General features: G+C 43.9%; 1 pseudogene; it reads right to left on the bottom strand.

Annotated features, from left to right (window-relative positions):
• Positions 1-5682: 5682 nt before the first annotated feature.
• On the bottom strand, positions 5683-12884 carry LOC119335913 (annotated as a pseudogene).
• Between the last annotated feature and the right edge of the window lie 51350 nt (positions 12885-64234).

Here is a 64234-nt window from a genome sequence, read left to right as displayed (position 1 = left end):
GATACTAGCCATAGATTCATCAAAATAAGCAAACAACACATGAAAAACACAATCTGTCAAAGACAGAACAGTCTGTAGTAATCTGTAACTTTCGAATACTTCTGGAACTCCATAAATTCTGAAATAAATTGTTGGACATGAGGAATTTGTCTATTAATCATCTTCAACAACAATCAACCTAAAATCACTCTCCAGTAAAAAATGGCAGCTAATCTCATGACCGCTAAAGTTTCTGTTTTTTACAGCAAGATCATAAAGACTTCACCCAAGTCTTCCCAATGGTTATACTTGGCAAGACACTAGTTAAAACATAAAACCACATCTAACCAGAGGTTATATGAATTATTTATTACTAAACAGGAACAAAAAGCAAGGAACAAAAATAAAATTGGGTTGCCTCCCAACAAGCGCTATCGTTTAACGCCTCTAGCTAGGCATTAGATTTCAACGATGCTCATATAAAATATAATAACTGAAACACAAAGAGAGCATCATGAAACATGTGACAAACACATTTAAGTCTAACATAATTCCTATGCATAGCCATTTTATAAGAAAACAATTTATCAAGGCAAGAAAAAACTACCATATGCAAGGAAGAAGAGAGAAACAATAGCAATCTCAACATAACGAGAGGTAATTTAGTAACGTGAAAATTTCTACAACCATATTTTCCTCTCTCATAATAATTACATGTACGATCATAAGAAAATTCAATAATATATCTATCACAAAACATATTCTTAACACGGTCCACGTGTATCCAAAGTTGACACTCTTCCAAAATAGTGGGATTAACATTAACTAAAGTCATGACCTCTCCAAACCCACTTTTATCAAAAACTTCATAAGATTGAACATTCTCCAAATATGTGGGATCTAAAGTTGACACTCTTCCAAACCCACTTTCAATATTATTGCAAACATTATTATCAATCTCATATTCACCTTAAATAAATTTTCAAGATCAAAATAAGAATCACCCCAATCATGATCATTGTAACAAGTAGTATACATAGCAAAACTAGCATCCCCAAGCTTAGGGTTTTGCATATTATTATCACAATTGAAATCAAGAGAATTTATAGTAACATCATTGCAATCATGCTTTTCATCAAAGGAACTACCAAGTATGGGTGCAATAGCAATGATCTCATGTTTAACATAAGGAACTATAGCAAATTCATCTTCATAAATATTGGCATCATGGCCACAAGAATAGCAAGCATCATGTTCATCAAGGGATATTTCAGTCAAATCATCGGAATCATAATTATCTATAGATTCATTCATATCATTATTTTATCTCTTAATAAATTCCTTAACATAGTCATTATGAGCATAATTTTCATAGCAATATTTAAGTATGTCGGAATTTTCAAATTTGTGGAAAGTAATATCATACTTTTCAATCAAAGAAGCAACTTCATGAGCACCCTTAAAAACGACAAATTCTTCAATTTGTTCGATATCATAGTAACTATAAGCACCCTTTCCATAAGAAGGTAAGATTTCATTATCATTAAACTCACATAGATAGGGAAGGTGTTTTTTAGGGTTCTTAGAGCAACAAGTAAAATCATAAATTTGACAAAGATTCTAAGCATAGCATAGCAAACTATTTATTTGATACCATAAGAACTTCCCCTTTTCAGAAAAACAGTGACGCACAAAATAAGCATGCTCATCTAAAGATTTCCCATCAACTACGCTAGTTGGGGTTTCATCACGAGCGCATAAGGATCAAAGATGATCCAAGTAGAACACTTTAAGTGGATCCATATCAATAGATTTTTAGCAAGCAAAGATGCAAGTACGTAGAAGGCACATGGAGACACAAGCAAACATAAGATCGAACGGAAGAAGGGCGAATAAAACGGCAAGGATGAAGTGGGGGAGAGGAAAATGAGAGGCATATGGCAAATAATGTAATGCGAGGGATAAGAGTTTGTGATGGGTACATGGTATGTCTTGACTTGAGCATAGACCTCCCCGGCAACGGTGCCAGAAATCCTTCTTGCAACCTCTTGAGCATGCGTTGGTTTTCCCTTGAAGAGGAAAGGGTGATGCACAAAGTAGCGTAAGTATTTCCCTCAATTTTTGAGAACCAAAGTATCAATCCAGTAGGAGGCTACACTCAAATCCCTTGTACCTGCACAAACAAATAAGAACCTTACAACCAACGCGATGAAGGGGTTGTCAATCCCTTCACGACCACTTGCAAAAGTGAGATTTGATAGAGATAATAGGATAAATATTTTTGGTATTTTTATGATATAGATTGGAAAGTAAAGATTGCAAAATAAAATAGATTGAAACTTATATGATGGAAAATAGACCCAGGGGCCATAGTTTCACTAGTGGCTTCTCTCAAGATAGCATAAGTATTACGGTGGGTGAACAAATTACTGTAGAGCAATTGATAGAAAAGTGCATAGTTATGAGAATATCTAGGCATGATCATGTATATAGGCATCACGTCCGCGACAAGTAGATCGAAACGATTCTGCATCTACTACTATTACTCCACACATCTACAGCTATCCAGCATGCATCTAGAGTATTAAGTTCACACTACTAGGAAAAAGCCTACTAATGGCGCACCGGTTTTGCCTACTAATGGCGCACTACCGGTGCGCCATTACTATCATGCCACTAGTACTTTTTACTAATGGCGCACCACTGGTGCGCCATTAGTATCTGGTATACTAATGGCGCACCACACAGTGCGCCATTAGTACAACCCACGGTGCGCCATTAGTATCTGGTATACTAATGGCGCACCACATGTACAGTGCGCCATTAGTAACATTTTTTTCAAAAAAAAAATTCAATTTTTTTTTTCAAATTGTTTTTCGTGTTTTTCTTAATCTCAGGTCACTATGGCTTAATCTCAGGTCAATATGCTTAAACACAGGTCAAATCACACTCTGTGGTCAGACTTCCCGAAAGGTCACCCATCCTCACACTACTCCAACTCAAGCACGCTTAACTTCAAAGTTCTATCCAACCCCAGCAACAGCTCACTTCACAGGCACTTTTTGATATATCTAGCATATCAATCCTATTATACCTTGCTGATGTCTAGGACTTTGTTCATGTTCATGACTATGATGAAATTTTGAAAAATATATTTCAAACTTCCCGGTCATATTACGTATCATTTTTTGAAAAACAATTCAAAAAAATAATTCAAAACCAATTTTTTTCTATTACTGGTGGCGCACCACATCCATGGTGCGCCACTAGTAAGTTTGAATTTTTTTGCATTTTTTTGCCTCTAGGTCTTGAAAGCCCCGTAACTTTTTTCTGTTAGGTTTTTGGGGATTTTGAAAATGTTTAACGGGGTTCCCCCCGTTAAATTTGGATGTAACTTTTCGAGTAGATGATTTTTCATATAAAAAACTTTTTAATCCGAGTTCGTATGCAAAAGTTATGGCCATTTTACAAATTTCCAGAGAGATTTTGCAAATAAAGTCGAAATTCATATTTGTAAATTTTCCCAACAACTAGACCACATATCACATGGGAAACTTATTTTCTTTTATTTTTTTTTAAACTGAAAAGGCGGTCCACAGGGGGGGTGCAGTCGGGAACTTTTGGGCCAAGTTAGTAATGGCGCACCGTGGGTGTGGTGCGCCATTACTAGTTGGCACACCGTGGGGTGGTGCGCCATTACTAGTTAAACTAGTAGAATGCCCGTGCGTTGCTACGGGCAAAATACAAAAAAAGAATCAAACAGATGACTAAGTGACATGAGTGTTGTCCTTCAAATATATATCAACCTTTATCTATTTATTTATTTAATGGATACATGAGAGATACTATGAACCAATCGCCTTTTTTCTGGTAAAAGAAAATGGTTGTCTTCTTCGTCCTCTTCATCTCGTTCCCATGACCCATTTTTCGACATTGGTCGCGGCTGGTGCCGATGTCGTGCACCACCTTGTCCGAGCCACCCTTCTCCGTAGGTTCATCGTTTCCCCTGACATTCCTTTACCCACCCTCCCTCTTCTAAAATTCCATGCTCGTTGTCGTCTTCTTCCTCCTTCCATCGTCATGCCAATGCCGTGTGCCGCCCTAACCAAGCCGCCTTCTCCGACGGTCCAATGTTTCCCCGATCATACCTATAACCCCCTCATCCCCCTTCTATGACGCCGTTGAGCAACCGCCCTTCACTACCTCCCCACCATCAATTATTGTTGAAAGTCATTAAGAATAATAAACTCCTTAGGAAAAATTTTAAAAATGAAATTACATTGCACCGTCACTGAACCATGCTAAACTTTAAGTGTACATGACATGTTTTAGTCATCTATATTGAGTAGTATATGCACCCGTTCATGGAGGCATGTACCGATGATGGCACTTACGGTGGTCCTTTTTTAAAAGATGCTTGGTCATATAAAGGTGAATGTGGGAATGTGCTTGTTCATATGAAGGTGAATTTGGCTCCCATTTTTGGCCCTAAGATTTGCTGGGAAGTAGAGAAACTAACATAGACATGCCTATTGTTTCTGCAATTTCAGAGGCCTGTTGATAGGTTCCGGCAGTGGGCTACTATGGGTGCAGCTCTCCCATTCTCAAAAAAATTATGCAAATCTCAAATGATAAATACAAGATGTGGACATTATTTTTGTTTCACATTTACTTGTTCAGCTGTATTTACATCAATGATAATATAGATTTAGTCCAAATGATCACCGAAACTACATAGTACACTTCGGCTACACTTAAATAAGCTTTCCAGGTGATTGCTCAAGAAAACTTCTCACGTGACGTAAGAAATATAAGTAACTTTTGCTTGACAGTCACATCATTTGACATAATATATAGTGACAGTTAGTATAACAGTACAAAAAGACAAGCTGTGTATACGAGAGATTATATAGATTTTCAGTCAACATGGCAACTCAAGTGAGCCTATTGATTAAATTACGTAGTTCACTGTTAAATGGTAAACAGATTTAGAAGAGCCGCCAATGCTCATCCGTCAAATATGCTACTCTATGCTTTTCTGCATGGAAGCTTACAAAGTGGCATTCTATTATAAGAGTGCTATTCTACTTCAAGTATAGTATTCTCAAGAAAGGATTGTATACCCAAAAGACCAGACCTGGCCTTATTTCATAAAACAACTTCAAAAAGGCTCACCATTTATCCAATGCTAGTAGTGTCTATAAAAGAGCTATTTTTTCCCTACATCAATGAGTTAATACTTCGATCTCTACCAACTGGAAGCACAAATAACTATATTTAAAAACAGGAACATTTGCTATCTTCATCAGTAAATAAACAATAGAAAAGAAGAGGATAAAACCCAAATGATTCGCCATAAATGTTACAGATCATTTTTATTAATGTGCAAATACATCGAACATGTTCGACCAAGCAGTAATATTTTGCAGAAACATACAAACGATGAAGCTTAGAGCTTGGTTTTTACAACCGTTGAGCATGTTCATTAGAGAGTAATGGAAACACTAAAAATTTGAAATTTTTGGTACTGTATGCTTTGCCATGATATGCATCAACTTTAACATAAGAGGAGGACAATATTTTAATTATGATCAGTGGTGAAAAAACGACGACCCCTCAGCTACTTCCTCTAGGATCAAACAAAGTACTAATATAGAGCAAAAGTGATTTCTTTCCTAAAGAATAAATAAGTTGTACTACTGATAAAAGTGTTGAACGCAACTAAATGGTAAACCTTGTGTACCCTCAGGGCATCAAAACCAAAATACTACAATGAAAAATAAAGGGAAGTTGATAGGTCACACCACTCAAATTTACAGTGGTATATTTTCTCATCACCAATAGGAAGGATGCAAAGAATAGATAAAGATTTTCTCTCTGTTGTGTATGATTATCTATTCTAGAACAAAGAAAAACAAGACGTGAAAATTACAATATCAACCACTTCAATGAACTCATGAAGTTGCTTCACCAAGGAGTCACTCTTTACCATATTGCTCGTCTTCTCCTCATTGTCAACAAAGTACTTGCTTGTCACTCCCTTCAGCTGATATGGTTGAGCCCATGCATAACATGTAGTTGTTGCCCCCTTCAAAACCAAAAAGCATATTCCTTTAGGTACAGTTAAATTCAGAAGATATTAGACAATGGTAAAGATTACTTACTTGAACACAAGATCATAAGATTATGGAAGAAATAATTCATAACCTTGTGGAGAAATAAAGGCATGAAACTGGTGTATAGTTAGTCCAGGATGAATGCAATCAAACCAGGATGGTAGCTCCTTCCTTTTTCAGTAAACTTACATTTTATGGAACATCAGAGTAGTATAGAAATTTAAAGACACTCCCAAGCTGTGAACTCAGGCGTACCTCAGTCTCTTGGCTGTCTAGTTCAACAAAGGCTTTATCTGCCTCATCTATGTCCTTAAAAGAAATACACGTGGAGTAAAACTCGCCTTGAATCCTTGAATCACTTTGTTGAAAAGGAAAATGAATAAATCACTAATCTATGCATATAATTTTATTGAACAAGAAACAAAAATTCTCAGAAAACCTTCTCATCGATGCTCGGATTTCTAGAGAAAATTTGAAGTAGCTTTCGACAAAGAAGGTAGACTGGAATTCTATCAGCGATGCTCGGATTCCTAGAGAAAATTTTAAGTAGCTCTTGACAAAGAACATAGACTGGAATTCTATGAGCATGCAACTTCATCTGATCAGGTTCAGGTACCTAATAAGAAATAAAACCAGACAAGTCATGTGGCAACTTGAATACTAACAATGACCGGATCAGCACCATGGCGCCTGCAGCCGCCTCTCATGGACGGCATAGAGCGAATCCCCACATGGAGGCAGTGCCGTGCGGGGCGAACAATGATGAGTGACGAGTAGGGGAGAGATCGAAGGACCTGATGCAACGGTAGTTTCCACATGTGTCCTTGTCCCCGGCGATAGAGATGGCTCCCTTGTACCCGGCGGCTACCCTGTACCCGAATCTTATCAGAGATGGGGATTGTTGGAGGCGGTGGTGGATACCATGTACCCGGCTCTTGTCAGAGACGGGTGAGGAGGGGCGTGTGGAGTTTTTTTTTGGCGATTGTGTGTGGTGCTTTTGTTCACCATTTTGACTCACCTCCCACCAGCCCTCCCACCGAGCGCCAGGCTAGTTAATATCCCGTGCGTTGCAACAGGGCATGCATATTTAGTAGTTAACAAGGCAATCATCTATCTCGCATCCAGTGGACTCAAGCTAGATTATTCTAGATTTCAATTCCACAACATGTGCATTCTTTTCCCTTATGTGGCGGTCTATCAATTAGCAACAAAATCTTGTACCACTAAAATGCAGAACATGAAAATAGCTACAAAGTAAACTTGAGCATGCTACACTTACCAAAAGCTAGTTGTCTACAGAGTCAAAATTGAACGGATGAAGCCTTATCATCGGGGTTGGGGAGTCGCCTTATCATCATGATGGAGGGATCACCAGCAGCAAGCACGCCCCCATGCCACAACCTGGACGATCATGGTTGGTGATGCGGTGGTCGCGACCAGCGCCACAAGCCCACAACTGACTATTTGCATGGCTCCCTCTCTTGCAGTGGGAGCACCACCTCGTGCTCCCCGTTAACTCGAAAAGGGGGATGCAGAGTGGAAGGCCTCACAGACGGCTCCGCTCTCCCTCAGGGACTCCTCCGCGGACTGCAGTGCCGCTACGGCCGCTCGGTGATACTTCTCGGTGTTGCCTTCGTCAAGGACAAGCGCGTGGTACTAATACGCCGCAGCCTGCATCATATTATTATTATTTTGCTTAGTGACCAAAACTCAGTCATTTAATCATTTTAGAGTTCAGAGATATGAGCAGAGCCTGCATATGTACTTTTGCTTCCATGTGCTTCCACTTTACAAAGAGCCTGTGCTTTTTGCCCCAGCCGCCGAGCAGAGGTATGTCCACGATGCTTTCATGTGCCTGCGGATGAAACCATCATGATTGTACATATTTTAAAACTGGGATAGATTATATATTTTTTCTATGTTTTATTTGTTTATGAAATTATATTATGCTTCATGCGGAGATGAACAGTACATATACCTGGCATTTTCAAACATAAGCTGAACTCTGACATATATACAAATATCATTATCTGAATAGAAGATGCAAAATAACCAGAAATCAGTAGAAATGAATCAATGATGATGCCTACCTGCTGCCAGCACTTGACCGTCTCACATGCCAGACTCCTTTTGACAGCCAGGGTAGCCTTTGGACTGTCAATTGCCAACCGAGTTGAACATCAATTGCCTGGCAAACAAGCACAGACATAGATAGCATAATCGATGAACTAACCGAGAAGCCGACATCTCAACTGCATGATATCTTACTTGCACCATGCATGATGAATCATGTGACCTCTGTCTGACTCTCTAGGTAGTTACTATCAGATAATAACAAGAAAAAAAAGCATTATTGTTACCTGACCAAGTGCTTGCATGCAAGTAGCTTTCAGGACCCCTTCAGACAAGTCCACAGGAAAACCTTTCCTACACAATGGCAGTCAGTACTCGGTCCTTACTGAACAATAATTGAAGAAAAATGGAAGCTTGGAGCACGGCTCATCATGCCGGGTTGGCTAGGGCAAGTGGCAAGATCAGCACCTCTTTTAGGGCGACATCCTAGGAAGAACATGCTGCATGGTGCACTCCAGGTGCCCAGACGCCTTAAGGAATATCTCAACAGAAGCGCGTTTGTTCTCTGGAAAGTGGAAAGTACAAGAGTACAGACATTCAGAAAGATTGAAACATATACTACTTGTTTGATTCAGTCGTAGTGGGAATTAACCTTCAGATACTTTGGCATGGTATCCTTCAAGAGACGTCTTTGGCAGGAGCAGGGAATTTGCTCGTGATAAACGGAGTATGGCCATCATGTGCAGCACTGACGGCACCTCGTACCAGGCGCCGGGCAGTGCCGTCTCCTGCCAACACGGAGACATGTTAATCTTCAGGTTTTATCCATGCAACAAACAAAGATTGACTATACCTCTGCATCATCTTCTTGATTCATCCATGCAAACTGTATCTTGTCTTCTAACTCAGTCCCTTCAAATCAAATAATTAAACAAAAGAATGGTGTGAACAAGATATTGTCTTTTTTTTCAAGAACCTCGACCATTTTCTGAGCAAATTAAGATGGATCAAGCACGAGGTCGAGGTGTACAGATCGAAGAGTTGAGTTACCATCCTTTACCATCCCTAGAATGACTGGCAGATACTCCTCCAAGGCTTGCACAAGATCAGCGGACGACGACTCACGAAGCAGTATAGCATATCATAGCAAAACCCTATACTTGAAAAGTTGAAATGATACTGAGAGTACACCAAACTACACTGCAGAATTGGAAACTGAATCTTTATATCTGGCATATCATATCTCATGTATCTATTTTATTTCATATTTCAAAATGCTGGAACACGCTGCAACTCTGCAGCACACAAGTTCCCTCTTAATTATTCAGTATCTATTTTGTATATCATAGTATGCCCTGCAACTTGCTTCTTCCTCTTCCTCTATCACCTGGTGGAAGTAAAAACCTGAGCGCAGTGCATGAGGGTTTCATAATTAGGACACTGAAAGAACTCATTCATAAAAGTTTTCTCCCTAAACAAAGGCATCAGGTCGACATTAGAATTGAATAATAGACGGAAGGGGCTTTTCTAAGAATCTAGAACCTTGAGCACACTTTAATCAATGGTTACTTAGGTAGACAAGACACCAAAATTCTTCAAACTAATGGTTGCAGAAAAAGATGGGCATCAACTTAGCCTTTACATCTATCATGTTCATATTACAGTCTTATCTAGAGATGGCTACTACAACAATCTGGAGTCATAGGAATAGGCAAAAAGACATAAATCCTGATTGAGGCAAAAAGCAAGAACACATGTTCAGATTACAGTATTACCTATAAATATTTCTAGCACGATACATGGTCAAACCATAATTAAATATCAACAAATTGTTATGTGTTGCCTATTTACTAAAACAGCAATCCATACGGTAAGTATTTCAAAATGGCCTCTTATTTATATTAATCAGTGCATTAATATTCCAAATAACCAATCTATTTTGGATCTCATGCAACACTATTCATAGTTTGTGCCATCCCCTTTCTAGTAAAAATCATGTGGTGCGCTCGTATCTGTGTTGTGCAAGAGAATTAACTGTCAGACAAGAAAACAATGATCACTTGTTCAAAATGTTGCTAGTGGAAAGAAGAGAAACATGTTACCTTGGTGTGTGTGTTTTGCGCGAATATTACCTTGGTTTACACAAGCAAGTAGAATCTGACCTCGACCTCGCTGTATAAGTTGCACTTATTTGAAATGTATGTCATGCAACATGAAACTATCATCATAAAAAGTTAATTGGCAATAGTGATGACAGCAAGACATTCAAGCAAACATGCGGTGGGTGCCTATTGCTTGATCCAAATAGTTCTGAGTAGATAGTGATACTTATTAAGAAAACCATAATAGATCAAAAGATAAACATGAATAAATATATGTAAAAAGAAGGTTTGTTAACACAATCATAAAATGAAAGGCATGGTTCTTTATTTCATTTTTCTCTGCTTTGCTCCTCGTGTCTTGTTCCTCTATTGCCTCACCCCCTCCATCATTGTTATTTCATCACGTCCCTGCTACCAAAAATAGCTTATCTAGTGAGAAAATATGCTTTCATGACCAAATAGAGCAGTCTTTTTCTCCGCCATTTTTGTCATTACCCCTCACTCTTCTTCTCAGTAAGCATCACTTTGAAGTGAATTTTCACCCTTCCTCTCATGATCAGCTACCACAACATATCAGTACAAAATGCATCGGGATCAACAAAAGAGAGAAAACATAAACATAAAGAGAAAATTAAAGCCACAAATTATACCTTCTCGCATGAAATATATTAATTAGTACTTATGTGTCTCATCACCGACAAATAACATAAGTCTATAGAGAGAAGTTTTTCATTGTTCAGCCTTAACCCGAATGAATGCTGAAGAACATAATTATATCTATATGATACACCGATAAGACCAACACGACTGATTTAATGCCTCATTAGAGAGGGAACAAAATACAACAGGTAATCCGAGAAGAGTTTCTTTTTAGAGAGCATGCGGGCATTCATGTATCAGGGAAAACGTCAATGACTAAACATTCCTATCGGAGTTTCTAGCTTTACCCTTGCAATGTTGGAAGTGGGTGTTGAATGAAAAATATATACTGTCTCATAACCTCCTTTGCTTTTTATTCTATGATTTAGCTTCATTGCTCCTCTCATCAACCACTGAATTCAGATTCAAACCAGTCTACCCAAAGCCACCGACACATAAATCAGATAACATAGCCTAAATCACTAAATTCAGCTCCGGGCGGTGATTCGCACTGCGTCTACTCATTTAGGACGGTCGGATTCCAAGTTTCTAACACCCAAAAAGTCATTAACGTACGTGCAACTATATATATCACAATAACCTTTGAATGTTCAAATTTCATACTAATCGAGTTCCATACAGACCTTGTCCTGCTGCAAGCAGCGCAAGATATTTGAAATTAATCTGATTGGATTTCCACAAATCAAAGCCACGCACAACCAAAACCAAGAAGGAATGAAAGCTCACCGGGGAAAGGATTGATGAAGAGATCAAGCCCGAGCAGGCGGCACGAAGCAGCCCTCGCTGCCAGGCGCCGGTACATCTGCCTGCCCATCAAGCACAACCATATTAGCGCCGCTGCGCAGAGGGGTCGGGTCCGGGACCTCCCCGTCTCCTCCCAGCTTCAGCAGCACGCAGCCAACATCCCCCGTAGCAGCTCCAGCCTCCACATCAGCTCCCAGCTTGAGCAGTGCATGCACAGCCGCCACACAGGCAGGACGCGCAACAGTGCCAACCTGTCTGCGACGTTTACTTCTCATTACGCACACACATCCTCCTGACCGGGCAAGTGCACTGCGCACACAACCCATCCTCCACGGCTGCCTGAAATCTCTGCATTCATGAATACATCCATGCCAACAATGTGTTTCTTGGACATAATCGAATGCTCCAAATCAGTGGACTGAGCTGAAAATCCGTTGGTTCGCGCTCCCAATCGACGACGGTGCGCACGATTCCATAGTCTGCCAAATCACGAACGCCGGGCACGACACTCCTTGTGTTCGGGACGCCCACTGTGCCATCTCCGGTCCCGCGGGTGTCCTCGCGCCGCCAATGCCCGTAAGTCGCCGCTGCTTGTTCCTGCTCGCCGTGCAGCCAGGGAACCGCACCGCCGCCGTGCAGGATTTGAACCACCGCGACCACTACACCCAGGATTGTGTTAAGCGGTTGGTAAGATGGGAGAGAGGGTGACGAACAACCGGTGTTGGCTCAGATCCAGATAGGGAGAGGTGTGGCGGCGAAGGAAAGAAGGTGAGTGGAGAGCGACGCCGGCGGGGGAGACGGCAGAGCTGATCGGAGGACGCCTCCTCTCCGGATCGAGAAACACCGCCGCGGCCGGATCGCCATGGCCGCCTCCTGGCCCGCGTTGACCACCGAACCACATCGTCCCGCTTCGACTCCGTCCAGTGGTTGGTCCGCGACATCCAAGTGGAGCCACCTCCCTCGCTAATTCCTCCTCCCGAGTACTGCAGCACTGGGCCGTCTTCTTCATCTCTGGCAAGCCGATGCCGTCGGGCTTCCGTCACCTCCACTACGCCTCAAGAATGGAATCGCCATAGTGGTAGCGTCGCCGAGATCTAGATCGAGCAGGGTGCGCGGTTAGAGGGAGGAGCCGCCGCCGCCGCCGAGATCCAGATCGAGCAGGGTGCCATTGCATGTTGTGCGTGTAGTATCTGTATCAGAAAAAGACCATTGATGCGGGGCAAAAGAACTGGAGAAAATAATGCGTGGGAGGTCAGAAAAAACCAGACGAAAAAAAACCGACGAAAAAAAACAAGTGAAGGTTGAGGTGGGAGTGAGGACGGAAAAAAACCAACGAAAAATAACCGGTGGACTGTTCACCAACTGCTCTATTAGGAGTAGAGACTAGTAATGGCGCACCACACCCACGGTGCGCCATTACTAGTTTTGAAAAGAAAAAAAGAAAAAAATTAAATTTTTTTTGAAAAAAACTTAGTAATGGCGCACCTGTGGACAGTGCGCCATTACTAGTTAAAACTAGTAATGTAACTAGTAATGGCGCACTGTCCACAGGTGCACCATTACTAACAATTTTTTTTCAAAACTATTAATGGCGCACGGTGGGTGTGGTGCGCCATTACTATGTCAACTAGTAATGGTGCACCACTTCCACGGTGCGCCATTAGTAGTTTTGAAAAAATTAAAAAAAAAATTACTAATGGCGCACCGTGGGATGTAGTGAGCCATTAGTATTTGCACACTAATGGCGCACCAACACATGGTGCGTCATTAGTATTTAGTAATGGCGCATCACATGTACAGTGCGCCATTAGTGTCCATCCCATTTATACCCCTTTTCCTAGTAGTGTCATAAGAACAGAGTAACGCATTAGGCAAGATGACATGATGTACAGGGATAAACTCAACCAATATGATATAAACCCCATCTTTTTATCTTCGATGGCAACAATACAATACGTGCCTTGCTGCCCCTGTTGTCACTGGGAAAGGACACCACAAGATTGAATCCAAAGCTAAGCACTTCTCCCATTGCAAAAAAGATCAATCTAGTAGGCCAAACCAAACTGATAATTTGAAGAGACTTGCAAAGATAACAAATCATACATAAAAGAATTTATAGGATTTTCAAATATTGTTCATAGATAATGTTGATCATAAACCCACAATTCATCGGATCTCGACAAACACATCACAAAATGAATTGCATCGAATAGATCTCCAAGAAGATTGAGGAGAACTTTGTATTGAGATCCAAAGAGAGAGAAGAAGCCATCTAGCTAATAACTATGGACCCGAAGGTCTTTGGTAAACTACTCACACTTCATCGGAGAGGCTATGGTGTTGATGTAGAAGCCCTCCATGATCAATTCCCCCTCCGGCGGAGCGCCGGAAAAGGCCCGAAGATGGGATCTCACGGGTACAGAAGGTTACGGCGGTGGAAATAGGGTTTTGTGGTGCTCTTGGATGTTTTCAGGGTATATGAGTATATATAGGCGAAGGAAGTCGGTCATGGGAGCCACGAGGGGGCCATGAGGTTGGGGGCGTGCCTGCCCCCCTGGGCGCGCTTCCCTGCCTCGTGGCCGCCTTGTTTCTTTCTCGACGTCCACTCCAAGTCTCCTCGATTGCGTTTGTTCCAAAAATAACTCCCCTGAAGGTTTCATTCCATTTGGACTCCGTTTGATATTCCTTTTCTGCGAAACAATGAAATAGGCAAAAAAACAGCAATTTGGGCCGGGCCTCCGGTTAATAGGTTAGTCCCAAAAATAATATAAAAGTATATAGTAAAACCCATTAAACATCCAAAATGGATAATATAATAGTATGGAACAATCAAAAATTATAGATACATTGGAAACATATCAGCCAACGTGCTGATCCTACCAGCATCAAGCATGGTGAGGACTTTTTGAAGGAATGGGCCAAGCGCGAAGCCAAACTATGGAAAGTTGCTACAGAAGCAGTAAGTAAATTCAATGAGGACTCTCAAGTTGCTGCTATTGAGGCCTCTGCCAGTAAAACTGTGCCAAAGAAGGCCATCTTGAAGAAATCAGCTGTCTAGGCAAAGTCTCCAAGCACAATGCCCTCACGGCCAAGTTCCTCAACAGCAAAGCCCTCAGGGAAAATACCTCAAGCAACTTCCTCAAAGACAATGCCAGTTCCCTCAGTTGCTGCAAAATCCTCAGTTGCTACCAGAAAGTTCTCAACACCTGTGCATCTTGCAACGTGTCAGCGGGCTGCTGGATTCTCTATTGCCTCAGGAGCATCTGCAACTTCCTCGGCTCAATCACAATCCTCAAGTGGTCCATCTCTGCTGAAGGTCCAGTCCACTGCTGGATGTGGAAAGAGGCCAAGTCCTCACAAGAATCAGGTGGTGTTCCATGTTCCATCTGATGATGAAGAACTTGAAGAAATCATCAAAGATAGACAACAATGGGCTACGAGAGCCAAATGCCGCTCTTTGCCTCTTATGCTGGATCTGAAGAAGATCCTCGACTTCATTGATCTATGGCATATGGATCCAAACACTCCACTCCCTGACCTGAATCTTACTCCTGGTCAAAGTCACATGTTGACTGCCTTCACAAGCGAGGAAAAATAGAAATTTGAGAAGGCCAGGCGCGTCAAGAAGGACCAGTACAAGAAGGAGATATTTCTGAGGAACAGCATTCTTACTCTATCTCTTGAATAACTTGTCACGGTTCAGAAGGAAATCAAAGTCCTCGGTGATGAATTTGATCGATATCATGCTGATTGGCTCGGTGTCAAGGTCAAATTTTTCAACCTCTCAAAGAACCTCAAGATAAATGTTGCAGCTCCATCGCAACAACAAATTCCTCAGGCTGAAGCATCTATTCAACCTTCTGAAGAACATGCAAGTGCAACTGAAGAAATCTAGGCTACTGAAGAAGCACCAGGGCTGCTGAAGAAATTCCAGCTCCTGAAGAAACTGACAGGGCAACCACAAATGTTGCGCCTGAAGAACAACCCAGGCCAGCTGAAGAATTTGCTGCGCCTGAAGAAACTAAGAATGCCAGGGTGGTTGCATCAGTCATGCCTGAAGAAAATGCTCCAACTTCATTTGCTCCTCCTGCAACATCTTCAAAGATGAAGAAAACCACACTTCCTTCTGCATCAGAAGTGAAGAAAACAAAGACTGCGGAGAAGGAAGCCGCAAAGAAAAGGAAAGCATCAACCCCTACAGAGTCCTCAGCTCCCAAGAAAATGAGGACTTTGATGAGCTCCTTCAGTAAACCAATTGATGTGTTGTTCCAATTTTCAATAGTGCCATTAATAGAACTTATTCCGTTTGGTGAAGAATATGTCATTCCTGATGATGACATTGATGAAGATAATCTTTCTGCTGCTTCCTCTGAGAAGTTGGATGAAGAAATTGAAGTGGGAGCTACTGTTTCAACTCCACTAGTATCATCGCATGTGCCTCAGTTCACTACTGAAGAGGCAGGCATTGATGAAATTGACGAAGATTTGGACATTGGCTCTACAACCCTAGTGCTGAATGCTGATTATTGGGGAAATCATCACCCCAATTCTCCAATCGCCACACCTCTCCATAAAATTCCTCAGTCCCCTGTGCAAACTGAAGAAATATTGACAGGGTCTGAAGGACGTCAAACTTCTCTCTAGTCCATCCCGGAAGAAATTACAGCTGCAATAGCTGAAGAAATGGAGAACCAAATTACTGATGAAACTGCTGCTTCAATTCCTCAGTGTGCAGTACTTGAAGTTGTGACTCAACAGGTTGTGAGGCCTTCTACTTCAAATCTTTAGCCCAAGCCTCAAAATCCTCATTCTCGCACAAACAGGACAAATTTCAAGAATGTTGATTTCTTCGTTGAGCATCATTTCTTTAGTAATGAAAATCCTTATGACTCAGTAAGACTAAGGCGCAACAGGTTCAGGCTGCAAGCCAGATGAATTTCTATGCATCTGTTCTGTTTGACAAGGAAAAAGTCTTCCAACACCGCCAAATTCCTCATGTGGATATGCAGTCCATTTAATGCTTTCAACCAGTTCTGAATGTTCTTCACGAAGCTGGACTCCTCAATTTCTATGCTGACATTTTTGATTGGAATGAAGAGCTTATTCTTTAGTTTTATGCAACTCTGCACCTCACTGGCAATGTCACTGATGTTAATTCATGGGTTCTGGACTGGATGACTGAAAACACTCACTATAAAGCTCTGGCCTCTGAATTACTTCATTCCATCCCTGTCAGTCCCCCTGCAGAAGGTGCAAGGCTCATGTATGAGGAACTTGAACTTCAAAGTCATCTCATGCTAGTGTTTATGAAGCCTTTGCGGCCAGGCCAAGCTCCAAGAACCACTTTCCTCATAAAGGATTTGTTGTATGTGCCAAGAACCATCTACTGCATCTCGACCAAAACCCTTAGTCTGATCAAAGGCCACAATTCTGAAGAAGAAGAAGTTGTTGGCATCATGAATAATCTGCTATTCAACATCATTCATGGCATTCCCATTAACTATGGGAAAATTTCGTTTTTGCCACTCTAGATTTTGCCAATTTTCCTTATGCCACTCTAGATTTTGACATTTCACTTTTGCCACTCTTAGTTTTTGACAATTATCATAATTGCCATTCTTGTGGCAAAAGAAAAAAAATTAGAGTGGCAATTGTGATACATTTCAAAAGATAAGAGTGGCAAAAATGAAATAAAATTATTTTGCTTTTGCCACGGAATGGCAATTGTGATAATTGTCAAAAGCTAATAGTGGCAAAACTGAAATGACAAAATCTGGAATGACATAAGGAAAATTGGCAAAATCTAGAGTGGCAAAAAATAATTCCCGTTAACTATCACAATTTCTCCATGAGGACTTTGGCAAATTTTGCACTATCGTCGTTTGACTTGAAGCCCTATGCTACTTGGATTATGAAATTCATCAAAACTAGGTCTTCAATTCCATAGAAGGCTGATTTTCAGAATCACCTCAGCTTTCTGCCTCCTATTGAAGTCCTCAAAAGGACTATTTCCTCAGTTGATGAAAAAGGCAAACCTGCGGTTATTGATGAAGGCACTCATCCATTGGATGGTCAATTTGTAAGGCTGCATCTTACTCCACTAATGATCTGCAACTCAAGATTATACTGCTAAAGCAAATGAGCAAGATCCTCAAGCCATTGCCCCATGAGTGATGTCTGATCGTGATCTTCTTCTAAGTCTTCACCAGAAGGTCGATCGCAATCACAAGTGGGTCAAGCATCAATTTGGCTCAATTCTTCAAAATAAGACCGTCATGCAGAACACTGTGAAGAAGAAACATTACTATGTGCATGAAATCTTTGATCGCACTTGGGCTATACTTTCTCATCTTTACAGTAATGAAGACTCAAGCAGATGATTTTCAGCAGAAGTTTTACTGGTCTCATCCTCCCTCGAATAAATTCAAGAAGGTCAAAGTTCCTCAGCTAGTCACAAGTTCATATTCTTCATTGCGTGAGGAGGATGAAGCTGAGGATCTCGACGACACTGCAGCTGACCCTACATCAACAATGCTAGCGCTCCTCCACCGACCTCAAGCTGATATTCTTTAGGGGTGTTAGTCCTCAAGTTTTGTCCCTTTTGGTCATTTGATGACAAAGGGGGAGAAATTTGAGTTAGTCTTCAAGCGGGTCTCTATATATGGGCTGTTTTTGTTAAGTTACAACTCTCACTCTTTTGAAGTGTTTGTTTGTTGAGTTGTAAACTTAAGTCCGATGATGGTCTGATACCTGCATGATTATTTCTTCAGGTACTTTAATGCACGCATGCTGAATTTTGTCGGACACCATTTTCCATCATGCATTTCAAATTCTTCATATTATATGTTAAATGCGCGAATGGATTACAAGATATAAGGGGAGATCTCCAAGATTTTATCCTACCATGTGCGTTTGTAGTCCAAAGCAAATTCCTCAATATGCACATCTTCAGGGGGAGTTCTTCTATATCTTGCAATAAAATTCCTCAATATCAGTATTTACACTTCATTTGTTTATCCCCGTTGAAAACGTAACCTATTTGTCATCAATCACCAAAAATGGGGAGATTGTTAGTGCATCTAGTGCCCCTTAGTGACTTTGGTGTATCGAAGACTTATAGATTAAGGGACTAATGTGTTTATGAGTGTCCACATGTTTTATAAGTCTCTGAAGAGTTTGATATTTCCGAAGAAAGTCGACCCCTAAAAATGAATGCCTTCATTTGACTTTGGTTTTCTTGAAGACTGTGAAAATGAGGAAATTGGTGTGACCTTGAAGATATTGATATTGATACAAGGACTATGAAGCATGAAGACTTTTGTTTTCATAGTTTCATTTTCCTTTCTTGAGTCATAGGAAATACCGTACTATTAAAGGGGATCGAGCTAATACTAAGGAAAATTTTCCAAGTGATGCTCATCTCAAAGCCTACACAAAACCAATCCTTCGAGTGAAGCATTTGGAAATCTCATACAATTCAATCAATTTCTTAAGTGACAGAGACAGAGATCTTCTGGCCTCTAAGGAATTTGTTCTGACTGAGAGTTAGGAATTCGCCATTGCGGATTGCCTACAAGTGAGTGATACGTCTTCAATGTATATATAATTTTTGATTATTCCATGCTATTATAATATCTGTTTTGGATGTTTTATAGGCATTAATATGTTATTTTATATTGTTTTTGGGACTAACATATTAACCTAGAGCCCAGTGCCAGTTTCTATTTTTTCCTTGTTTTTGAGCTTCGCAAAAAAGGAATACCAAACAGAGTCCAAACGGAATAAAACCTTCGCGATGATTTTTCTTAGACCAGAAGACACCAAGGAGATATTGTGTGCAAGTCAGAAGAGCCACGAGGCGGCCACAAGGGTGGAGGGCGCACCGAGGGGGTAGGGCACACCCCCTACCTTGTGGGCCCCTCGGTAACCCCCTGACCTAGTTCCTCCTCCTATATATTCAAAAATATTCCCGAACCACCAGAAGCATCCACAAAAACACTTTTCCACTGCCACAACCTTCTGTTCCCGTGAGATCCCATTAGGGGCCTTTTCTGGCATCCTCTCGGCGAGGGATTCGATCATGGAGGGCATCTACATCAACTCTACTGCCCTTTCGATGAAGCGTGAGTAGTTTACCTCAGACCTACGGGTCCATAGCTAGTAGCTAGATGGCTTCTTCTCTCTCTTTGATTCTCAATACCATGTTCTCCTCGATGTTCTTGGAGATCTATCCAATGTAATCTTCTTTCGCGGTGTGTTTATCGAGATTCGATGAATTGTGGATTTATGATCAGCTTATCTATCAATATTAATTGAATCTTCTTTAAATTATTTTATGCATGATTTGATACCTTTGTATTTCTCTTCAAATTATAGGTTTGGTTTGGCCAACTAGATTGGTTTTTCTTGCAATGGGAGAAGTGCTTAGCTTTGGGTTCAATCTTGCGGCGTCCTTTCCCAGTGACAGTAGGGGTAGCAAGGCACGCATTGTGTTGTTGCCATCGAGGATAAAAAGATGGGGTTTACGGGGTTCACATCATATTGCTTGAGTTTATTCCTCTACATCATGTCATCTTACTTAATGTGTTTGTTTGTTCTTTGTGGACTTAATACTCTAGATGCAGGAAGGAGTCGGTCGATGTGTGGAGTAATAGTAGTAGATGCAGGCAGGAGTCGGTGTACTAGACACGGACGTGATTCCTATATTTCATAATCATTGCCTTAGATATCGTCATAACTTTGTGCTTTTCTATCAATTGCTCGACAGTAATTTGTTCACCCACCATATTATTTGCTATCAAGAGAGAAGCCTCTAGTGAAACCTATGGCCCCCGTGTCTATTTTCCATCCTATAAGTTTCCGATCTACTATTTTGCAATCTTTTATTTTCAGATCTATAAACCAAAAATACCAAAAATATTTACTTTATCTTTTGTTCAGTTTCATCTATCTCTATTAGATCTCACTTTTGCAAGTGACCGTGAAGGGATTGACAACCCCTTTATCGCATTGGGTGCAAGTTGTTTGATTGTTTGTGCAGGTATTGGTGATCTGTGCATTGTCTCCTACTGGATTGTTACCTTGGTTCTCTAGCTGAGGGAAATACCTATCTCTACTTTGCTGCATCGCCCTTTCCTCTTCAAGGGAAAAACCAACGCAAGCTCAAGAAGTAGCAGGAAGAATTTCTGGCGCCGTTGCTGGGGAGATCTATGCCAAGTCAAGACATACCAAGTACCCATCATAAAGCTCTCATCTCTTGAATTACATTATTCGCCATTTGCCTCTCATTTTCCTCTCCCCCACTTCTAAAACGATTATCGAAAAGATTTGCCTTTTCTCGCCCTTCTTCCATTTGTCTTCTTCGTTTGCTTTTTATTTAACCGTTTGTTAGATTGGTTTGTGGCTACCATGTCTAAAGATGGGGAGGTTATCGCTGAAAAGGATAGTAGTAACGATGGGGTAAACTTTGATGCTTTTCCTAATACTAATCCTCATGAAGAATCAGCTATCTTGCACACTAAAAAACTTCGCATCGGTAGCGGCAATATTATTGGAAAAGGGGTTATTCAAGATTTCTTTACTAGTGCCAGTGCGCTACCTACGTCAGGTGGATCTATTCTCCATAAAACTAGTAGTCCCGCGGATGCTATATCTTTGCTCATGGTTAAACTTGAAAGACAATCTGTTCATATGCATCCATCCATACAAAGGATCTTTCTAGAGTTTTCTAATATTCAGCATTCTTTTGTTAAGCGCACCACCACTATATTTCTAGCTCATGAGTTTAGATTTATGTTTATGTACAAAAGTGTGGGCTCTTTTGTACCCCTTACTTGTGCACGGCTAGTAGTAGCCGCACCTGTGCAAGGCTTGGCAGGGCAGTAGAAGGCAAAACACAAGACTATCAAGACAGCAATCAAGTCAAAGAACAAGGAGCAGAAGGAAGACTGGCCTCCCCTGGAAACATGCTTGCCGGGGCAGCCTATGTGGCCTGGGCAAGAGCCTTGCCGGGGCAACCTAAGAAGCACCAGAAAGGCCATCACCCTTGAGGACTGAGAGCTTTGACACCATCAACAGCGTCAAGGCCAAGGCTCAGAGGGGGAGTGCAAAGTAGCATGCATATCTTTGTGAAGAATTGATAGCCTGTAGGTCCATGTCGGACCAGAAGATGAAGACCCCCTGGCAAGACCCTTGCCGGGGACGACCGCGAGGCCCCTGGCAAGCCTTGCCAGGGACGATTGCAGGGCCACGACCAGGCCTGCGCCCGACAAGGTTTTGCCACTTCACAACCACTCCAGTGCGACAACCAGCTTGCCAACTAGGCAGACGCCTGCGTGGCGGCATGCAAATCTTCATGGAGGCTCTATCACCGCGCCAACACAGCAGCTAGCTATCCAGCATGACATTGCATGCCTCGTCAGCCTAGACGTGTGTCAAGGCAAGGAAGGGCGGTGACGGACAGGATGGGTTATGTTGCTGTCCCAGACAAAGTAAGAGGGCACGTAGGCAGCGCATTAAATGTGTTTGTCCTACGATGTTGAGCGAAAGCTCATACATTGTAGCTTGCTTTCCACCTCCTGTGTGCCACTGTGGCGACCCCTTTGACATATAAAAGGAGGCCGAGGCGTACTAAGAGAGGATTCAGACTTTTCAGACTGGGCATGCGCTGCAGCTAGTTCAAGAGCTCAAGAACACAAAATATACACACAAGCAGGACTAGGGTATTATGCACCAGTGCGGCCTAAACCTGGGTAAAAATTGCCTTGCGCTGATTGCTAGACCCGCTCTTCGTGCAACTCTCTCCCTGTCAACTGTAGAAGGGATCGCCCCTAATCCCATAGGTATTCGTTTCCGCGGACATCTTTGGCGCGCCAGGTAGGGGGCAGAACTTGTGAGAATCTGGTCTAGCAATTAGTGCAGTAGTTTCTTCATCGCCTTGGCTCCGAAGAAGAAGACGATCGCAGCGGTCGGTTCGTCTGGAGCCGCTCTTCCCGTGCCAGCACGAACGGGCGACGTGGCAGACGCCGGTGGTGGAGGAGATCAAGATCGTTCACGCCACCCTGATACAAGAAGCCAGGCGATCGGTGTCGTTTGCAGCCGCAACGACAAACCGTGCTGCAACAAAAAGCTAAGTCACGCTAAACCTTGAGTAATTCCCTTTTTGTAAGGATATTTCCCTCGAATGGTATCGGTTTTTGTATGGAGAACCTACACGCGAAGGAACCCTGCCACTATTGGATGCGCCCTTGTTCCGTTTCGAGTCCGCTCAATAGCTCAAGTGGCCGTGCCAAGAACGGCAAGGTGGCTTGCCTGACAGCGACACCCCCCAAGTAGGCTGCTAAGGATTCGTCCTTCGAAGTGCCTACGGCAAGGGTTAACACACCGACAAGCCTATCCAACTAAGCATAGGGTGTAGTACATAAAAAGACAAATCGGACCGGGAAATAACATGCATTCAGTTCAGAGCATAGTAGAGTTATATTACATCAGTGACTACCGCGGTTCTAACTTAAGATAAAATTGTCTTGGGTGCGAAATCGCAGCGGCAACAAGGAATGGAGCAGCTAATCCCGGCACTAGCCCTCCAGCCTCTTGACTCCGCCGACGTAGCTAATGATGGGCTCGATGCGCTCCTCGAGTGCCTGGAGGTCCACACCCTCCGACAAGCTCTCAAGCGCGTTGGCAAAGTCAACGCTGGGGTTCTAGTACGCCACCTTGGTGAGCACCTTGGTCAGGGCGCCCTGGCAAAGCTTCTGGGCCTCCTTGGCCAGATAAGTTGCCCTGTTGGAGTGGAGAAGCTTCAGGGCGTCGAAGACACGCTCAAAGAATAGGGTCAGCCTGGCACTGTCGGTCACGTTCACCTCATGGGAGAACCTGAAGCTCGGCATGCCCATGGCGGACAGCTACATGGTGAGCCCTCTCCACAACATCCACAAGGCGGCCGGTCCAGAGCTTCGTGCCGGCCACAAGCTCATTGTGGGTGGTGGTGGCGTCCTGCAGTGGCATCCTCTCGTCCGCGAGATCCCTGATCAGGGTCTTTTCGCAGGCCCTGGTCTCCAAAAGCGTCTTCTCTATAGTCTCCAGCTTCAGCTTCAGGTCAGCAATGGAGCACTTGGCAGCGGAGAGCAGCTTGGTCTTGTTGGAGATGGTGACCTGCAGTTCCACCAAGGTGTGGCCAATCATGTCCCTGTCCTTCTTCAGCTTCGAGATATCCTTCCTCAGCTCCTCCAGCTCCAGCTTCTCCACCTTGCCAGCTAGCTCAACCTTGGTGGCCTCCGCAGCCTCAGCACCGTCGATGGCCTCCTTTAGCTTGCCGACATGGTCCAGGGCCAGAGCATCTAGTGCTTCTTTGTGCTCCTACTTCAGCCCCTGGGTCCACTGCATGACCAACTTTTCAACCTCCTCATCTTTGGTGCGAAGCTTGGCGGCAAGCATTGCTTCACGAGCAACCAAGTCCTCTTCTTGGGCGTCAAGCAGGATGCGGTGTTGTGTCTGGTCAGATTCCTCCTTGACGGCCTTTGCCTTCGCCACCTCTTGGGCCTTGTTGAAGTCAGCTTGCTTCAAGAGGAGCTTCCCTAGCACTCGCCAGCTAGACCTGGGTGTCCTTCAGGTCCTGTCGGGCCTCGGCGAACCAGACTTGCATCTGAGTGACACGCTCTTGAAAGTTTGCCTAGGCCTTGTCCATGGCTTCCATCCTGGAGTCCACTTTGTCTTGGCGGGCACGATAGAGTGCCCGGAGCTTCTGGAAGTTGGCGCTCATGGCATGAAGGAGCTAATCTTCCTTGGTGCTACTGCTGTTGGTGCTCGGTTCATCAACAACCAGGAGCCCGATAGCGGTGAGGACCTCGTCGTCAAACACCTCCCCTTCGGCTGGCGCTCCGGTGCTTGTCATCCTTGGGAGGCTGACAAACAAATCGTCGCCCACCTTCAGATACCTTCTCGGGGCAGGGGCTAAGGAGGAAGAAGGATGGTCATCGACCACCTCCTCCCCGGCAGGCTCCTTGGCAGCCTCCCCAGTAGTGGCCTCGCTGGCCTCCCCGGCAGGCCCCGTGGTGGCCTCCTCGGTGGTGGCCTTGCCAGCCTCCCCGGCAGGCCCCTTGGCGGCCTCCTCGGCAGCGGCCTTGCCGGCCTCCTCGATGAATCCCTTGGCGGCCTCCTCAGCGGCAATGTTGGCGGCCTCAACCTCAGCGTCCTTGGAGGTCTCCTCGAACATAGCATCGACAGCCGCCTGGTCCATCAGGGGAGGATCTGGGGACCGAAGAGGAGAGTGAGGAAGGGTCAAAACCAAAGTTCAAGATGAAGAAAAGAGAGAAAATCATGGCAAATATGGCAAGGGGCGGTGGCGAATAGCTTACCTGTGCTGAGCGGAGAGGAAGTGTTTCCTTCCCTGGCAACATCTGTTGCTGGGATGGGGTCGCTAGCGCGTATGCCCACCACCTCCTCCTCCATGCGTGTGGGCTTATCGATGGATGCCGTTGCCGGGGACACCCCTCTGGTTGGCGTGGTTGACGGGGGCGGCGTGTCAGGGGTGGCCCTTAGTGGCTCCTCCTGCCGTTGTTCTCCTCCTGCAAACCCGACAAGGTCAGCACAAAAGATACATACTCCAATGCCCGCCAGCAAGCAATAAGTAACAGACTTACGCTGGGGGCTGGGGTGGGGGCTGTTCTGGGGGCTGGTCTCCGGGCTGATGAAGATCATCCCCGGCACACGTAAAGTGCTTGCCGGGGGCTCGTCACCTGTTGAGGCTCTGGCTCTCTTCGCCATCCTCTAAGATAATGTCTCTGTATCCCTATGAAGACAAGATCAAGTCAAGACAAGATAATACAGATAAAGAATCAGAGAATGGATGGGGAGGCAAATGCTTACTCATCCTCCTTTTCTGTACTCCTCTTCTTCTTCGGGCTGAAAGACCCAAGGTCGAATTCGGCCACCGCGCGGCGTTCATGAAGGGAGGAGGAGGAGATGGGGTACTGGACTGCTTGGTCGAGGAGAAGGAGGCGGCCGTGGCTTTCTTTGTTGCCACGGCCGTGGCTTTTTTGCCGCCATGGCTTCCTTCTCTGCCGCCGCAGCCGCACGCCTCATCTGATGCATGGGTTTCTCCTGGGCCCCTTGTCACTGTGTGGCCTTGCCGGACCGAACTGGTTCGCCACAGCCGGCCCACCATAGGACCCGTCTCTTCTTTGGGGCCGACGGCTCGTCAGCGTCGGATCCCTCCTCGGCCGACTCCTCAACCGTCTCCTTGGTCGTTTCTTCAACAAGGGGAGCCCCGGCACTGGTGCTGCTGGGCCCCCCAGAAGACTCTGCCCAATCAGCGAGCTTCTTCTCCTCTTCGGCCTCCCCCGGCCTCGTCCTCCACGGCACCAAGGCTGACGGCCTCCTTGATAAGTGCTGCCTCCTCCAACCTGGTGGCAATGTACTCCATCTCTTCCTCAGTGGTGGGGCGGATGAGCTGCGGTTCCTCGCAGATGTACCCTTCCAACAAATTGTCGAAGAACTTCTGCACTATCTCTGCTTCTAGCTCAACCTAGGTCGGGTCGAGGCCGTGCACGTTGAACGCAGGCATCATGGCAATGATGGCGATCAGGCAAGAGTTATTGCTCAACATGAACACCCCCGCTGGCAACTTGAATGGCTTGTCCACCTTGCCGGTCTTGGTGGCCTTGCCGGACTTCTAGGCCTCACCTGTCTCATCGACCTTGAGCTGAAAGAGCCACTGGCAGAGATGCACATGTTGGATCACCGTGAAGTTGTAATTGAGGCCGGGGTGGAGCCTCATGATGTCGGCCGTGTTCTTGAAATCCCAGGCCGACCTCCCCTTGTTGTGCAGAGGAGCGATGCAGCAGCGGATGAAATCGGCCCCGATCATCTCGAGCGTGAGCCCGGCTGAAGTGAGATGGTGGATCCTGTGGTGGTGATCGTGAGCTTCTCATCGTTGGCATCGAGCTTTCCCTAGTCGTCGCCGTGGACCGGAGGTTTCTGACGGACCTGACAGAACTCCTATGGGTCCTTCTCCTCGATCCAGCACCATCGGCCCTGCCATTCCTTCCGCTTGTCCTTTGTGAAACCCTCCGGGCACATGCCCTTGCTCTGAGCCCTTGGTATCCAAGTGACACAGCCGGAGATGGCACCCCCCGTCTAGATGCAGGGGACGAAGTAGTGGCGGAAGAGCATCGTGTTGGGGTGCACCCCGGCGAAGCCCTCACAGAGATGGGCGAAGAAGGCCATGCACTCCACGGCATTCGGTGTAAAATCCAAAAGATGGAAGTTGTAGGTGTGAATGATGTCATTGAAGAAGTCGGAGAAAGGGGAGCAGATCCCACAGGAGAAGTAATCGACAAAGAAAGGGTATCTATCTAACCCGGGCTTGGCAAAGCGGGCAGGGATGATCTTCGTGGTAGGATGCCCCAACGTCTCTCTCCCCCACAGGACTTGAATTTCTCCCTTAGGGTGAGTGTGTCGATCGTCAGAACAAAGAGGGTGTGCTTCTTCCGCAACTTCACTAGCTCGCTCTCTGGCATCTCCTTCCCCGCGTCGGCCTTCGCCGCTCCCTTGCCCTTGCTTGCCTTGGGCGCCATGGTAGCTGAGAAGAGGCGAGGGATTGAGAAGCAATGGAGGCACGGCGGCGGCAAGCGGAGGCGTGAAGCTCTGGTTTTCGCTCGAGGGAGGAGAGGGGAACGACGGTTCCTAGGTTGGGACGGGCGCAGAGGCTAAATGAGTGGCGCCCCTACAGATTCCTCTTTTTTATGGGGAAGGCGCGGGCCGCCCCTTTACCATTTACTATGAAGTGACGCAGGCGTGCTGCGATCGTCCCATGCACGACTCCCATGTCATGCACCCGACGCTGATCGTGGGGAAGCGCAACTGGCGAAAAGATCATGGAAGTTAAGTCTCTGCCACGCATGCCCCCGCACTACTTTGGGCCTGGCCCCACTATGCCTTGCGCTTATATGTGGCCCAGGCCCGGGGGCTCCTATCAGTGTGCAAAAGCATGGGCTCTTATGTACCCCTTACTTGTGCACGGGCAGTAGTAGCCGCACCTGCGGCAAGGCTTGGCAGGGCAACAGAAGGCAAAACACAAGACTATCAAGACAACAATCAAGTCAAAGAACAAGGAGAAGATGGCAGACTAGGCCTCCCCGGGCAGCCTTGCTGGGGCAGCCTATGTGGCCCCGGCAAGAGCCTTGCCATGGCAACCTACGAAGCACCAGCAAGGCCATCACCCTTGAGGATTAAGAGCTTTGACACCATCAACAGCGTCAAGGCCAAGGCTCAGAGGGCGCGTGCAAAGTAGCATGCAGATCTTTCGAAGAATTGATAGCCTGCGAGTCCACATTGGACCAAAAGACGAAGACCCGCGGCAAGACCCTTGCCAGGGATGACCGCGAGGCCCCCGGCAAGCCTTGCCGGGGACGATTGCGGGGCCGCGACCAGGCCCGCGCCCGGCAAGGTTTTGCCACTTCACCACCACTCCAGTGCGATAGCCAGCTTGCCAACTAGGCAGACACCTGTGTGGCGGCATGCAAATCTTCATGGAGGCTCTACCACCACGCTAACACCGCAGCTAGCTAGCCAGCTTGGCATTGCATGCCTCGTCAGCCTGGATGCGTGTCAAAGCAAGGAAGGGCGGTGACAGACGGGACGACTTCTGTTGTCGTCCCCGATAAAGTAAGAGGGCACGTAGGCAGCGCATTAAATGCGTTTGTCCTATGGTGCCGAGCAATAAGCTCATACACTGTAGCTTGCTTTTCACCTCCTGTGTGCCACTATGGCGACCCCTTTGACATATAAAAGGAGGTTCGAGGCATAATGAGAGAGGATTCGGACTTTTTGGACTGCGCATACGCCGCAGCTAGTTCAAGAGCTCGATAACGCAGAATATACACACAAGCAGGACTAGGGTATTACGCACCAGTGCGGCCCGAACCTGGGTAAAAATCGCCTTGCGTTGATCGCTAGACCCGCTCTTCGTGCAATTCTCTCCCCGCCAACCATGGAGGGGATCACCCTTGATCCCGTAGGTGTTCGTTTACCCCGATAATTTATTATGAAAGAAGCTAGTGAAATTTTTGCGCATTATAAAGTAGATGGTGGTCGTCCTCCCATAGAGGGAATTCTCTTTAACCAAGAGGACATATTGCGTTTATGATCTCTAGTTCATGTTTCTTATAATGAAAATTTAAGAAAGAGGGTCCCTACCGATGTTTTAGTTGATAAGATTTTTGAACTTAATGATAATTTTGCTATACAAACCAACGGATTGGGTTTCTCTCTTGGACACAAGCTCATGACTTTTTTGCCAAACGAATGCTTACAATGATGAGTTAGTCATACAATATGAGGGGCCGAAGGAGGAACAAATTCCTCCTGAGCTTGATCTTGGTGATCCTTATCCCATTAAATTTAGCCCTTTTGATTACTTTTGCTTACCATAAAGAAAACTTGCTGCTAAATGAAGGGAGTATGAGATGAGTTTTTTAGATTTTCCTTATTATTACTACGATAATACCTAGATCTATTCTAGTTTTTATGCCTAGCTAAGGGCGTTAAACAATAGTGCTTGTTGGGAGGCAACCCAATCTTTTTTTACTTTTTGTTCCTATTTTGCTTTGAATAATTCATCTAGCCTCTGGTTAGATGTGTTTTTGTGTTTTAATTAGTGTATGTGCCAAGTAAGACCTTTGGGATGGCTTACGGTGCTAGTTGGTTTGATCTTGCTGAGAAACAGAAACTTTTGTGCCTGGTAAAATAATTTTCATGATTCGCAGAAGCATACTTTTGATCTGATATTTTTTGCACTTGATTGGTACACAAATGTCCCAGGTTTTCCTAATTTTTCAGAATTTTTGGAGTTATAAAAGTATACGAAGTTCTCTGATTATTATAGACGGTTCTGGTTTTGACAGATTCTGTTTTCTATGTGTTGTTTGCTTATTTTGATGGATCTATGGGTAGTATCAGGGGGTATGAACCATGGAAAAGTTGGAATACACTAGATATTGCACCAATATAAATAAAGAATGAGTTCACAACAGTGCCAAAAGTGGTGATTTATTTCCTTATACTAATGGAGCTTATGAGATTTTCTATTGAGTTTTTTGTTGTGAACTTTTCAAGTTTTGGGTAAGGATTTGATGGACTACGGAATAATTAGTGGCAAGAGCCTAAGCTTGGGGATGCCCAAGGCACCCCGAGGTAATATTTAAGGACAACCAAGAGCCTATCGATAACTTTACTTGAGGCTATATTTTTATTCACCACATGATATGTGTTTTGCTTGTAACGTCTTGTATGATATGAGTCTTTTCTTTTTAGTTTGCCACAACCATCCTTGCTGTACACACCTTTTGAGAGGTACACACATGAATCATGATTTATTATAATACTCTATGTGCTTCACTTATATCTTTTGAGCTAGGCAATATTGCTCTATGTGCTTCACTTATATCTTTTTAGAGCATGGCGGTGGCTTTATTTTATAGAAATTATTGAACTCCCTTGCTTCACTTATATTATCTTGAGAGTCTCTAAACAACATGGTAATTTGCTTAGGTTATGAATTTAGTCCTAAGGGATATGAAGATGGTTATATTAGAGTCATGCTAGTAGTAACTTGTGGAGTCAAAGAAATAATTGCATTAAGGTTTGTGATTCCCGTAGCATGCACATATAGTCTCCTAACTATGTAACCAAATTGAAGCGCATTGTGTCTTGATTGTTCATCTTTGCATGAAGGTCGGGGGCGCGCGATGGTTAACTCCTACCAACCTCCCCCCTAGGAGCATGCGTAGTAGTACTTTGCTTCGAGGGCTAATTTTTTTTTGCAATAAGTATCTGAGTTATTTAAGACTAATGTTGAGTCCATGGATTATACGCACTCTCATCCTTCCACCATCGCTAGCCTCTCTAGTACCGGGAAACTTTCGTCGGTGCATTAAACCCATCATTTACCTTTCCTCCAGACAACCACCATACCTACCTATTATGACATTTTTATAGCCATTTCGATATATATTGCCATGTAACTCCACTGTTCTGTTTATTATGACACACACCATCATTGTCATATTGCTTTGAATGATAATTTTAGTTGACATCATATTTGTGGCAAAGCCACCGTTCATAATTCTTTCATACATGTCACTCTTGATTCATTGCACATCCCGGTACACTGTCGGAGGCATCCATATAGAGTCATATCTTTGTTCTAGTATCGAGTTATAATTTTGAGCTGTAAGTAAATAAAGTGTGATGATCATCATTATTAGAACATTGTCCCATGTGAGGAAATAAAAATAAAAGAGGCCAAAGAAGCCCAAATAAAAAAAAGAGACCAAAAAAGCCCAACAAAAAATGATAGAAAAAGAGAGAAGGGACAATGTACTATCCTTTTCCACACTTTTGCTTCAAAGTAGCACCATGTTCTTCATGGTAGAGAGTCTCCTATTTTGTCACTTTCATATATTACTAGTGGGATTTTTTGTTATAGAACTTGGCTTGTATATTCCAACGATGGGCTTCCTCAAATGCCCTAGGTCTTCATGAGCAAGCAAGTAGATGCACACCCACTAGTTTTATTTTGAGCTTTCATACACTTATACCTCTAGTGCATCTATTACATGGCAATCCCTACTCACTCACATTGATATCAATTGATGGACATCTCCATAGTCCATTGATTCGCCTAGTTGATGTGAGACTTTCTCCCTTATTTTATCTATTACCATCTTCTATTACACCCATTGTGCTATATCCATGGCTCACGCTCATGTATTGCATGAAGAGTTGAAAAAGCTGAAGCGCGTTAAAAAGTATGAAACAATTGCTTGGCTGACACCGGGGTGGGCATAATTTATACTTTGTGTTGAGAAGAGGGAGCATAACAAGACTGATTTTGTAGGGATAACTTTCTTTAGCCATGTTATTTTTGAAGCTTTATTATTTGCTTTCTAGTATGCTTGAAGTATTATTATTTTTGTGTCAACGAAATTTTGTTTTGAATCTTAAGGATCTAAACATTCATGCCAAGTAAAAGAGATTGCATTGATAAATATGTTAGTTAGCATTCCACATCAAAAATTCTGTTTTTATCATTTACCTACTCGAGGATGGGCAGGAATTAAGCTTGGGGATGCTTGATACGAATCCAACGTATCTATAATTTTTGATTGTTCCATGCTATTATATTATCTGTTTTGGATGTTTTATAGGCATTAATATGCGGTTTTATATTATTTTTGGGACTAACCTATTAACCTAGAGCCAGTGCGAGTTTCTATGTTTTTCCTTGTTTGTGACCTTCGCAGAAAAGGAATACCAAACGGAATAAAACCTTCGTGATGATTTTTCTTTGACTAGAAGACACCCAGGAGACTTTGAGTGCAAGTCAGAAGAGCCATCGGGCGGCCACAAGGGTGGAGGGCACGCCCAGGGGGGCAGGGTGCGCCCCCTGCCTTGTGGACCCCTCGATGACCCCCTGACATAGATCTTCCTCCTATATATTCACAAATATTCCCAAACCACCAGAAGCATCCACGAAAACAGTTTTCCATCGTCGCAACCTTCTGTTCCCGTGAGATCCCTTCTAGGGGCCTTTTTTGGCATCCTGCCAGAGAGAGATTCGATCATAGAGGGCATCTACATCAACTCTATTGCCCTTCCGATGAAGGGTGAGTAGTTTACCTCAGACCTATGGGTCCATAGCTAGTATCTAGATGGCTTCTTCTTTCTCTTTGATTCCCAATACCATGTTCTCCTCGATGTTCTTAGAGATCTATCCGATGTAATCTTCTTTTGCAGTGTGTTTGTCGAGATCCGATGAATTGTGGATTTATGATCAACTTATCTATGAATATTGATTGAATCTTCTCTTAATTCTTTATGCATGATTTGATAGCTTTGTATTTCTCTTCAAATTATCGGTTTGGTTTGGCCAACTAGATTGGTTTTTCTTGCAATGGGAGAAGTTCGTAGCTTTGGGTTCAATCTTGTGGTGTCCTTTCCCAGTAATAGTAGGGGCAGCAACGCACGTATTTTATTGTTGCCATCGCGGATAAAAAGATGGGGTTTACATCATATTGCTTGAGTTTATTCCTCTACATCATATCATCAGTATAATGTGTTAATCAACTCTTTATGGACTTAATACTCTAGATGCAGGCAAGAGTCAGTGGATGTGTGGAGTAATAGTAGTAGAAGTAGACATGATTCAGTCTACTTGACACGAACGTGATGCCTATATTTCATAATCATTGCCTTAGATATCATCATAACTTTGATCTTTTCTATCAATTGTTCGACAGTGATTTGTTCATCCACCGTATTATTTGCTATAAAGAGAGAAGCCTCTAGTGAAACCAATGGCCCTCGGGTCTATTTTCCATCATATAAGTTTCTGATCTACTATTTTGCAATCTTTTATTTTCAAATCTATAAAACAAAAACACCAAAAATATTTACTTTTTTCTTTTGTTCAGTTTCATCTATCTCTACCAGATCTTACTTTTGCAAGTGACCATGAAGGGATTGACAACCCCTTTATCGCATTGGGAGCAAGTTGTTTGATTGTTTGTGCAGGTATTGGTGATTTGTGTGTTGTCTCCTACTGGATTGATACCTTGGTTCTCTAACTGAGGGAAATACTTATCTCTGCTTTGCTACACCAGCCTTTCCTCTTGAAGGGAAAAACCAACGCAAGCTCAAGAAGTACCAGTGAGGAACATGATAGCCCTGAGGAATTTGAGAGCTCAAATTTCCGACCGTTGTTGTGCTTCACGCCAGCTTTCCAAAATATCTTATCCACATAACAGTCATATCATTAGGGACATTTATGTCTTATCATGTTGGGCTTCTCCCTGGCTATAAATAGCCGCCCCCTCAACCACTAGCTGGTTGGCTGCTCCGAGAGAAACTGACACTTGTCCTTTAGAGCCCCACATCTTCCAAGGACTTTGAGAGAAAATCATCAGCGAGGAAAAACCCCAAACCCAACACCTACAACCCAAAGTGATTAAGCATCACTGAAGGATTGTTCCTGTGTGGAACCGACACTTATTACCTTTGAAGACTGTGCATATTCCAGACGGTTAGGCGTCAAGGTCTAGAGCATCCAATAGGAATTGTAGATCGTCGAGTGACCAAGTCTAAGAAGGTTTGGAAGTCACCTGAAGACTTACACGAGTGATTAGGTGAGGTCTGTGTGACCTTAGCTCAAGGAGAATATGATAAGGACCGTGTTTCCTGGGACTGTGTGTCCTTTGGTTTAAATACAAAGCCACTCCAACCAGACGTAAAACGGTCATAGCAGTTGGAACTTATTACCAAATCAATGTGTTCACCAAGCTACTGGTTCTATTTCCTCAACCATTTCATTTCCTTGCTCATGTGTTGATGAAATTGATCGTTACTGTTTCAAGACTTTGACTGAAGACTTTCTCAATTTCCTCAATCCTACTTCTTTAGTCACCTTGTCTTCTTCCTACTTATCCTGCTTACATGCTAGATGTGCTCTGTGTATGTTTAATGTGATCATGATGACTATGCTACTGTCTTGTTATGCATGCACCTGAGTACTTATTCCGTTGCTTGTATTTCATCACTCTCGGCGTTCTAGGAACCAGGGTACCCAGACTTGCCTGCCTACGGCCCACGGCATGGCTCCATCGACACCCTGGTATGGCCCATGTTAAACATCGACAAGACAAGACCCTCCCGAGGGGCCAAGCCTCGCGAGGCGGACGACGCCAATACCTCCAGAGGGAGCGGCCTCCTAGGCCAGCTCCTGAGGTGCGAAGATTCCTATGCAAGTGCCCATCTCATGAGGCTCAAGTGACGCAAGCCGTGACGACCAAGGTCAGGCAGGCGCCAGCAGGGGCAGAGCAGCATGTTTCCTCTTCGGTGCTAAGCAGGCAAGCATAGGTGCAGAGTCCCTAGGAATCAGCCAAAGGTTTCCATTCCTATGCAACGAGACCATGAGCGCCAGGATGGCGGGACGGATGTCATCGCCGAGCCCACCGTGGCGTAATGACCAGAAGCTTTGCAGGCAAAGACCACCTTTCGTCAAGATAAGATGTACTTCTTGTCCCCTTTCAAATTGGCCGTTGTGGGATGCCTGGGTAAACTGCTGAGTCCCTTTCCTTTCTCGTTCATTGATCTAGGCCGTGAGAGCGACGAGTTGGTATGCCAGATAGGTTGAGTTCTTCACACACGCCCTAGAGTTCAAACCTTTTTTTGGGTCTGTGGAGCCCTGAATCCGACATTTGATGCACCAGGTAGGGGTGTGTCAAAGACTCTCTCCCGTCGGTCGTTTCACTGCTGTTCTGCAGTTCTCATGGCCGATGCTCGCTGAGTTCATGCTGAGCGCCAGGCGGCCCTTGCCTCCCGCGTTACTCAGACAGCACCTGCGGGTGACAGTGCCCCTCGCCGCTTCCCGTCACATGCGGCTAATGCTGCCACTGGCCCCGTGGTCCACGAGCAGCAGGATGATATGTCTCCAACGTATCTATAATTTTTCATTGTTCCATGTTGTTATATTATCATTCTTGGATGTTTTACAATCATTTAATAGCAACTTTATATCATTTTTGGGACTAACCTCTTGACATCCTACCAAGTGCCAGTTGCTATTTTCTGCTTGTTTTTTACATCGCAGGAAATCAATATCAAACGGAGTCCAAACGCAGCAAAACTTTTTGTGGATTTTTCCTGGACCAGAAGACACCTGTTGGGCCAAGAAGGAACCTGAGGGGAGCTCAGAGGGGAGCAAAAGCCAACAGGGCGCGCCTAGGGCCCAGGCGCGCCCAGGTGGGTTATGCCCACCTCGGTGGCCTACCGCACCGCCTTTTTGCTCTATAAATACCCCAATATTCCAAAAACCCTAGGGAAGTCGCCTAAAATCAGTTCCAGCTGTCGTAAGTTCCAGAACCACCAGATCCAATCTAGACACCATCACAAAGGGGTTCGTCATCCTCATTGGTGCCTCTTCGATGATGTGTGAGTATTATGGGTCCGTAGTTAGTAGCTAGATGCCTTCCTCTCTCTCTTTTGATTCTCAATAGAATGATCTCTTGGAGATCTATTTGATGCAACTCTTTTTGCGATGTGTTTGCTGGGATCTGATGAACTTTGAGTTTATGATCAGATCTATGTTTTTATCCATGAAAGTTATTTGAGTCTTTTGATCTCTTATATGCATGATTACTTATAGCCTTGTATTTATTTTTCAAATCTTTGGTTTAGTTAGGCCAACTAGATCGATTTTTCTTGCCATGGGAAGAGGTGCTTTGTGATGGGTTCGATCTTACGGTGCTTGATCCCAGTGATAGAAGGGGAACCAACACGTATGTATATTTGCTATTAAGGATAACAAGATGGGTTCTATTTCAACATAAATAGATCTTTCCTACATCATGTCATCATTCTTATTGCATTACTCCGTTTCTCCTTGAACTTAGTACACTGTATGCATACTAGATAGCGGTTGATGTGTGGAGTAATAGTAGCAGATCCAGGCAGGAGTTGGTCTACTAATCTTGGCTGTGATGCCTATATAGTGATCATTTCCTCGATATCGTCATAATTATTTGAAGTTCTATCAATTTCCCAACTGTAATTTGTTTACTCACCATATGCTATTTTTCTTGACAGAAGCCACTAGTGAAATCTACTGCCCACGGGTCTCTTCTTTATTATATTTGCCTTCGATATCTATTTTTATTTTCTTTTATTTTCAGATCTATTAATGCAAAAATACAAAAATACCTTTCTGCAATTTTTATTTATTTATTTTATCTCGCGTTCTCGCGAGATCTATTTATCCAAACAACTACAATTTTACCTATCTTTTTACCCGTGAGGGATTGACAACCCCTCTCTTACGTCGGGTTGCAAGTATTTGTTCTTTGTGTGCAAGTGCTATTTACTTGGTGTTGCGTGGTTCTCCTACTGGTTCGATAACCTTGATCTCATCACTGAGGGAAATACCTACCATTTTTGTGCTTCATCATCCCTTCCTCTTGGGGGAAACACCGACGTAGTTCAAGCCAACATCAAAAGGAATTTTTGGCGTCGTTGCCAGGGAGAAATCATCAACGTCTACCAGGTTCCTAATCACAAATCTCATCTCCTTGCAATTTACATTATTAGCCATTTGCCTCTCGTTTTCCTTTCCCCCACTTCACAAAAAATTCTCATTTTATTCGCCCTCTTTTTTGTTTGCTGTTTTCTAGTCAGCTGATTTTTTGAGTGCAATGTTGTTGCATAGTCATGATGACTCAAGAGAACATCAAGTTTTGTGATTTCTCCAATACCAACAACAATGATTTTATTAGCACTCCGGTAGCTCCTACCGCCACTAGTGTGGAGCCTTGTGATATTAATGCCGCTTTGCTGAATCTTGTTATGAAAGATCAATTTTCCGGTACTCCCAATGGGGATTTCACGTCCCATCTTAACACATTCGTGGAACTATGCGATATGCAAAAGAAAAAAAAGATGTGGTCAATGATATTGTGAAGTTGAAATTATTCCCGTTTTCTTTGCGAGATCATGCAAAAATTTGGTTTTCTTCTTTGCCTCACAATAGTATCGATTCTTGGGATAAGTGCAAGGATGCTTTTATTACTAAGTATTTTCTGCCCGCGAAAATTATTTCCCTTAGAACCCATATCATGAGTTTCAAGCAACTTGAACATGAGCATGTTGCACAATCTTGGGAAAGGATGAAATTAATGCTAAGTAATTACCCAACTCATGGGTTAAATCTTTTTTTTGACTATAAACAGTAGGGTAAGACCCCACTGCAATTTTTATAAAATTAAAGGAACAAGGTACCAATTAGTCTTTATGGGCTTGAGATAAGCCCAAAACAGAAAAAGAGCTAAAAAGAAAATAAGGAATAGAGAAGAAAAAGAAGAGAAAAAACACCTAGAAATCTAAAACTAAAAGATTACAGGAGGCCTTCAAGCCAAACAGAAAATTGTCTCTCATGCTTTTTCCTCATTCTGAACTTTAGTAGTTTTAGTTCCTCCATGAAAATGTACTTCCAGCCTTGAAATGATGGTGCAATGTTTTCAAAAATCTTATTGTTTCTAGCTATCCAAATAGCCCATGCTCCAAGTATGATGATCTCCATGTAGAATGGATATCTGAGCTTGTCTTTCAGATCCTGGAAAGCTTCTAGAACAGACAGGTTTGGTGTTCTTGTTGGACAGATGAAGTCCCAGCATTGCTGAACAAAGTGACAGCCCCAAAATAGGTGATGCAGTGTTTTTTCTTGCTGACAACCTCTAGTAGCACAATTATAAGCTTCCAACACAAAAAATTTCCTTCTCAGCAAATTTCTTGTGTTGACTCGATCATGTAGGAGTTGCCAGAAAAAAACTTTATGCTTAGGCTGGCAGGAACTCTGCTAGATCCAATTGAAATGAGGTGGGGTTTGCTTATGCCCAATCAACACTTTGTATGCTTTAATGGATGAATAGTGTTCAGTCCCCCAAATGTAATTCCATGTGTCAAGTGTGTCCAAATATTCTGATTGTCTCATCGAAATACAGATATCTTCCATTTGTAAGAATTCCTCATAAGCCTCAGTTGTCAAGGGTAGAAAGAAGAGATCCTGTAGGTACTCTGTCTACAAGACTTGTTGAATATTCAAATGAGGGTTTCTGACAAAGGAGAATAAGTGTGGGAATTGGTGCTTTAGAATTGTTTGGCTGTAGAGATCTTCCCAAAAGAAAGCAGAGACACCATCTCCCACATTACATCTAGCCATAGCTTTGTACTGATCAATGAGAGCTAGGTTGGATTTCCACCAGAATGATCCAGTCATGTTATCCCCTGGTAACTTACCATCACTATAGTATGTCTCCCAAATCAGGTTGAGCCAAGGGATATCGTGTTTGTTGAAGAATTTGTGAAGGTTTTTCATGAGCAAAGTTTTGTTATATGTGAAGATGTCCAAAACTCCCAATCCCCCCTGGTCCTTTGGTCTACACGCAGTGCGCCAGGCAACCAGAGCAGGTCTTTTGTCCTCCATATCAGGTCCTCTCCAAAGCATGGGTTAAATCTTTGGATGATCATACAAAAAAAATTATGCGCAATTGATTTTTTTTCTAGAAATCTTTTAGATTCCGCCGCGGGTGGTACTTTTACGGAAATTACTTTGGGTGAAGCTACTAAATTGCTTGACAATATTATGGCAAATTATTCACAATGGCATACCGAAAGAACTCCTACTAGTAAAAAAGTTAATTCGGTTGAAGTAATTTCTTCTTTGAGTGAAAAAGTTTATGCTCTTATGAAGTTGGTTGCTAATAAAAGTGCCCCTATTGATTTTAATGATATGTCTTTATCTACTTTGATTGAGAAAAATAGTGATTCCATAGATGTGAATTTTATCTCACGAAACAATTTCAATAACAATGCTTAGAGAGGTAATTTTAATCCTTGGCCTTTTCCTAGTAATTCCTCTAATAATTATGGTAGTTCCTATGGTAATCCTTCTTAATAATAGTAGGAACACCTCTGATCTTGAGAATAATATTAAAGAATTTATCAACACTCAAAAAGTTTCCAATGCTACAATAGAAGAAAAGCTGAATAAGCTTGATGATATGTCGCTAACTATTGATAGAATTTCTCATGATGTAGAAAATATCAACATGAAAGTTTTTGTGCCTAAGGTAGAAGAATCAATTAAAGCTCTTTATGTTTCTATGGATGAAATTAAGAAAATAACCGCTATGCTTAGAGCTAGAAGAGAATTTTTAGAAAAAGCGTTTACTAGTGATTGCTTTTCATAAAAGTAATGAAGATCTTAAAATGATTGCTGTTTATTCTATTGATTCTTTGTTTAGAAAAATTAAGATTGATGATAAAGGGGCTGGAGAAGAGTCAACTTTAGCTAGAAGGCGTCTCAATAATTCAGGAGGTGAAAACCGTGTTGGGAAAATTGATAAAGTGAGTTTGAAAAGATCAAAAAATTTACTAGTGATGTGCCCATACTTTTGGATTACAAAGACTTTAATTACGATAGTTGCTCTTTGATTGATTTTATTTCTTTGTTGCAATACACGATAAATTCACCCCATGCTTATGAACAAAATAGCGTTTACTTATCATATTGTTGCTGCTATGATGAAAGCTTTAGAAGAAAAGTTGGAATTAGAGATTTCAATCCCTAGAAAATTACTATCAAAGTCAAGAACAAAATTATAAGTGTTTTTCTTTATGTGACTTGGGTGCTAGTGTTTCTACAATTCTGAAATCTTTATGTGATGTGCTTGGTCTTACCGATATTGAAGAGTGTTCTCTAAATTTGCACTTGGCGGATTCTACTATTAAAAAACCTATGGGAAGAATTAATAATGTTCTTGTTCTTGCAAATAGGAATTATTTGCCCATAGATTTTATTTTCTTGATATTTATTGCAATCCGTCTTGTCCAATTATTCTTGGTACACCATTTTTACGTACTATTGGTGCCGTGATTGATATGAAAGAATGCAATATTAAATTTCAATTCCCACTAAGGAAGGGTATGGAACACTTCCCTATAACTAGAATTAAGCCACCATATGAATCAATCATGATGGCATCATATGGATCTAGAAACAAAGATGACAACACTTAGATCCTTCGCATTATGCCTAGCTAGGGGCGTAAAACGATAGTGCTCGTTGGGAGGCAACCCAACTGTATCTTTTTGATTTTTGGTTTTCTTGTTGTTTTTAGTAAAATACCCAATTATGCCTCTGTTTAGATGTGTTTTTGTGGTTTAAATTAGTTTTTGTGCCGAGCAAAGCCTTTGGGATAATTTGGGTGATAGTTGGTTTGATCTTGGTGAAAGACAGAGACTTTTCCACCCAGAAAAATAATTTTCATAAATCACACAAACATGATTTTGCTCTAAAGTTTTTATGCAAGATTGACATACAAATTTTCCACGTTGTCCTAATTGTTTAGAATTTTTGGAGTTACAGAAGTATACGAAGTTCCTTGATTACTACAGACTGTTCTGTTTTTGATAGATTCTGTTTTCGTTGTGTTATGTGCTTGTTTTGATGATTCTATGGTTTCCTTTGAAGAGTTTTTGTCATGGAAAAATTAGAATACAGTAGATATAATACAATAACAAAATATGAATGGGTTTGCAATAGTACTTGCTTGGAGTTTTGTGTGATTTGCTTTCTTACAATAACGGATCTCACAAAGGTTTTGTTGAGTTTTGTGTGATTGAAGTTTTTTCAAGTTTTGGGTGAGATCGAGATGGATGAAGGAATAAGGATTAGCAAAAGGCTAAGCTTGGGGATGCCCGAGGCGCCCCAAGATAATACTCAACAAGTATCAAGCAACTAAGCACGGGGATGCCCCCAAGTGGCATCCCCTCTTTCTTCGAATAACCATCGATATTTTACTTGAAACTATATTTTTATTCGTCACATATTATGAGTTTTGCTTGGAGTGTCTTGTATGATACGAGTCTTTTCTTGTTTTGCTTTGTGTTTTAAGTCATCTATCCTTTCTGGACACACCTAGTTGAGGGAGTCAAACTTATTCTATGACTTGTTAGAATTGCTCTCTATGCTTCACTTAAATCTTTATGAGCTATGGAATTGCTCTACTGCTTCACTTATATCTTTTGGAGCACGGTGTGCTTTAGTATTTTTGAAGAAATGCTCTCATGCTTCACTTAGATTTATTTGAGAGTTAGTAAATTTTTTAAGAAATTTTCTCTTGCTTCACTTAAATTATTTTCAGAAAAGAAATTTTTTATGCTCATGTTCTTCACTTAGATTTGTTTGATCTATCAAAAGCAACATATGAAATTAGTCCCAAAGTTATAGATATTCAAGGGGGATATAATAAAAACTTTCATGAAGATCATTGGACAAAATAAACTTGATTCCTTTTAATAGTTTTGCAATACGTTGATATAATATGTGAGTCATGTTGATGAGTAATTATGCTTTAGTAAAAATATTGGTGTTAAGGTTTGTGATTCCTTATAAAAGCACAAAAGTCAATAGTTATGCAATGAAATTACATCCTACTTGTGGTGAAATATTTGTTGTTAGTTATGCTTAGAGCTCGCTTATGAGATTTTTCGTTTCTTGGTTGGATGCTTCCCAATCTTTTGCTAGCCTTCATTTGCACTAAGTATGATCACTACTTGTGCATCCAAAATCCTTTAAACCAGTTTTGCCACATGAGTCCACTATACCTACCTATATGCGGTATTCTTTTGCGGTTCTAAGCAAATTTGTATGTGCCATCTCTAATTTTCAAAATAAAATTTTCTTTTGTGTGCTTGTACCACTCATGAAACGGTAGGGGGTGGCTGATATTTTTCCATGCTAAATGTGTAATTCTCAAGATGATTGTTTATTCACTTGTCATTGCACGAGAGTACGTCAAAGGTATTAGGGATGCCATGTCCCGAAATGAAAAAATGAATTTACTTTACGTTGTTAAATAATAAATTCCTTGCAAAGTGTTGGTATGGAAGGCAGAGTGAAAGTATGGTGGAAAAAGGAATAAACTTTATTTTCTCTTTGGGAACTGCCTATGATATATCTAGCATGGAAAGTATTGGGAACTTCTCGATCGCTTTCGTTGACAGGAAAAAGCATGCCACCCAAAATGTTTTATCTCTCTTTTTTTGCTTTGAGCTCTGGCACCTCTACAAATCCCTACTTCCCTCTGCGAAGGGCCTTTCTATTTACTTTATGCAATTTTATTTTTATTTGAGTCTCCATCTTCTCTTATAAAGCACAAACTAAGGGGCACTATGATCGTACTTGAGCATTGGGTGTAGCTAATATGCGAGTGTGTTTCATGAATGGATCAATGACTGAGCATAATGGGCTAGGGATAACTTGCTTTAGTGTTGATATTTTGAAAGACATGGTTGCTGGTTGATATTCTTGAGTATTAAATTCCTCATGTCAAAACTAGACAATTGCTTTGAATCATATAAAATTCCAAATGTCCATGCTACAAAGAAAAGAATATGTGATGAACATGTTAGGCATCATTCCATATCAAAAATTTTGTTTTCATCATTTACCTACTCGAGGACGAGTAGGAATTAAGCTTGGGGATGCTGATACGTCTCCAATGTATCTATAATTTTTGATTGTTCCATGCTGTTATATTATCATTCCTAGATGTTTTAAAATCATTTTATAGCAAGTTTATATCATTTTTTGGGACTAACCTATTGACATAGTGCCAAGTGCCAGTTGTTATTTTCTGCTTGTTTTTTACATCGCAGGAAATCAATATCAAACGGAGTCCAAAAGCAGCGAAACTTTTTGTCGCTTTTTTCTGGACTAGAAGACACCTGTTGGGCCAAGAATGTACCTGAGGGTAGCTCCAAAGGGAGCACAACCCACCAGGGCGCACCTGGGGGCCCAGGCGCGCCCAGGTGGGTTATGTCCACCTTGATGACCTCCCGCACCGCCTCTTTGCTCTATTAATACCCCAATATTCCAGAAACCCTAGGGGAGTCGACGAAAATCAATTCTAGCCGCCGCATGTTCCAAAACCAACAGATCCAATCTAGACACCACCACACAGGGGTTCATCATCCTCATTGGCGCCTCTCCGATGATGCGTGAGTAGTGCATTGTAGACCTACGGGTCCGTAGTTAGTAGCTAGATGGCTACCTCTCTCTCTTTTGATTTTCAATACAATGGTCTCTTGGAGATCTATTTGATGTAACTCCTTTTGCGGTGCGTTTGTTGGGATCCGATGAACTTTGAGTTTATGATCAGATCTATGTTTTTATCCATGAAAGTTATTTGAGTCTTTTGATCTCTTATATGCATGATTACTTATAGCCTCGTCTTTCTTCTTCTAATCTTTGGTTTAGTTAGGCCAACTAGATAGATGTTTCTTACCACGAGAAGAGGTGCTTTGTGATGGGTTCGATCTTACGGTGCTTGATCCTAGTGACAAAATGGGAACCGACACGTATGTATCGTTTCTATTAAGGATAACAAGATTGGTTCTGTTTCTACATAAATAGATCTTGTCTACATCATGTCATCGTTCTAATGGCATTACTCCGTTTCTTCATGAACTTAATGCACTAGATGCTTGCTGCATAGCGGTCGATGTGTGGAGTAATAGTAGTAGATGCAGGAAGCAGTCGTTCTACTAATCTTGGACGTGATGCCTATATAATGATCATTGCGTGGATATCATCATAATTATTTGAAGTTCTATCAATTCCCCAACAGTAATTTGTTTACCCACCGTATGATATTTTTCTTAAGAGAAGCCACTAGTGAAATATACGGCCCCCGGGTCTCTTCTTTATTATATTTGCGTTCGAGATCTATTTTTATTTGCTTTTATTTTCTGATCTATTAATCCAAAAATACAAAAATACCTTGCTGCAATTTTTATTTATTTATTTTCTCTTGCATTCCTGCGAGATCTATTTATCCAAACTACTACTATTTTAATTATCTTTTTACCCATGAGGGATTGACAACCCCTCTCTTATGTCGGGTTGCTAGTATTTGTTCTTTGTGTGTAGGTGTTGTTTATGTGGTGTTGCGTGGTTCTCGTATTGGTTCGATAACCTTGGTATCATCACTGAGGGAAATACCTACAGTTGTTGTGCTGCATCATCCCTTCCTCTTTGGGGAAATACCGATGTAGTTCAAGCCAACATCACAAGAATCGTCGCCGCCGCCTTCTGTACGGCGTCATGGTCGCACCGCCACTCCGTCGCTGACTCTGGCCACTGCTTTGTCTTCCCATGCCCATTGTGGGTCGGCAAACGCGCAGGCTGCATTGCTCATGGCACGCGAGCTTCTGTGCTACTGCCCTGCTGATGACCTCTATGAGGACTGGCTGGACCACATCGCCGAGCTCGTCAATGCCGCTGGAGAGGCTCCTGCACCGTCTCGTTCGCTGCCTCCCCCGCTGCCTCGGGCGGGCGACGTGGCCCATGGTGCATCCCCTCCTCCTCTTCGGTGTGATGTCGTCCCCGAGCCAAGGCGCAAGGCCCCCCAGCATGACCCGCCGTGTAGGGCACCGACGGGTGATGAAGAAAGCTGCCAGGTGGTGTAGCGGCCTCAAGGAGGGGCGCGTGTGCTCCCAGCACCACCACGTCAAGACCATGCGCCACCCAAGGTGGCGGAACGCGGGCTTCAAGACTAGGCTCCCCCTCTGTGGCGGGCTCCTGTGAGCGCGGCATGCTGCCGAGCGTTCACTCTGGAGGTGCACCGTGTTGTCTGGCCTGGCAAGTTCAAGCCGGATCTGCCTCCGCGCTACGATGACACCCCTTACTCTGCTGTGTTTCTCCAGCTCTACGAGCTAAGCATCGAGGCAGTGAACAGCGATGAGAAGGTCATGGTGAACTAGTTTCCCATGGCCCTAAAGGATGGCGTGAGCTCATGGCTCCTGAACCTCCCCGTTTGATCAATCTCCTCTTGGGATGAGCTGCGTGGGCGCTTCATCGCCAACTTCCAGGGCACTCGCGACCGCGCCCCTGCTGTAGGCGACCTGCGGTGCATCAAGCAGTAGCCAGGGGGACATTGTACAAATACATCCAGGGCTTCACCAACGTTCTCCTCAAGATCCCCAAGGTGTCAGACGAGGCCATCTTTTCAGCATTCACTGATCGCGTCCTGGATGTCAAGATGAAGAAAGAACTCACCATACACGAGGACCTGTGCTCGGCTTTGGAAATGTTCAATAAGGCAACCAGGTGCACGAGGGTAGAGGAAGGTTGCCTCTCCCTCCTCGAGCTCCGGGAGGTCGATCCTGAAGACAAGAAGGCCAAGGCCAAGGACATGAAGCACAAGGGCCTGGCCGTGCTCCCGACCGAGCCCGAGGTCCTGCAAGGGCAGTCACCCATTCTGCATCTTCCCCAACTTCCACGGCCACAACACCAACAATGGCCAAGAGCGCAGGGCCATCCGATACGAGCGCCTTGGCCGCCTCCCTGAGCGCAATGACCGTGGCTACGAGGAGGCCGTGGTGGAGGACACTCCGTAAGCAGGAGTTCATCACCAAGGCCGTGGTGGAGGACACTCCGTAAGCAGGACACTTCCATGTGGAGATGTGTTCCAATGCGTGCTTCCGTAAGCAGGAGTTCATCACCAAGGCGATCGAGGAGCTTCAGGAGGCACGAGCTATGCATGGTGACTGTCGTACCGCACCACCCGCTGCAGCTGCCGCTCCTGACGTGGGTAGCGAGCTGCTCGTTTGCGTCAACATCCTAGGGCTCAACCGGGCTGCTTCTCAGGAGATCTTCTGGCCGTCCCGCGTCGGCCGATGTGCAGGCCGCCCTCACAGCTACGTCTGCATGCCCTTCGCCTGGCCAAATGCAGCGGTCATGCACCAGCGCCACATGCAGGGCATCCTGGCAGCTCATGAGGCCGGGCGCCTTGTAATCTAGACGAAGGAGGTGCCAGACCCTCGTGAGCCCCCCAGACCTACAGAGCCTCACGAGGATCGGGAGCCAGACGACTCGTGAGGACCGACTTCTTTGGTGCGCATCTTCAGCTTCCCCAACACTTATTCAACAATGGTGCCAGGTGATTTTTTGGTTTGTTCAATTAAGGATGCCCCTCGGGCTGCACCATCCTCAAGCTGTACGGGTCTGTCCCTACAACATGTATTGTTTCGCGCATATGTCAGAACTGGTCCTACCCTTCCATGAATTGCTTTATATCATCCCCATCATGTCCGGTGCTTCACCACCATGAATGTCGTGTGCCCTCACAAAACCGCCCATGACTGCCTCATGATTAAGGACTGGCAAGGCATCTGTGCTCGGGTCCGTCCAGGCAGTGTCGCTAAATCCAAGTGGCTGAGCTTGATGTCTACTATGCAACCTTCTTCTTGTAGACATTGTTGGGCCTCCAAGTGCAGAGGTTTGTAGGAGAGTAGAAAATTTCCCTCAAGTGGATGACCTAAGGTTTATCAATCCGTTGGAGGCATAGGATGAAGATGGTCTCTCTCAAACAACCCTACAACCAAATAACAAAGAGTCTCTTGTGTCCCCAACACATCCAACACAATTGTAAATGGCATAGGTGCACTAGTTCGGCAAAGAGATGGTGATACAAGTGCAATATGGATGGTAGATATAGGTTTTTGTAATCTGAAATTATAAAAATAACAAGGTAGCAAGCGATAAACGTGAGCGAAAACGGTGTTGCAATGCTTCAAAACAAGGTCTAGGGTTCATACTTTCACTAGTGCAAGTTCTCTCAACAATGATATCATAATTGGGTCATATAACAACCCCTCAACATGCAACAAAGAGTCACTCCAAAGTCACTAATAGCAGAGAATAATCGAAGAGATTATTGTAGGGTATGACACAACCTCAAAGTTATTCTTTCCGATCAATCCATTGGGCTATTCCTATAAGTGTCACAAACAGCCCTAGAGTTCGTAGTAAAATAACACCTTAAGACACACATCAACCAAAACCCTAATGTGACCTAGATACTCCAATGACACCTCAAGTATTCGCAGGTATGATTATGCGATATGCATCACACAATCTCAGACTCATCTATTTAAACCAACACAAAGAACTTCAAAGAGTGCCCCAAAGTTTCTACCGGAGAGTCAAGATGAAAACGTGTGCCAACCCCTATGCATAAGTTCACAAGGTCACTGAACCCGCAACTTGATCACCAAAACATACATCAAGTGGATCATGTGAATATCCCATTGTCACCACAGATAAGCACATGCAAGACATACATCAAGTGTTCTCAAATATTATAAGACTCAATCCGATAAGATAACTTCAAAGGGAAAACTCAATCCATTACAAGAGGTAGAGGTGGAGAAACATCATGTGATCAAACTATAATATCTAAGCTCAATGTACATCAAGATTGTGCCAAATCAAGAACACGAGAGAGAGAGGGAGAGAGAGAGAGAGAGAGAGAGAGAGAGATCAAACACATAGCTACTGGACATACCCTCAGCCCCGAGGGTGAACTACTCCCTACTCGTCATGAAGAGCGCCGAGATGATGAAGATGGCCACTGGTGATGGATCCCCCCTCCGGCAAGGTGCCGGAACATGGTCCTGATTTGTTTTTGGTGGATACAAAGGCTTGCGGCAGCGGAACTCCTGATCTAGGTTTCTTTTTGGAGGTTCCTGTATTTATAGGAATTTTTGGCGTCGGTTTCACGTCAGGGGGGTCTCTGAGTCAGCCATGAGGTAGGGGCCGCCTAGGGGGTAGGGCACGTCCTCCACCCTTGTGGATGAGTCGAAACTCTTCTGGCCCAACTCTTTTTCCTCGGGGGCTTTTTCTGGTCCATAAAAAATCATCAGGAATTTTCAGCTTGTTTCGACCCCGTTTGATACTCCTTTTCTGTAAAACTCAAAAACAAGGAAAAAATAGAAACTGGCACTGGGCTCTAGGTTAATAGGTTAGTCACAAAAATCAAATAAAATAGCATATAAATGCCTATTAAACATCCAAAATAGATAATATAATAACATGGAACAATCAAAAATAATATATATGTTGGAGACGTATCAAGCATCCCAAGCTTAATTCCTGCTTGTCCTCGAGTAGGTAAATGATAAAAACAGAATTTTTCATGTGGAATGCTACCTAACATATTTATCCATGTAATTTTCTTTATCGTGGCAAGAATATTCAGATCCATAAGATTCGAAACAACAGTTTAATATTGGCATAAAAAATAATACTTCAAGCATACTAACAAGGCAATTATGTCTTCTCAAAATAACATGGCCAAAGAAAGCTTATCCCTACAAAATCATATAGTGTGGCTATGGTCCATCTTCGTAACAAAAAATATTCAAATCATGCACAACCCCAGTTTCAGCCAAGCAATTGTTTCATACTTTAGTATTCTCAAACTTTTTCAACTTTGACGCAATACATGAGCGTGAGCCATGGACATAGCACTATAGGTGGAATAGAATGGTGGTTGTGGAGAAGACAAAAAGATGGAGATAGTCCCACACCAACTAGGCATATCAACAGGCTATGGAGATGCCCATCAATAGATATCAATGTGAGTGAGTAGGGATGGCCATGCAACTGATGCACTAGAGCTATAAGTGTATGAATGCTCAAAAAGGAAACCAACACTACAAAAGAATACACTTTCATGATGATACGTGTTTGTCACAGTAAGTCACGTTTTCTGTCATGCATGTACATCCATGAGGATTTTATGACAGAATCTAGATAGTCATACCTGTGCTATCATAGAAGTGTTCCATGACATTACCAAAATTATCATCACGGAAGTGTCCACTTCCATGACGATAAATCACGCATCATAGAAGTGCTTTCGTCAAGGGTGACCGACACGTGGCATCCGCCGTAACGGCTCGCCGTTGAGCTATCGGGTCCGGGTTTGGATCCGATAACCCATTAACAGCCCCGACCAATGGGGATTTTCCACGTGTAAAATCATCATTGGATGGAGGAAACACGTGTCAGCTCACCATTGGGACAGATGTAATCCACTCATTGGACGGAAGGCGCCTATGATATGTCAACACGTGGCACAGCCCAACAGAGGCCCATTCATGTGAAAAAGCCGCTCGTTTGACTTGGTCAAAAGGTGGCGGGCCGGCCCACGGAAAGCCTGTTAATGGCCTGTTCGCATATAGCCCATTTACAGCCTGCTAACCCAGGGCCCATTACGACCTATCCGAATTAGGCCCAGTAGCGTCATCTGGGCTGTCCAATATGATTTGAGCCTGTTTTAACTTCCGGCCCATGTATGGCCCATGACATCTTTCAGCCCATATGAGGCCCTTTGTAACTCTTGGCCCATTAACGGTCGTTGGTGAAACTGGCCCGTAATGAATAGTGTATCACTTTATACCCATTAACGGCCCATTATTCCATTGGTCCGTTTCCAGCCCATGTTATCTTTCGGCCTTCTCAGGGCCCATTTATTCTTGGGCTCATTTCCACCATTCAGTTACTTACAACCCATTGCTGACATTTTTTACTTGTGGGCCAAATTCAGCCCGTGGTTACAGTCGGCCCGTTTGTGGCTCGTTAATATGTTGGGCTGTTTTCATAGCGCCATCAAATACGGCCTATTAACAACGGCGCGTTATAGTCGGCCCATGAACAGACGATTCCAACTCTAGCCCGTTTACGGCCATAATGCGGTCTATTATGGGCCCATGTTTAGCCAATCGATCATACGACCCGCATAAGGCCCATTGATGATACGACCCATAGAAGGCCCATTGTGTTTACGGCCCGTAGAAGGCCCATTGTTTCTACACCCCATAGAAGGCCCATTGTTTCTATGGACCATAGGAGGCCTAGTGTCAATACAGTAAATATGTAGCCCATGGTTATTGTGGCCTAGTTTTAAAAAATAGGTTATTGCAGCCACTAGCAAACCGCGGAAAAAGAACTGCACTGACTACAAGGAAACCAATAAACAAGACAACAAGGAAATAAACAAGCAAGCAACTTATGCTAGGCTGTCACGGCTATTACACATATTACATCCACTAGGCATGAAAGTTCGCCACCAGTGCAAATAAACGCGCCGACAAAAGAATATACAAAACTGAGAGCACTTCATAAGGTACTAGGCCTGGCCAGGACGAGCCCTGCAAGCAGCCGAACAAGCTGATGAGACCTCAGTTGTGTTAACGATAGATGCTTCACCCCTAGCTGTATGGCATGATAGTGCACAAGGCAGCCCTCTAACATCTTCATTACATCTTTGACTTCAAGTTGGAGCTGAGCTGAAGCAAGCCTTTCCGCTTTAAGTTTAGACTAAAGAAGTCGAACTGATTGAGGCAACGACTGCACAGAGGTTATCTCACACCTGCTGGTGAGTAGCTTCAAGTCACTGTCTTCATCAAGACAGGACCTTGGGGTCATATCACTGTCCTCAAGATGGTTTGGCTCACTATCTTCCCTAAAGTTCCGCCTGGCATAAGAGATACAACTCTAAAAGAGAAACAAAGAGACACGTAATAGGTTTCACAATTATATAAGCAAAAAATGGATTTGTTCTGCATAAGGAACATGTTTTTACAACTACAATTTAAAACTGGTAGTTGTTGCAAACATCCACTCAGATGTAAACAGCAAAGTAAATAGCAGTGGAGGAAATGATGCCTAACAAAATTTATACTAGAACAAAGTTTGAAGGCTTGAGAAGTATGAACTTAAATTACATGTTAACACGGGCTGGACAAAGCCCTTCTCCATGTTGATGGAAGGATTATTCAATAAATTCCCCAAAGAAAATTCTTTATAAGCGTTGCCATTATTCTACATTTGGAAAGAGTAAATATAGATAAATAATATTGGAAGAAACAGAGGATAATGAAGCTCAGGTGCAGACTGATGATACATAATCAAATAGCTATTAATTAAGTACAACATTACAAGGCAAAAGGGCAAGAGGTACTGACAAGAGCAATGCAGAGCCCAGTATTTTTGTGAGATCGTATGATCCTTTGAGAAAGGAGATTCATATGAAATTAGTTTTCATACAAGAGAGAAGGTAAGGCACATGCAGAAATTTAGGAGTTCAAATTTTGAATTGATATCATAGACAGTACCTCACGCTGTGCTCTCAGCAGTTCTAATAGGGGTTTGGCCACTAGAGTAGGGCTAAAGTGTGCTACAGTTGGGCCTATGTTTTCTGTGGCTGCTAACCTATCTGATTTAATAGGTATCACTACCTTTTCCAAATACCTAGTTTGTACTCCTTGAGGATCTGCACTCACCCTCTTCCTTTGGACATCTATTATGAAAGAACAACATTTGACTGGAAAAACATAGTATGACGACACATGGAATAGGTACAAAAAATGGATAGGTATGGCATATACTCATATATGATGCTTAAACTAAGCAGATGCTGTAACAAACTTGAAGTAATGCAAGAGGTCAAATGCAAAATATGTGTGACCAATACAACCTTGCCAAGTTAGAGCAAGCATCTTGATGGGTGAATAAGATAGGCCATCCTCCACCATGCCAAGTTGGTTAGCCAGTGGATTGTTCTGCAATATTTCTCTCGTGCGCCCATTCTCATATTCATTTTGATAATGTCAATATCTGACATGCATGAAAACATAAAAACAAGTGAGATTATCTTTGTAATGCAGAAGTGATTCTAATCCAATATTGCCTCCCTGTAAACCCCTTTGTACTATCTCTGCAATTCTTCTAAGAGATGCCATGCATGCAGTAATTTGGTGTGTGCATTAATATAATGTGGCCTACTACTCAAAATATGAGAGCTCCAGAAGTGATGACACTTCGCAGATGACAGCTTCAACATATAGTAAAGAAGAATAAGTCAACCTCACCTAACAGATTCAATATATACTCGACCTGACCAGTTGACCGCAAGAGAAGAGGATCATATTAAAGAAGAGCATAAGAGCAAGCAGATTGAAGGTATTACAAGTCTTTCAATACAATGTTGGTTGGCCACCCATGGTGAACCAGAGCGCACATAGAAATACTATTCCTTCTGGTCTCTCCAATGTGGCTCACATGCATTTCAAAACTAAAGTAGGAACATTTAGCTGACCAATTAAACATCTCTCAATTTTACTAATATCAGCATAATATCAGATTTGAATTTGTACAACTAAGCTTGTTTAGCTCGATGGGTGGAGCAGTGCTATTACGACATGAACAACGTAGGCTGATCATGGTCATCATAAAATGGGGAAACCGTAAGCATGATGAGTATAGTGTTGACTGTGGCAGTGGGATGGTAGATCTGAAGCTGCAAACCGTGCAAAGGGTAGTTAGCAACCGATGTTTGCTTTGAAATAACAACTAAGATTTGGTATGGATAAGAAACTACAGTCACCAAGTGACAAAGAAATGCAATTATGATGTCTCTCTATATGTCACGACATGCATTTGGAAACTCAAGTGGGACCTTTAGCTAACCAATTAAATGTGTCTGTTAACTAATATCAGTATCATATCACAATCATATTTGAACAACTAAGCTTTGGAATTTTGAGTGTTGTGTTGTTGAGCTTGAAGGGTGGAGTAATGCTATTATGATAGAAAGCACCTACGCAGATCATAGTAGAGTAGATAAAAGGGGAAAACCCTAAGCATCAAGAGTAAAATCAGGAAAGTGGAACTAGCTGGACCAGTGGGTGGCGCACATGCTTTTCGAAAAGAATATAGGAACATTAGGTGACCAATTAAATGTTATGTGTTTTAGTGATATGTGCATCATATCAGATTTGTATTTTAACACAAAGCTTTGGGTTGAGGTCTTGAGGAGCAGTGCTAGCATGACTCGAAGCACCTATGATGATGGTAGTGAATATAAAGGGGTGAAACCATAAGCTTTACGAGTATAGTGACCGTGCCATGGCGGATCTGAAGGTGCAAACCCGACAAAGCTACTTCGCAACCAATGTTTGCTTTAAACTAGCCACTATGATTTGGTACGGACAAGAAAAGTACAGTCAACAATTTACGATCTATTTTCCGGGTGAGATCAATAACTTAAGCACATATGGAAGAGTACCACCTCTCTCTCGACGCCGTGTAGGCCTCTGCTGATACGTTGAGGGTGCTGCAGGTGCAATGGCTGTCAACGGCGGGGAAGAAGACTTTAGACGGCAGACGGCTGGGTCGGGGGATAAATCCTATTGCCGTGAACGAGGCGGTCATAGGAGCGACAACGACAAGGTGGACGACAGAGCCGATGAAGCGAGAGGACGCGATGAAAGGATCCTAGTCCAGCGCTATGGATGAGAGACGTCCATATCTTGCAGTGGACGACGGGGTAGGGGTAGCGGCTCCGGCAAGGTAGAGGATGGGGTGGCGGACGGAGGAGGCTGGCCGCAGTGGGGAGGTTGTCGTGGCGCCGACGGTGTATGAATGGGGAAATGGAGGGTGAGGGGGGATCTCAAACTTTGGGACGCGCTTGTCTGAAATGTGGGAAAGTTACGAACTTATCGCCCATTTAAAATTTCGGACATCAAGTTGGTTGGGGATAGAACTATAATCTCACATCTCCCAAATATTTGCCGGTAACGATTTCTGGTGAGGTTGCCGCCCACGGTTGGAACCCATGGTGTATGAACAGGGCTGCCAGGTAGGGCGGTTGTGTCACGTCTGAGGGAAGTTACACATCTGCCCCTATTTAACATATTAGTCTACATAGATTTCGGACGAGGAGAGTTTGTTTTGCCGCCCACCGTGTATGAATGGGGAAATGAAGGGAGAGACACATGTCTTTCGGACGAGCATGAATTAACTGTGTTTTGCCGCCCACGTTTGGCGCCCACCATGTGTGAATGGGCTCAGAGGCTGTCGTGTCACGTCTGATTGAAGTTACTAGTCTATCCCTATTGAGAGTAGTGTAAATCCGGTCGATAAGGATGTCAAGTGTCAGGGGTAGACAGTAATTTCCATCTCACAAACACTTGCTTCGGGAAGCCCAAAAATTATAGTGGGTGTTTAGCTGCTTCATTCAAAACTTGGGAGAATTAGCATTCATGTTTGCCCTGGGCCCTGGGAACTAAATTCAAATGCAATTTGTATTCGATTATGAATATCCACAGATAATTCTACGTTTTGTTATTTATTTCTTCAAAATCACAACAAATATTTATTCCACCTTTATATATGATTATGATTTAGAAATGCCGTGATCTTCGAATTCAGTAGGTTGGATACACTTTGAGTCAAACATTTATTTCTTCCAATACAATATGCTCACACGAAAAAGAGTTCACCTTATGTCAATCATACAAGTACTAAGGATTACCTCGCCTAAAAAGTTCGGATCATTACAACACATGGACAACATAGGGTGTCTTACAACATAATCCATTCAGAGACATGACACAACATGCAAGTACAATAATCTAATGACAATTTCAACTGGTATCTAAAGAAGAACTGGGATTACCCTGGGCTTCAGATAGCAGAAATAGTAGGACCTCCTCCATCTTCAAATGCAAAATTCTTACTTTCTCCAATTCTTGGGTTGCTTGCATAATGCGTGCCGCTAATTGCATAATTTCCAGCCTCAAGATCAAGATTACCTCATTCATGGCAGCCACAACATCTCTTTTTGCCTCTAGTAGAGCCTCAAGAACTATAATATATGTGCTCAGACTGCTCTCCGGCGGTGTTGCCTCTGAACTGCTACCATCTGGTAACATGGATGGCACACTGCTTCCACAAATAGATTCTATGGTTGTACATTGTGTCCTAGTGTGAACAGCATCCTGAAAGCTTTCCGCTGTACATAAGTAAGAGATAGTTATCGCATGATCCAGGCAGTAAGCTTACATGGTAAGCGACATATGAATTATTGCCGAGCATGGCAAGCTATATTTAAATGGTTCGAAGCAGCATCAGCCGAAAATAAATTAAAATGGTAAGATGAAACTAGGGATGTAAGTGGCAAATAAACAACATCCGCCAGTCCCATCTAGTTAGTTTTTGCTAGCTCCCTAGTTCATTTTCCTCAAAAAAACAAAACTCTTTTGTACTATCATATCACTAGTGGGATTTAATTGGGATTAAATGGAACCCAGTTGACATCCCTAGTTGAAAGGGAGTGTACCACCACTATATTTAAGTTGCCAAGGCATCTAAGCAGTTGACTAATCTGAGAAAACACTTAACAGTGTGGCCTCATATAAACTACAAAGACAGTCTTGTGATGAAGTTCATAGGAAAAGTTAAGGACTAAAATGAACTAGGCATGCATTTCTTTATGATAGTACAACAGGCACTGCTGACATATTGGCCAAGTCAGGTATAGCGTAACAAGTAACAAACAAGCATTCGAATCAGAAATACAACAAAGCAGACAACTGAACTATTTGTAATTCTGTAGGATTACAGGTTGAGGGCACAAGCCAAGAAAGCAGCCCACTCGCATTACATTTCACATGTACTAAAACACACTAACCTACCATACGTTGTTGTGAAGCCTCGCTGTTGTTGCAATGTTCTTTGAAGATATCGTCAGCAACCCGTGGTTGCAAATCTAGTTGTTGTAGTTTATTGTGCACCCTCTATTTAGGTAAAATTAACTTTAATGCATGCACTGGTTCGAATAGATCATCAATGGTTCATCTAAACTAATGAAAGAAGGGTGTGTGCATACACGACAATATATCTGCTTCCCTATGTTTTTATGCTTGTTCGAGGTGCCAGCCCCAAAAGAACAAATATTTTGCTTGATGGGGTTGGAAGCTCCATAATTAATAGAAGCATCAAATTAGTCATGCAAGTTGGGATGATCAAGAACACACAAAAAATTAATGAACATAGGCTTGGAGCAGTGATGTAATAGCTAGCATCAGAAAATGTTGGGTAAAACAAACAAAAAGTAGCAGAACCACATGCTAGTTTGCTTATGTGTAATTAAGCATAGAGAACATGAAGTTGTCTGATGGAACCAATAGGTGGCATCAGAATAACACCATTTTCATAAACATAGCGCGCACGAAGTAAAATAGTAGGCAGTGATATCTAGGAAGTATAGTAATACTTAGGACAAAACTAAAGCATATTAACTATATGTGCACGAGTATGTAATTTAGCACATGTAACATGTTCACTGCCAGAAGTATGGCCCTACAGGTGCAAGTAGAATAACGCGTCTCATGAAAAATTGAATGATGCCTTGAAGAAATTCAAAGGTGCGGTGCTTATGCTAAGAAAGTGATCGTAGGGGCCGGCCGTTGGATAATAGTACCTGATTCTCAGCGGCGTATGGGTATCATTGTCATACTTGGTAGCTAAGGATCATCGATGGTTCTCGTGTTGCGGTTGAGTTTGGGCCGGCTGTCGCCGTCGCTGAAGCCGCTCCGGTGCTTCGTTTGCAGCGCATGTCAACATACAAGAAAGCTCATCCGTGGTAAGTGAACAGTGGCACGATAAAGAAGAGAAAACCGAAGGAGTACAAATCGAAATAACCTGATGAGGCTACGGCATCGGTAAAGCAGGCCCGGTGGAGTTGAATATTGCATCCATGGAGCGGGTCCGGTGCAGTGGACGAAGGCTTCGGTGGGCGCGTTGTACAGTGCTTTCGGTGAGGCGGATCTGTTGTGGCGAACGAGGGCTTGTATGAAGGGCCAACAATTGGGCGCATGAGGGAGTCAGTGAAGGGCCTACACTGTGGTCGACGAGGGCGCCGGTCAAGCAGATCCAGTGCGGTGGACCATGATAGTGGTCAAGGAGATCTGGAGCGGTGGACAAGCCAGTCGCTGAAGCAGCTCCGGTGAAGTCGTGAGTTGGTAGTTGGGGGTTCCAAGGTGCGGAAGGTAGATCCGGCGGGGTGTGAGGTCCACCATTGCAGTGGAGGACTAGATTCGATGGCTTGCCATGGTTGGGGGGGTCAGGGAGGGGAAGGAGAGGGGCTCTAGGGAAGAATGTTGGGGGCAAAGAGGGGAAAACAATGGAGTTACCAAAGCAGCCCTTTTGCGTTCATGTGGCAGGGGTAAAGCAGGAATATCGCAGGGCCAAACTTTCGGGCGTGAGATATTTTGATGTGAGCGGGAAGTTTGAAAGCTTTTGGCACCTGAAATTATATTCTGTTCTTGTACGACCGACAATGATATCATGGCCGAGAATTTATTTGTTTTGCACGCAAAAAAGCAAGTTTTGAAAACAAGTGTTTCCAACTCGAAACTTAGATTGTCCATTCAATTCAAATATGGATCATTGAGCTAGTACAAGAAAATACCATCATATGGTCCAATTCAAATGAAATTCCAAATGTGTTTATCCTAAATATGATGACAAAAGCAAAAATGTGTATGTGTATGAGTAAAGTGGATGATTGTAAAGTTTGAACATGCCCGTATGTGTATATCTCTAGGTTTGATATATGAATTTGAAATCATGAAATCCCGGTTGAAAATGTACCTCCGTTTAAATGAACTACAAAAGCTAATGATGGAGTCGAATTTCAAAATTCCAATCTTAGGTTTGTAATTCTGGTACATCAAGGTATATCACGCATGTCAAAAGTATCGTTATCTCATAGTCCAAACTGTGAAAAAAAATGATCAACCATGAGTGCGCACACTATTGACCATATATATCTCAATTACGCTAAAGTCCCTCAAATATAGACACCTCACTCTTTATTTGAAGCCACCCCCCACACACACAAGTCGTTCTCTCCCCCAGACACGAACACACGAGCACATTAACACCCCTCTCTCTTCTAATGTCCGGACCCCAATATAGTTCTCTATCATTTTGTCTCTCGGGCATGCACACATCTCTTCCCCCACTCTCTAGGTCTCCTGGCATCTCTCTTTCCCAAGCACACGCACTATGTAGAGTGTATCTTTCCCATACACACAAAACGTCGCCCCCAAACGTCTATCTCCCTAGTTAAGTGGTTCTCGCACACTCACCTCACACACCACCCCCATTGCAAACAAGCACACTTTGTCTCCTTGTGCACCACTCCTTTTTCTATCTCTCCCACATGCGGACCCGCCCCAGGTCCTTCCCTGTATACATATATGTCGTGACTCTTTCCAAAGCTTCCTAATGTATCATCGTTCTCAATCTCGCACGTTGTTCTCTACGCCATCTATTCTAGATCTCTCATGAAGTCCCTATCACACACACAATGACTCGCTTCCCTTGCATCTTCATACATAGGCCAATTTCGAACAACATCAACATTGTATCCCTATCTATACGCCATTCATGGACACAAATGACCCCTCTCTCCCCCCTCTCTTCCTCTCTCTCTCTCTCTCTCTCTCTGTCGCTCTCTCTCTCTCTCTCACTCTCACACCCCTCTCCCACACACACTCAATGTCTCTTCCAAATAGTCTGCTCCCCCCGCCCGCACCCATGCTATCCCGCTACTACACATGTCACACCATTCCCCCTTCCCTTATACTAGGTTTACATCATTAGTGGTCTCTCTACCCCACATACACGCACTCCCTCTCACACACAAATGCACGCACAAACACACACAGACACGCACAAACACCCATTTATCTGGATCCTCATCTCTCCCCATGTTCGCATGTGTACCTCACACACTCACTCTTTGATTATGTATATGTGTCTCCATGTTACACAACACAAAGCCCCATGTACATGTCTCTCTCTATCCTCCACACACATAGACACAAAGAATCTCTTATCATTGCCTCAATCTCTAGACAGAACACACATGCACTCACTCTCTCTCTCTCTCTCTCGCAAACACGCTCAACAAGGGTTTCCCCGTGAATAACTTACCGTATATTCATCAACAGTCGTGGCAGTACGACGAACATGAGACATGAAAAATAATAAATCTACATGTGCTTAGAACACCTAGTATGACTACTAGGACTAGAGCAAGCCGAAAGCACGCCACTGTCACCCCCTCCTTATCAGCGACGGGAAAAACTTTGTTTTACACAGTCGAGAAGTCATTGTGCTAAGGCCCCACGTGTTGAGGCGTTGAATAGAATGTAGATACTAGTTTACGGAAACAAGTATCGATAATACGTTTGTATCTCCATACTTATATTTCTTCTCTTATAAAAAACCGAGTTGGTGATGATGGTACGCGTGCCATCTTTCAATATAGACCATCCTATCTATATCTGATGGATGGAAATTAAACTGAAAGATACCCGCACCTCTCTCCACATTTGTAGACAGGGCCTTCCCTTCTTCATCCTTATCTCCAACAACCTCATTGTTGAGCAATTAAAAAAGAAGCCTCTTGAACAAACTAGCCTGGTGGCCGTTGCCGGCGTCGTCCATCCATATGCCTCCACTCAGTCCGACCACCAATCACCACCACGCCCCACTCCTCTTCACCTTATCTCCTATTTATCGAGATATCATTAGTTTTTACACATGGGATTACTTCCGCATGGGTGAGTGTTTTATAAAAAAACTCATCTTGAAGTTCGCGCAATGCACGGACATCTTGCTAGTACTCCTACAGAAGACTAAGTTGGTGATGATGGTGTGTCTGCATCCGTCATTTCTGACCATTAGATCTACATCTAACGACTGTGAGGTAAGTTTTTGTCTTATCTCACCAACATCCCACTTCTCTATCAATTTGCAGAAAAACCCATAATTAGTATATTAAAACCAACCACATCCCTCCCTCACCTCACCAAAACAGCACAAGGAATATATTCTGATTGAAACATAATATATCTCTAGTGATACATGTATATCAAAATTAGATTGTTTTGTATCAAGACGGAATGCACAAACCGTCATTTGCGTGCCTAACGGTACTCCACTATTATGCAGGGACCAGCCATCTCGCGATCAAAATAAGATCATCGATCCTGGATGTGCATTTGCATCCGTGATTCGGTCTAACCTGGAACCTTGTAGCTGACTTTGGCATATTGGGATCAACTATCTTAGCAGTCGTTACTCATGGTACCACTGATGTGCAACATGGTCACACAATCTACCACGATCGGATCGTCACCATCTACCTAGGTATTCCATTTAGCATTATATTTTTAACCCTCTTGCCTTCCCTTTCATTGGTGTACTACTTACTAGAACTAGTAGGAGTACCTTTTACCTTGGAGGACGCGTATAGCTAGCTAGGCACTTGAAGACTTGAACCCACTAGCTGCCACCATTTTTGTTTTTGCATGTCTTACTATCTCATCCATGTAGCCAAGAGTGGCTATATATAATAAGCCAGTTATTTTACTTCCTCTATACCGGAGTAGTACTATTTGATGCACAGCATATTTGAGCACAACATTATTATGCATGGAACTTGACTATGTACGTCACCATGTGTACAGATCTGAGATGCCACGTGTACCAGATGAACGGCGCCGAGCTCGGCCCCAGTGATGCTACCTCGGTGCCGAGGAACACTCTTGGAGAGTACTCGCTTTTCATTGGGGACAACTACACCATTGTGAAGCGGATGCCACCTTCCATGCACGACACTGAAGGTGTGCCGTTCATGAAGCATGGTTGTGTCTTCAGTGCGCACCGCCGGATGAACGACATGCTGGGACACGCTATCTCTGATTTGTGCCTCTTCAGCTTGGATGAGTCTCCAACGTGTGGAACTGGACTAGAAAGCTGCGGCAATGATTCCCGTTGCCCACCGCTATGGATCGTGCCATCCATGATGAACACCTGGGACTGGAACCTGGAGGAGGACATGTAGCCCATCTATAACGTGTAAGTGGAGTATGGTAAATTGTGAACGGTAGCGCTGTGAATATATGTAGACTAGTCGTGCACAAATTTATCACATGAATTGGAGATGAACTTGTGTGGCATACTGGCATTTGTCCTTTAGAATTTATTACTAGTAAATATGTTATGTGTACGTGCAACTTGTGTGGTTGTTGCACGGGCTCCAACATGCTCTTTGAGAAAAAGAGGTGGCACAACTTTGGATATAGGGGACGTGGCGGCATCATATAGTAGCATCGTTCACTATAGTTGTAGTGTACTCCTACTAGGATGACAACTCCTATAAAACCTTTGCACTTGGCTCTTTAACTCTTTGGGAGATTCAACAGTTCGTACTCGTGTGAACCTTGCACTTGGCTCTTCGCCTCTTCGGAAGGTCCAACAATGATGATACTACAGTACAATATGCTTCTGTCAATCTGACACCGATTGAATTGATGCACATCCACCGCGAGGGTGAGGGCGAGGGAGAGGGCAATGGATCAATGATGGATAATTATGCCGGATGCAATCCTCATGTAATAGCTATAACATAGGGTGACATAGAACTAGCTCCAGTTCATCAATATAATGTAGGCATGTATTCCATAAATAGTCATACGTGCTTATGGAAAAGAACTTGCATGACATCTTTTGTCCTACCCTCCCGTGGCAGCAGGATCCTAGTGGAAACTAAGGGATATTACGGGCTCCTTTTAATAGAGAACTGGAACAAAGCATTAGCACATAGTGAATACATGAACTCCTCAAACTATGTTCATTGCCGAGAAGTATCCCGATTATTGTCACTTCGGGGTTGTCGGATCATAACACATAATAGGTGACTATAGACTTGCAAGATAGGATCAAGAACACACATATATTCATGAAAACATAATAGGTTCGGATCTGAAATCAGGGCACTCGGGCCCTAGTGACAAGCATTAAGCATAGCAAAGTCATAGCAACATCAATCTCAGAACATAGTGGATACTAGGGATCAAACCCTAACAAAACTAACTTGATTACATGGTAAATCTCATCCAACCCATCACCGTCCAGCAAGCCTACGATGGAATTACTCATGCACGGCGGTGAGCATCATGAAATTGGTGATGGAGGATGGTTGATGATGACGATGGCGACAAATTCCCCTCTCCGGAGCCCCGAACAGACTCCAGATCAGCCCTCCCGAGAGAGATTAGGGCTTGGCGTAGGCTCTGTGTCGTAAAACACGATGAAACTTTCTCTCTGATTTTTTTATCCCCGAGACGGAATATATGGAGTTGGAGTTGAGATCGGTGGAGGTCGAGGGGGCCAACGAGATAGGGGCGCGCCCTATAGGGGGGCGCCCCCTTGTCTCGTGGATAGGGTGTGGGCCCCCTGGTGTATTTGTTTCACCTAGAAATTCATATTAATTCCAAAAAGTGCCTCCGTGGATTTTCAGGACATTCCGAGAACTTTTCTTTTCTACACATAAAACAACATCATGGCAGTTCTGCTGCAAACAACGTCCGTCCAGGTTAGTTTCATTCAAATCATGCAAGTTAGAGTCCAAAACAAGGGCAAAAGTGTTTGGAAAAGTAGATACGTTGGAGACGTATCAGCCTCCCGAGAGGCCGCCAAGGACACCTCAGCCTTGGCATTCTCGAGGTCACGCTGGTAGCGCGCGAGACCAATGGCCGCCTTCAGCCTGCGCCTCTCCTCGACCAGCCTCAAGCCTTCAGCTTCGAGACGCGCGTCTTCAGCCGCCAGCTCTTCGCCAAGCTGGCTCACTGCATCAACTGCCCCTCGGAGGAACTCTTGGCGGAGGACTCTGTGCTCCCGCGGACGCCCAAGCACGTCATCAACACCGTCCCCCACCATCAACGCCGGCGAGGGGCCTTGGGGCAGTCCGCCCCCTCTCGGTAGGGGGCTGGGGACTGGTGCCCCTGCGATCGCCAGGCGGGCACCGCGAGGGATCCAGCCCGACGTCGATCCACCTCCCGCTGGGGACCCAAAGGTCGGCTTCAGCCACTCGCTGCTGATGATCAATGAAGGAGCTCTGGGCAAGCATGATGTGCCCAGGGAGAGTTCACGAGGGAAGAACTATGCGACGAAAGGATCAAGACGCACCGTGGGACGACCTGCCTCTCCAGCCAAACTTGCACCCAAGGCGGTGCGCGGGCTCGGGGTAGTTAAGGTTGGAGACAGAAGAGGAGCCTGAGGGAGCGGCTCCTCAGCTGGCTCCTTGGGTTGATCGGAGAGAATCCTGAAAGGGCAGGGTCAGCGAAAAGAGAGGCGAACAAGGAACCACAATGAGAAGAGACTTACTCATCCATGGAAAAGTACTTGCGATGCATCAACGGGCGGTGCGGACGCTCATCACCACCAGAAGCCTCCTTCCTCGTGCGAAGGGCCTCGAAATCTATGCGGAACCGACCCAAGCTCATGGCGTGAGGGCCGGCGCATAGCATAAGAGTAGAAGCATCAGGCCGGCCTGAATCAGGGGCATCGGCCTGAGGGGAGCGATCGGACACCACCTCTTGGTGGCCTGACGGGACCTCAGGGGCTTCAGCCTCGGGAGCGGCAGGCCGCGTTCCCTCGCCAACTACCACCCCGCGAGGGGTGCCATCAGCTCCAGAGGACGGTGCCTCGGAAGCCCCACGCAACGTCAACACCTCGACGTCGGGCCCCTCGGCTCCCGCCGATCCTTGCCTCCCTGCAACGACTCCTGAGGCGAGGTTGACGCGGGCAGCCGGGGGAAGGACCACGGCAACCGGATTCTCGCGAGGTCCCACCAGGTTGGCTGGGCACAGCCCCTATTCATCGAAACGGGGCATCTGTCTCGCGAAGTCGACCTTGTTTTTGCAAAGATACAATAGGGCACCCCATGGCCAGCGCTGCTAGGAGAGGGGTCGCCCGTTAGGACCAGCAGCACCTTCTTCAATGTCTCCGGCGTGGGATCCCCTTCCCGGAGCCTCATACGGTCCTAGCGGCTTGTGTAGGCCCACATTGGGTGGGAATGGCTCTAGAGAGGAGCGATGCGGCGCCGGAGGAACTCCTTCACCACATTAGGCGCTGTCACCCCTAGCTCCCTCAACCTCTCGAAGCGAAGCCAGGTGAAGGCAAGTTGGGGGCTTGTGAGTTCTTCGTGACCCCAACCTGGATTGGGAATGGTAGGCGGCGTCAGGTGCGCGAGCAGGGGGCTGGGCACCCCAACGTCCACGTACAGCCACCGCTCCCGGAATCCGCTTGCAGAAGGTGGGAGGCTGAAATCGATCCTCGAGGAGGCCGTCTCCGGCACGGCTTGGAAGCTCACGCACCCCGAGCACCTGGAGGGATCGGTCAAGCGCAACGAGAAGAAGTGGCGCAGAAGGGCAACAGAAGGAGAAATCCCCACC

Source organism: Triticum dicoccoides, chromosome 7B, assembly GCF_002162155.2.
Source record: "Triticum dicoccoides isolate Atlit2015 ecotype Zavitan chromosome 7B, WEW_v2.0, whole genome shotgun sequence".
Classification (NCBI taxonomy): domain Eukaryota; kingdom Viridiplantae; phylum Streptophyta; class Magnoliopsida; order Poales; family Poaceae; genus Triticum; species Triticum dicoccoides.
This window is presented reverse-complemented; position numbering and strand designations above follow the sequence as displayed.